Source organism: Cuculus canorus, chromosome Z (assembly GCF_017976375.1).
Source record: "Cuculus canorus isolate bCucCan1 chromosome Z, bCucCan1.pri, whole genome shotgun sequence".
NCBI lineage: Eukaryota > Metazoa > Chordata > Aves > Cuculiformes > Cuculidae > Cuculus > Cuculus canorus.
In genome coordinates, this window is record NC_071441.1 from 21,991,471 (window position 1) to 22,062,169 (window position 70,699).

At 37.8% G+C, this 70,699-nt stretch overlaps 1 protein-coding gene across 1 annotated transcript; it reads left to right on the plus strand.

Moving 5' to 3' along the window:
* Positions 1-38,839: 38,839 nt before the first annotated feature.
* TYRP1 (tyrosinase related protein 1) lies at positions 38,840-49,748 on the plus strand. The gene is made up of 8 exons (XM_009571625.2): positions 38,840-39,004; positions 39,497-39,970; positions 42,606-42,928; positions 44,271-44,475; positions 45,403-45,570; positions 47,116-47,295; positions 48,679-48,825; positions 49,386-49,748. Exons 2-8 carry the CDS (start codon positions 39,589-39,591, stop codon positions 49,586-49,588), a joined length of 1,608 nt encoding a protein of 535 aa, XP_009569920.1. The 5' UTR covers positions 38,840-39,004; positions 39,497-39,588; the 3' UTR covers positions 49,589-49,748.
* Positions 49,749-70,699: the final 20,951 nt, after the last annotated feature.

The window sequence follows — 70,699 nt, forward strand, 5'->3', positions numbered from 1 at the left end:
AGTGGGAAGTTGCAGTCAGACGGTCAAGAGAAAGGAAATATATTAGCAAAATACATAAATGCTTGACTACATAATATATGTAGGAGAAACCCATGAAAGATAAATGGCTAAAGACATAGCTTCAGGGTAAGATGTAGAAAATGGAAGACAGTGTTGAAGCATTTCTCAACTGCAGACTGTAAAAATTCTGAGGAACTGAGTAAATGTTTATCCACCTTGGAGGAGAGTGACTGAAGCACAAAGGGGGCTATCCTGTTATACCTAGTTTGAAGAATGTGTAGACTACCTCAAAGCTAGGCTTTAAAAAGGCTGTAAGCAGTCTTTTCCTCCTCCTATACTTCTTGACTGCTTTCACTTTCTCTTTTCTATTACTATTTTCCAGTACAAGCAGAAATTAATTCAGTCAAAATTATCTCGTGTAAGGTCTAAATGTTATTGGAAAGGCAGAAAGTGTATGTAACATAGTATCACACTGAAAAAAAGAAGACCTAGACTGTGACCTTGAGAAAAGAAGTGACTGCTTCTGTAAAAAAACAGAGATTACAAACATCCACATCTGAAAGGAAACATGGGCCTACAGGGAGCAAGAAAAGTGAATGCAGGAAAAAGCCTTGCAGAAACTTTCTCCAACACCATCTGGAATGGAGTGGTCATAGGCAAAAATGGCTCATAAACAAAAGTTCTTTAACTTCTTGCAGCTGTGCGATGTCTGTACAAGGTACTGAAGGTACTAACTATGAAGAGAAGATACCTAACTGTAGTTTCTGTTTTTCCCTGTTTCAGCTAAATACATGGAAAATGTTAAAATCCTCAGCCATAAAAATTAGTATTTTTCCAAGCCTTGGGCAAAATATTCTGGGGTATTTGTCGTAGTGCAAAGTAGGGTAAAGAGAAAGAATAACTGTAAAATTTCTGCCTGAAAGATGACACAGGAAAAATGATCCCAACCAAAATCACGAAAAAACCCTCACAATCAACAGTCAGTATGACAAAAAGTCTACAGTCTGAAGAAGTAAAACATCCAGATAATGTAAGTTCCTGTGTCTAATGTTTCTAACTGATTGCCTCTAAGATTTGACAGGCCTCTAGCCAACACCAATCATGAAGACAAACATTTTAGGTGAAATTCAGGTTATATGCATGAATAGACCTGTAAATTTTGTCTTTCTATCTGTAATTAAACTGTGACAGCTATCATACAGCTGTAATAGCTACAATTCAAAACTTTTTGCTACAACACCAAAAGTAATTGACTATTGGGTCCTGAAAGTAAGAAATAAATTATAGGAGATCCATAAGAGTAAAGCAGCTAAATTCTTGTGCTTTACTCCAGCATTTATTTAACTGTAAAATCTCCAATTAATAAGAAATACATTAATATTTCTACTCATATCTTAACGTACGGCTCTGCAAGAGAGAAAGAAGACTGCATAACTATTCTTTCTCAATGTCACTTCTACTTTTTTTGCCTGATAAGGTTGTCAGACTTTATTTGGACTGAAGTAGCTCCCTACTTTTTTACCATTTGGTAGAGTTCCTTTATAAAAAACTAAATGAGTGCATAAACACACACAACCTAATGTGCGTATCCCTCTGCATGAGGATGACTCAATCTAAAACAAGTGCATGCTTACACGAGAGGAGACATTTTGTAAGGATAAAATTATGCCATCAAAGTGCAATATTTGATAGTGTAAATACTTTCTGAAATTCAGACAGGAGGCCATTCAAGGTATTCCCACCCCTTGCTGTCATGCTGCAACAGCTCTGTCAACATAATTCTTCCCACTGCTGCACTGTGAATTGTATCAGGGATCTGAGATAGATAAAAAATAGAAAAATTAAGTCATTCCTTCATATGGTTTGTACAGCAACCCCACAAATAATTGTGCCAGCAGAGATAAAAAGAGACCAGGATGTGTGTCAACAACAGAAAGAGTGCTCAAAAATATTGTTTAAGCAGGCCCTCCCACTGTGACAATAAGCATAGAAACACACAGTAATATTTTATCATTTTCTCTCTGTAGGTATCCAAGCAAGAAAATGTAATACTAGTTTTCAGAGTGCATAAGATAAGAAATACTTAGATTACTAATACTTGAAATCTTAAAATTACATGCCCAGCTTAGGGGAAGTAGACTGTTTTTCAAGTACTATTTTTTAGGTGTAGAACTGTATAATGATAACAAACACAATAATAATTTCCCTTGTCAAGCAATCTTTACTAAAAAATTACCTGAAAGCCTGAAGAGCAATCTTAATCTATTTCATAAATAAATGTAAGATATTTCCAAAATAACCCCAATTTATCAACACTGTACAGAGGTAAAAAAAAAACAACAACACCACAAAAAAAACATACTATTTCAGATGTTTAAAATTGAGTGTGAATTTAGCTCCACAACAATTATTCGTATGTTGGACTCAATGCTGAATTTAGTTCTGTTCAATATCTTTCTTGCTGATCTGGATGAGGGTATTGATTGTACCCTTAGAAAGTTCATGGATGACACTAAGCTGGGCAGAAGTCTTGATCTGCTTGAGGCTAGAGAGACTCTACAGAGGAATCTGAACAGCCTGGATCAATGAGCTATGACCAATGGGATGAGGTTCAATAAGGCCAAGTGTCGAGTCCTGCACTCGGAACACAGAAACACCATGCAGTGCTACAGGCTTGAAGAAGAGTGACTTTGAAAGCTGCCTGGTGAAGAAGGAACTGGGGGTGTTGACAGGCAGATGAATACGAGTCAGCAGTGTTTCCAGGTGACCAAGAAGACCAGTGGCAACTTAGCCTGTATCAGAAACAGCATGGCCAGCAGGAGCAGGAAAGTGATTCTGCTTCTATATTTGGATGCACTTAAAATACTGTGTTCAGTTTTGCGTCGTGTCCCACCTCCCCCCCTCCCCCCCGGCCCCTACAAGAAGGACATTGAGGTGCTGGAGAGTATCCAGAAAAGGGCAACGAACCTGGTGAAGGGGCTAGAGAACAAGTGTTATGAGAGGCAGCTGAGGGAACTGGGGTTGTCTAGCCTGGGGAAAAGGAGACTAAGGGGAAACCTTATGATGATCTACAACTACTTGAATGGAAGTTGTAACGAGGTGGGTGTTGGTCTCTTCTCCCAAGTGACAGGCGATAGGATGAGAGAAAATGGTCTCAGGTTGCACTGGAGGAGGTTCAGGTTAGACATCAGGAAAAGTTTACTCATCAGAAGGGTTATCAGGCACTGGAACAAGCTTCCCAGGGAAGTGGCTGAGTAACCATCCCTGGAGGTCTTTAAAAGATGGGTAGATAAGGTACTCAGTGATATGATTTAACAGTGGACAGATACAGTTGGACTCAATGATCTCAAATGACTTTTCCAACCATGCAATTCTATGAGTTTATGATTCTATGTCATGTTTGGGTCCCACTCTATCTCAATACCCTCATTAACCACCCATTTATCTGTAAAAAGTTTGTACAATGTCCATAAATATCTAAAAAAATGTTCATTGAGTTTATTTGGTCTATGAATTAGAGCTTCATCTGTTATAGCATTCACTAAGCACAGAATAGGTGGTGTGCTACATGGAGTTACTTGGCACCAAAACCAGGCCAAGTCAGGTCACTGCTGCTCTTTCACTGTTTCTTGTGATGTTCATTCTTTATTGCTTTAGGTGGTTTCTGCTGTAGTACTTCTTATAACATGCAAATCAAACCATGGCTTATAACAAGTCAAAGGTATGTCCATAACATTTTCCACCCCTGGTTCCTTTGAACTAGACCATATATTGCAACATTGCAATGAGTTCTTCCTCTTGTGTCTAGCTTATGAGGCTGATATATGGCAGCCACAGGAACGCTGACATACAGCATCATGTAATACTGCCGCTGTACAACTCAAATAATGGATTATTTTCAATCAGGATTAAATCACCTTAAAGTATAAGTTAGACTTCCCCGTAGTTATACATTATCCACCAACTGCACTGAAGTCCTTGATCAAAAAACTATCCCACAAATAAGTTTGCCCTGTCCTGTGGAAAAATAACCCAGACTTTGTCCCACACAGTTCTTATAGGTTCCACAATGATCTTATTTCCCCATAGTGAGCAAGGGTTTTGATTGAGCAGGCCCATGTTGACTAGGAAATCCTGTACCGTTAACTAGACAATTGGCTTCTGATACATTTGTACCCCAAAACTTGAACATCCCTGCATCCATTGCTCTCAGTGTAGTGTTTTACAATTCATTATATCGTTCAATTTTACCAGAGGCTGATGCGTGATAAGGAATGTGATACATTCAGTCAATGCCATTCTCCTTGGCCTAGGTGTTTACAAGGTTGTTTAGGAAACGAGTGGTGTTATCTGGTTCATTTCTTTCAGAGGTGCCATGCCACCAAAAAACTTGCTTTTAAGAGCCCAATATAGTATTCTAGACAGCAGCGTGTGTCACAGGGTATGTTTACAATCATTCAGTAGTCACTTCCACCATAGTAAACACATGGTTCTTGCCATTGCAGGCTTGTAGTAGTGTGATTTACCCATTCTGCTAGGCTTTCTTATACTGATATTTCAGTCTTCGTCTTCTATACCAAAATGTATTGGCTTGTTTGATCCATGCCTTGACCACGAGCTTATTCGTATTTTGCATCCTTTCTTAGATGTCCTGAGGTGTCATGGTCCCATTGAGCTGTAAATAGCTCAACCTATGTTGCTAGTCCAGAATCACCTGAGGCACTTCAGTCTTAGCAGCCTGCTCCAACTACCTGTTGGTTCAATGTTCTCCAGTGGCTCAACTCTTGGACACATGAGCATCCACATGATGTACTTTCACAACCATATTCTCCACGCAGGCATCAATACCTTTCCACAATATGGCAGCTCAGATGGGTTAACTTCTGTCCTGTCAGTTACTCTGATTCCATTGTTATAATCTTCCTCCTAGAGCATTTACCACCATCCATGAGTCAGTATGTAGAAAAAGTACTGACCATTTCACTTGTTCAGTAATATCTAAAGCCAGCTGAATGGGTTTCACTTCTTCAAATTGACTTGATTCACCTTTTCCCTTTGGCAGTTTCTGTAACTTGTCATGTAGGATTCCATACAGCAGATTTCCACCTTCAATATTTTCCCACAATACAACTGGATCCATCTGTAAATGAGGCATATTTAATTTTTCCGCAATTTATTATGTAGTGGTTCCTCTTCAGAATGAGTCACCTCCTGTGGTGATACTCCAAAGTATCATCCTCCTAGCCAGTCCTTACTCATTTCCAAGACTATAGTAGGTGCTGTCCAGGCACCAGCAGAGTGCCTCTGTTGGAACAGCCAAAGCATCTATTTTTCAAACATGCTATCACTTTGTCAGGATCCTGCACTAGTTCAGGAGTGAAGTTCCAGCCCACTGGAGGGGAGACACTCTCTAGATGCTTGCCCGTATTCTCTCATGTCTCTTGTGACTCATAACCTCACTGCCATGGGGCCTGGACTGTATTACTAAACAGTTTATTAACTTTGGAAACAAACATTCCTGAGAAATAACAATCAAAGTGTTTTGACTATGCAGTGATAGTAAAGATACTGAAGAGCTGTTGTACTGGGGGATAAACATCACAGAATGTGGTGAAAATGCCATTCTGTATTTTCTCCAGAGAAAAAGCACCTTTTCAGAGGTAGAGGTATAATTGTTAATTTTATCTGTGAGATGGTTCTTGAAGTACAGTAAAGGCTTCGGTAAAAAGCCATAATACCAGATTAAGCTCAATGCTAGTGTTTTAATAATAAATCTCCCAAGAAAAACATCACTAAGCTCTACAGATAACAGCAAACTGCAAAAGCCAACATCAGTTTTTATCACATACAGCAAAAATAGAGCATGACACAGATCAGATAAACCAATATTGAGAACAGATGAATCAATATCGTGACCAACAACTGTTAACAGATATAAATCCTTTCTAATTTCCTCTGGTTAAGTCTGTTATTATCTCAAACCCATTGTGCTCCACGTTCGGCACTGAAAAGCCACTCAATCACTTCCCCCTTTACTGATGGGATGGGGGAGGAATGGAAGGGTGAACATGAGAAACAAACTCATAGATTGAGATAACCGCAGTTCAATAACAAAAAAGAAATAATAATATTCTTTACGAAGTGATGAAAAGAGAAAAAACTTACAAAGACAAAAACTTACAAAGAGAAAAAACTTACAAAGACATTGAAAATAAAACCCAAGAAAGACAAGTCATGCAAATGAAAACGATTATTCACTGCCAACTGACTGATTCGCAACTGGTCCCTAAGCAGCAGGCCCCTCACCAACCTTCTCCCCAGTTTTATTTCAGAGCATGATATCATATAGTATGGAATATCCCTTTGGTCAGTTGGGGCCAGGTGTCCCAGATGTATCCCCTCTTATCTTTTTGTGCACATCCAGGTGTGCCTTCAGGGCAGTTTGAAAGGCAGAAAAGGTCTTGATGCTGTGTAAGCACTGCTTGGAAGTAACAACACATTAGTGTCTTATCAAGGCTATTTTTGTCACAAATCCAAAACATAGCCCTTTACAAGTTACTATGAGGAAATTTAACTCTATCCCAGCCTAAACCAGTACGAAGTTAAAATAAAATCACACATTTTTAAAGTGTTATGTAATTTCTGCAAGTCATATTATATTCACTGCAATTTCATATCTCTTCCACAGTCAAAAAACTGTCCTTAAAAGCTTATGTCTTCATCCTTTGATTGGTATCATAAGCAATTTTAAGTTGTTGGGCAAACTCGGTTTGGCATAGCATGACTATGGTATCCCGCACGATGTATTATATATGCCATAGGAATAATCTATGAAATAGAGGAAAACTCCTACCACTCTTATTTTGCAACTGTAAAATGCATAAAGCAGTACTAAAGTCCCTGTGGTCTTTTGTGATCCACTGAAAATGATATAGTTTCTATTTCTCCTGCAAATGCAAGGGATGAACGAGCACTCCTGATCACTTTGCTGAGAGTGTTCTTTTAAGTAGATACTACACCAGTTTATATATAAAAATTTTAAATGCAGACATGGAATATAATTTATGTTGCAAGCATACAGTCTAAAGGTATAACAGAGCAGGTGGTTGGAGGAGTGGAGTGAAGAGAACTCAACCTGAGCATGAATTGCAGCAGGCCAAATACATGATGACATGTAAACTCTCCTTAGATATCTACTGTCATAACATTCACATGACATATAAGTAAACGTGGTTTACTTTCCTCAGAACACCATAGAAGATTAAATTGAATGTCATTGAAAGAGAAAAAGTCCAAGAAAACTGTTTCTGTTCCTTCAAGACAGATAACCAAAAGGGCCAAGCATTACACAGTGTAGAATAAAATATGTCTGCTTTTTACAAAAATGTGTAATGAAAGTTTAAACCAAACAAACAAAAACTGTCGTTTCATAACATTACTGTACATCATCCATCTTGAAAGCTGTACGGTACAGGATAAGTTACCTGGAATTATTTTCCACTCTGTTGGTACATATCTATCATTATTTTCTTCATAGAGATGTTAAGATGGTTTATTAGCTCCCATCTATAAATTTTCTTAAAGAGTTGTAGCTAAAATATGTTACAGAAATACAAATTATTATTTGAAATTGAGATAGAAATTTGTGTACCATGGAAGTTTACTCCACAGAATTTTTATTATCTGATTTCCTACTTTAGTGAAACCATCATGTATTTTACAATAGGCAAGCACAATTTAATTACCATAATAATTAAAGTAATAGATGTTATAAACAGTGTTATGCTCAATTACATTTGATTTTCATACTATAGCACTTTCTTTTATTCTCTGGTTTTCAATTCAGACAGTTCTAACAGAAAAAATTCTCAACAAAAACAAAAAAACCCCACAAGATATTATTTTACTGGGGAATTTTTACTGAGCAGTTTAGAATAATGATATACAGGCATTTGAGGATTTTAATTTGGAAATACTGCATTGACTTTCTCAGCAAACTGAACCACATTTTACAGCTTGCTAGCTCTAAGAAAGTGTTTGATGATTTCCAAAGTTTATTGCATGTTTTACTAACTAGAATTGCCATGCTCATTTGAAGAATGTATACACAGCTATTCTGTCCTAGGCAGGATTTTATAGTTTGAGTGAGATATTATGCAGTAAACTAAAACTTTCCAATTTAGAAGTAAACTGTGTTTGTTTAGTGTCATTGATATGTTATTAAATATGATGTATTCAGACCCAGTGGTACCCCATGTATCACCAGTAACATTATACAGTATATCCTACAAACTAGCCTCTGAACTCAAACATTCAATCAATTTTCTTTTGTCCAGACTTTTGTGAGATTTTTTCTTTCATATGCCCTGAAATGCCTGTCAAGAAGACTTGCTCTATGATCTCCCCTGTGACCAAATAGGGGCAACTACCTCCTCCCTTTTGCCCTTTTTTTTTGAAAACAGAAGCAATATTTTCCTTTATCTGGTTGTTGGGCACTTCTCATGATCTGTATGTGTTTCCATACATCAGCTTCTTCTAACATATATTGCTGTGACATCAGCGGGCTCTCTCACCACCCTCACTTGTGGCTCTTCTCATCCCATTTGCCTGTATAGATCGAGATCTCTAAAGTAGCCCTTGACTTGAACATTTTCCACTATTCATCCATTTTTTCCTGGAACCTTTTCAGTAGACTTAAAGTGCTGAAATGCCTTGTTATTGAAGACCAAGGCCAACAAGGTACAAAAATTTCTTTGCATCTACTGTTTCTACATCACTCATTCAGCACAAGGACCACAATTTCCCTGTTCAAAAGTTTAATATAAGACTAGAAATTTTTCTTGTTGCCCTTTCTGTCCCTTACAAGGTTGGAATTTAGTGGAGCCTTGGTGTTCCAAACAGCATCCATGAATTGTCCCTGAAGGGTTTCTTCTGTTTTCCTTCTTTTCAGCCAGTCCCTGTTTCCACCTTCTATAAGCATTTATTTTCTTTCAGAGCTGTTGTGAGTTTCCTGTTTTGCCATCTTGGTTTCCTGCTGTGCCTATCCTTTTTTTCCACTGCAAGGAACTACTTTTGCAATTGAAGGATGTTTTCCTTAAGACTTGTTAGATTTTCTTTGTTCTTCAATGCTGTCTCCTATACAAGTTACTGAATAAGTGGAAATGTGATCATTTGAAGCCCTTGGTCTTTGCTATTCGTCTCCTTTGTGCCTTTGAACTCAGCTGTAACGTAATCACTACAGCCAATGCAACCCAACCATTGCTACATCAATAACAAGTTCTTTATCAGTTGGCAGCATATCCAACTGTGCATCAGTCCTGAATATCACATTCAGTACCTGCATCAATGTATCTGTGCACTCCTCCAGAAATCTGTGATTTCCTCCAGATATCTTGACTGCTTACACTGTCTTGGTCTCAGCTGGGATAGAGTTAATTTTCTTCTGGGTAGGTGAGATAGTGCTATGTTTTGGATTTAGCATGAAATTAAGTTTGATAACACACTGATGGGTTTAGTTGTTGCTAAGCAGAATTTATAATAAGTCAACAACTTTTCATCTTCCACTGCTCCGCCAGCAGGGAGGTGCACAAGAATCTGGGAGGAAGTATAGATAGAACAGCTGACCGAAGCTGCTATTCCATATCATATAGCATCATGCCCCATATTTTAAATGGGAAGCTTGTTGGGAAATAAGACCACTGCTTGGGGACTTGCAGTCCCCAGTGAGAACCAGGATTTGTGACACAAAGAATTCCTCCAGTGGTTTGAAGAAAGCTTCACCCACTACAGACACTCTCAACGTGGTGTCACCATTATTGAGTTGATTCTCTGTCCTGGCCTCAAGAGATCATACCCTGCTCTCATCGACTTGCGATCTCTTCCTATACTGCATCTCTTTTTGTCTTCATAACCCTGTGCAAAAGGGCCATCATATTGAAGACAGTTGCCAAACCCCAGTTACCATGATCATGTAGGGTTTTATAGCTGCTCAAGGCAGAGAAGGGAGAAAAGTTCAAGAATAAACATAATTTCCTGCTTGTACACTGACTCTATAAGTGCCTCCAATTGTACAGTGATAATAGGCCTAACAATTCAGCACCTGGTATTCTTGTTCCCTGAGAAATTACACTCAATAATTAGGTGGGGTTGGAAGAGGAAACAGTTGTTTGGCTTTAGCTTAGATATGGTAAGTGAGTTGAATTCTTCAATTTTTTTTCATGTTAAGCTATTTAACTATTCCTGAAATATCTTTTTTTTTTATCTCTTGCAGAACTGGATTAGAGTATGGCTTAACACATGGGCTGTTTTTTTCTAACAGGACTTCAGGTGGGGCTAGCTCTGTATGTAATACTCCACAGAACCTGGTAGAAGAATTCAAGTACAAAAATATTATAAGACAAAATTATCACATGTGCATTCCAGCATCAAATTTCATTCCATCTGAATTTTCATTCTATTCAAATACCATGATTCAAAAATAGGTACTTCATTTCTGTATAAGTGTAAATAAGGAAGCAGACTAAATATAGTGGCAAAATTATACAGATCCTGAAATATTTAGACAATATCTGGGTTTAGTTCTCTTTCAGTTTAATTTTATACTGTAATTTTGGATACATGTGAAATCATCACTAAGATGAATAAGTACTTTGTCCGTGAAGTACAAATAAGCTGTTGATTTGTCTCCAAAAATCTGCACATTTCCCAGATAAGGTATGATATTATTATATATATATAATATATTGTATATATATTATATATTATCATACCTTATCTGAGGCAAGTATCTGATGCTTTAGCAGAAGGCAGAGATTAAAAATAAAAAGAATCTTATGACAGGTAGTTTCTGTACTTGTTAAGGAGTTAAAAAGCCACTCCTTTTTTTGTGACAGCAATGTCCTCCAGAAAAACCCTCCTCTTCACCTTCTCTGTTATGTGGGTCAGGAAGTTGTCGTCAGTGTTCTCTAGGAATCTCCTTCATTGTTTATGCTTTGTGTAGAGGCATTTCAGCATGCTGATTCCCAGAAAGCCTCTGTGTTTTAATCCTTGTAATGATGCTGTGTTGGCACTTCCTTCCTCATACACAAATGTTGGGGTTGACTCTGCCGATGCTCTGTTTTATTGATTATGTGTTCCTTTTTCTCACATCACCCCAGGCCTTTTTCTCGTCAACCAACTCCATCACAGGGCTGCTGGTAATGCTCTCCCTTTCTCATCATTCCTGCTTTAAAGTCTTTCTTATCAAGTCAGACAATTTGAGTTGGCTACTCTGCTCAGAAACAGAACAGCTGCAGGATACAGCCAGTGGCAGCTCTTCCAATAGAGGTCACCCTCCATCTGCAATACCTGAAACATACTGTCACCAGTACCCTGTCCCTGCAGTTGGTGGGGACCAACTCCCACCCCCTCACATAAGAGTCGACAGTACTAAAGAGGGCAAAGAATAAACTATGAACACACATTGGGTTTTAGCAGGCATTCAGAATCTTGATGTCATTTCTCCCCTCTTGCGGAGGGGAAGAGATAAGTGTTTGGGTTGCTTTTACTTCCATCTTTGGTAGGCCAATAATGGAACCACAGAGATCTGGTATTCCAAATGTTACATACACAAGACTGTGTGCTTAACTAGAGATGGAAATAAATTATATAACAAAGAGGAAGATCTTCAGAGGTATATCTAGGGAAAAGAGGAAGATGGGAGATGTCCGGCCAGTACTTGCTGACATTTGCTGCATTAGTGTCTGCTGCTGTTCAGGAAAGCTCTAAAAGTCATAGTGTTCACTGCTGCTGTGTTCAGGGACAGTTCATAACTTCCTGACACACTTTCCCATTGCAGAGTTTCAAAGACACTGGCCTAAGTAGTCTCTAAAAACTGTCAAAAAAATAAAGGAACACTATTAGAAAGCAATATTAAGTTCCTCTTTGGTGACATGACCATTGAAAGTTTTGACAGAAGACCTCCTAATTCTCATCCTCACAAATATATTGATACAGCGAACACATTGTTTTGCTGGGCTTTTCTCTATAGTACCCATTCTCTAATTGCCAGGTTTTACTGTTACTGGGTGGAGTATCATATGGTCACTGCCTTGACCCTGTAAATTTTAATTATGTTGGTGTTGCATGAAAGAAAAATCTGGAGACCTTATCACCTGTAGACCTTATCTGCTGTGGATAAAACGGGGCAAGATGCACAACATCCTCATTGCTCCTTCTTAGCACTCCTTACTAAATGGTGAATGACTAAGCTCTACAGGTTACCTGTTATGTACAGCTTGTAACACTACGACTTGCAGGTCTGTGAATGTCTTGAAAGACTACAGCAACATGGAAGGAGCACAGTACATAATTTGTTATTACACAGATTTTTTCACTCTTTAATTCCACTCCAGAAAATGACTTGGAGAGACATGTCTAAACCCCTTTCCTCCCCAAGAACTGATTTGCAAATCACCTATGTTTAGAGCTGAGCAGAATTGCCCAGTCTTTGCTATTCTCTCCTTAAAATGAAAAGAAACTATTAACTGAGAATGTTTAATGATTATATTTGAAGATTATTTCTCCTGCATTCTTCCAATCTATAGATACCAGGAAACAAAGTAATAATTCAAACTGAAAATCTCTCATAAACTTGCAAAGCACTAAGGAGCTTAGTCTCCCTTGTAGACTTCTTTGCACACAATGCACACTCACTCTGAAGAGAAAGGGAGTATTGTCAGCAAAAAAAAGTACATAAACAAGAAAATCGACATGCAAATATTATGCACTGTTCAAGATACTGAAGCAGTATTTGCAGTGTATGGTCTTAGAAAAATATATTAATTAAAGAATTAAAAAGAGGATTTACTTCCTTCCTCTCTTCTTCCCTCCTTTTCTCCTTTCCCCCCTCTCCTTCTTTTTTCCTTCTCTCCCTCCCCTGTTTCCTTTCTTCCTTTCCTGTCATTTCCTTTCTTTCCTTCCCTTTCTGCTTTCTTGTAATATAACAGCTGCCACAGGCAACAAATCCTCTGTGGAAAATGACAGTTACTTAGATAAATAGGTGATTAATTTCTATGAATAAGCAGCACAGAAAAAAAAAAAAAAAGAAAGCAAAACTAGTGTTAAATTCAGTGGTACTAATCCATATATAAGGACCTATTAAAGGGAAGTAGAGCTGCAGGAAAAAGGTGGTGGAATAACATTTTTTTCCCAACACCTCTCAACAATGATTTCACCTATAACCTTACACATAAGAACAAGAAGGTATATATACAATCCAAGCTTCTGCTTATATTTTAATTTACTTATCAACGTTTGACCTAAAAAATTCAAATACATTCAAATTAGACTTTCTCTGTTAAACCTTATTTCTACTTGTTAATAACCTACTGATTTTTTTCCCAGATTTTTCTATCAAGAATGGAAATAATCTGTATAAATTATGCTAGTATCTATGTCTACATTTGGGAACAATGCAAGATACTTTTTCATTATATTAAATTCATCTCTTATTTAAAAGAAGTCAAAAACTCTTTTATGTGTCAACACTCTTTTACGATGTCGTCACATGTCATAAAGTTTTAAGCTTTGTAATGCCATGATCGACAAACTGATGAAGGCTATTTGGTTTTCCTTTTAACTTTCTACATAATTGCTCTTATTTTCCATCTCCGAATATCATTACTGTGTGAACTATTATCATTTATTTGATTACAGCTTGTATAAAAGTAGGACTTTAATATCTTTAGCTGATGACCTCCATAAGATATGAGAGAAACACAGTATGCCCTTTATTCACATAGCAACTCATGATATATTTTCACAGGATGATACTGTATTTCTTTGTGTCACTTGATCAGTTACTCAGCAGAATTGGGTTGCTAATGCCATCAGCAGAGACCTTTCCCTGCTGTTCACCAGCTCCAGCTTCCCTTACCAAAGTTCTTATCTCTTTTCATTGTTTATCAACAGTTTGCAGAACTTTTCTTTCTTTCCTTCTTTCTTTCTATTTCTTCTTCCTTCCTTCCTAACTTTCATCCTTTCTCTTATATTTGTGACAACTGAAATCAGAATCAAATTCTCTAAGATGGCAAGAATAATCTTTTAAACAAAGTAGGGCTATATTTCTTCAGCATCGTGGCCTTCAATATGGCATTTTTTATATAATGTCAGTTAAGACCAATCTATCCTTTGTGTCTTTAATCCACACTCCCTACACATAGCCCTATGTTCTCCAGAGATATGCGTCCATGGCTACTTCTTATTTGGAATACTTTTGATAACAGATATGTTTTTTGTTGCAAAATTATTGTCTTGTTCAGGTGGAAATATTTCATGAAGACATATCAATTCCAGAGGATTTTTAATAAAGAATTTTCTTGACCAAAATTATTTTTGATCAGAAAGAAAGAGAGACCTGAATTGAGAAATTAATGGCTTTATAAGGTAACAAACTTTTTAAATTTTTCAGCTTCTCAAAAGCAGCCAACAACTCTCATACCCAAAGGAATCATTCCAATAGCAATCTCAGAATGGATGTCTTCCACCATCAGTCACAGGCAAAGCTATCTAGAGGTGCAGAATTTATTTGTCTTATTGTCAGCCAACACAAATCTCCAATTACTGACTCAGGAAAATCATCAACAGAATCAGCAAAGTCCCAGATCCAGCGCTTCAGAATGGAGCAAAACTCCATACACAGCAGCTCAGGACAGCTGATATTTTCCTGACTAGAGGAAGACTCCTGAAAGTATCACATATGGTTTTCTTGGTGCTGTTACATGTTTTGAGTTCAGCTAAATGTGATGCATCTCCAGGCTGGTTTTGTTGCTAGTAAGTTTAGTGCCCTGACAGCATATGAAGAGAAAGAATCATTTTGGTCAGTATAAGGTTGTCAACAACTGGTGTCACCACCAGTTGACATCAAGTTGCTTTCAAGATCAAGCTTTTGGCTTTTATGATCACAGAACCTATGAGGATCAAGGACTCCTGGGGTGAGAGGTGATAGCTCTGGCAAAGCAGGGCAAGAGCATTTTTGTCAAGAGGCAGGCCAGCATGGTCAGAAGAGTTTTAATCCAGGAAGATGGAAGAGTGAGATATGCAAACCAGTCAAATTAAGAGATAAACAGTAGAAAGGTGTGAAAAGCAAAAAGTTCAGAGCAATGGTAACAAGAGAGACTTAAGGAATGATGAAACAAGTGGGAGAGACCAACCTTAAGTACATGTCTGTAAACATATGAAGCCTCAGAAAAAATGAAGACTCACTACAGCTTCAGCCACAAAATTGGTACCTTGTTTGAAAAAGTGAGATTGGTAGGACAGGTAGCATGACTAGACTGAGAGAGGCACAGGTGAAAAATCTTCAAGAGAGATGGAATAAGGAAAGAAGCCACCCTTACTGTGAAGGAGCATCTTGAATACATGGGGCTCCTCTCCAAGATATGTGATAGGCAGGATGAGAGCTTGTAGGGCCAGGTTAGGGGATCACGCTAGTAAGGGAACCACCATGGTGGGATTGTGCCCATCTGACTATGGTGAGAAAGTGGACAAAGCTTCTTCAAACCATAGGATAAACTCTTTGTAGCACAAATTCCAGTTCTCATGGAGGACTGTAATCTCCCTGTCATCTGCTGGCAGGGCAGTGCAGTGAGCTTCAAGCAGTCGAGATTTCTAGAAGGTGTTGGGGGTCACATCATGATTTGTGGTAACATACAGCTTGATCTACTGTTCACTAACAAGGGAGAACAGGTAGTAGATGTGAGAGGTGTAGTCTAGTTTGTCTGTAGTGAGCATGATATAGCAGAACGGTTATGAAACAAGTGTCTCACCACCCTTATCATAAAAATTGTCTTCTTTCTATCCAATCTAAATCTACCTTCTTTCATCTTAAACACATTGCCCCTTGTTGTGTAGCTATAGGCCTTGGCAAAAACTATCTTTCTTATGTCTTCCTTCATACAGTGAAAGGCTGCAATAAGGTCTCCTCTAGCACCTCTTTTCCAGGCTGAACTCTCTGAGACTTTCCTCTCCAACTACACGAATTTCACAGCCTTTTCCTGTAGGTTAGGTGTTCCAGCTCTCTGATCTTTTTTATGGCCTCCTCTGGACCCTCTCAAACAGGTCCATGTCTCTCTTATATTGGGGAACCCCGGAGCTGAATGCAGTACATCAGGTAGGTTCTCACAGAGCAGAGTAGAGGTCGAGAACTGGCTCCCTCAACCTGCTGGCCATAATTCTTTTGATGCAGTCCAGGATACGATTGGTTTTCTGGACTCATTGCTGGTTCATGTCCAATTTTTCATTTACTCTTATCCTCGAAGTTCTTCTCTGTAGGGCTTCTCTCAAGCTATTCATCACCCACTCTGTACTGATATTGAGCTTGGTCTTGTTGAACTTCATGAGGTTCTCATGGGCTCACTTCTCAAACCTATGAAGGCCCTTCTGGATGACACTTCTTTCCTGGAGTGCATAAGCCAAGTGTCGACACTCAAACAGAAATTCTGCATTGATTTTGAACTGATGGACATAATGGCGTTCTCAATATTCTCTAAAATAGTACATCTGCTTTAATCATTTGATGCAGCTTTAGATGCAGGGAGGGTTTGAGTAGGAAGTTGCTGTGACATAAGTACAAACTGGGCTATGATCACTGACAACATAACTAAAGGTGTTTTGGCAAAATCCTACCTTGACAATGAACTCAACTAAACGAACTCAGCAATACATAAATATTGTTTTTATTTTGTAAGTGTCTTTACCGGAAAAAGAATAAAGTCCACACAGTATTTCATAATATCCTTAGATATAAAATTTAACTGCAATTATATTAAAATTGTAAATAGCTTTTTCCCCCACATCTGATTTCTAATATACTTCAGTTATATTTAAAGTTGTTTAAAAAGTACAGAGATTTCTGGTTCTGACTCTCCAGCTCCATATTCACATTATTATTATTTGTTAATGCAAGAAATATATAGAATTACTTGTCATGCAAGAATTGCTGATTTGCATAAATGTGTCAGTCTCGGTCTCCTCTGTTGTCTCTTTGTTTGAGGACATTATCAAACTGTATTTCATTTCCATTTCACAGGAGGTCCCATAAGATTTTAGATTTACTTTTTCTCTTGGTATTCTTGACCAAAAGAATTCCTAAGAAATTCCTAAGAAATTACTTTGCTTGCTTCTATAAGAGATGATGTCCTTGAGTAAAATGAGCACAGTTCATTATTCTATTCCCCATCATGATCTTGAAGTATTCTTAGGCATAAATCTCAAATAGTAAGATTAGAAGATAATATCTTGATAGTACTCCATTGCAAGTACTTGGCTTTCTTGATGAAGATTATTCTAATTACACCTACACTGAATACTAAATTTCTATTATTGCTATTATTGTTGTTATTGTTTATGTTGTTGTTGTTATTATTGTTATTATTACTTTCCATGCCTTTTACAGTATGACTATTACACTGGAAACAACAATGGCTTTTTCTTCTCTTCATTTTTCTTCTTCTTTAAGCAATGAGAATGTTTGAAAGCTGATTGTGCTATTCATACCTTTGGCATTTTCTAAAGCTTAGCTCTGAATATACTGTAAAAATAGCCCCAAGCAGCTCCAATTGAGAATTGACTAGCAGAATGTGACTAGTTTTACTTAATAGTTGGTTTCATCCATTACTTTGATTCTTGACTAAAATATAAACAGCTCCTTGGTCTATAAGATACTGTATTACACATCATGCCATTAATTGAAAAATATATGTGAGGTCTGAATGTTTAATATCTCTAAAAATCAGACCCTCAGTGTTGTTCAGGGAAAAGAGTAGTATAATTTATGGATTGAAATTAAAGAAGACCCAGACAAAAAGTAACATGTAATCATAGTTTAGCCAGGCTCAGTTTTACTGCCTGGAAAATAGTGTTTATTTTTCACCCATGAGATGGTCTCAGTTTTGATGATTACCACAGAGGCCTCTTTTACAGAAAAGAGGTCAGATCATGTCATGAGGCATAAAAGATCTTGGTTTCAAATGCTCTTTCACAAAAATAAAAATTTGTACTACTTTTAACTTACTTTTTTTTTAATGAAAAAGTCCATTTCACATGTTTCCTTTTTGGTATTCTGCAATAAAACTTTTCCATGAGATAAACTCATGACTTGTGTCAATGCCTGCCCATATCTGTCTTAATACCTGTAAGAATTCCAATCTCCCACTCCAGACATCACATGACCTAAAAAAACTCTAAATATTTAATATCTACAGTGAACACGAATAATTTCTGCCAGTTTTCTGAAGTTTAAGACCTAGCACAGTGTTTGGGAGTTTAAAACGTAGTGTGACATTTATATAAAATACAGGAATAAAAAAGTAGTAGGACAATCAGCAGTGTTAGTTTTAAAACACTTTGGAATATTTTATGATGGAAAATGAGACATAGTTTAAAATAACTGTAATAAGCTCCAATAGCTTTTTTCAAATCAAATGTGTTCTAAAAGCTTTAAACCAAAATGATGTGTATTTATGAGTATTTTTAGATTGCACTGGATTCTGCTGCTGTTTAGCATTACCCTGAATCATTCATTTATATGGAGTCTATATATACCAGAGGAAAAAAACCAAACTTTTTTCATGCCTTACTTCAGATCAAGGAAAGGTCTTGCTTAGCTTCAAACTTTATCTGCTCCTGTTAAGCAGAAATAATGATAAAAGTTATTTTACCCTTCTTACAGTTTGTAGTCAACAGTGGGGCATTTCAATGCTTATAAATTCTAGTCGTTTCTCTAAATATCTTTCCTCTTCTTCAGGTCACATCTTTGGGAGATGGGAGTGCCTAGCAGAAGATATCACATGCAAAGTGAATGGGAAAACTGAATGCAGGGAAGCCTGTGATGTTGACAACTGCTAAATTGACACATTTGTAAAAAAACCAACATGCCTGAGATTTTGCTTACCTTTGGGTTTGAAAATAGATATGGCTCAGTTATCTGCTTGCTCAGTGTCTTGAGTGTTTACAATAGAAACTGTTTGTGACAGAGGGTCTGCATGCATTAAATTATTATTCAGATTTTTTTTTTTCCCCAGCTATACATGCCTTGAGCAATGTGCTTGCTGGGGAAGACAAAGCAGGACATTATATGGGATACTGAATAGAAATAGTTATTTTTCTCTTCTTGCTCGTGCTAACACCTGCAAAGGACCAGTTTGGTCTCTCACACAAATTAGATTTCCTTCTGGGGTCTCAGACTGTACCACCACTGACGTTGCAATGTTGACTTTATCAGGGTGTTTTACTGAAATAACTATCACCCCTTTACAGTCCTTATACATATTTTAAATGTTCTAAAAAGATTTTCCCATCCTAAGAGCAATTTTTTTTCATTTGCGTATACTGTTCACGTCAATCATTGTCCCTGTTTTTAAAGAATATAAGTATTCAGCCTACTCTTTGAGTTTATCTTCTATTTATTAATTTTAATCTTTCCACTATTACAATCTGGTTAGGTGAAAATCAAATAATGATGCATATTTAATCTCTTTATGGTGCATAGTCATAATTCCTGACACTTAAACTTTGAGAATTAAGAGGATATCGCACAATGACAATGAATTACATTGGTAAAGACAATTCTTGTTGGAACTATTTATTAAGATGTGATTCATTGTAACAGGGACATATGCATCTAATCTTACTTCACCTTACATAAAACAAGAAAACCAACTGTGTCAAATATGAAGTTTTCATACCATTGCTGCACAAAGGAAATTAGGCATGCTGAAAAGAACAGTCTGAGGAATACTTTAATGACTTAAGTCCAATGAATGACATTGCTTTTTTTTCTAGACATTGTTTTTATGCTATAAGATTATAAAAATGATACTTTTGTCAAAAGTGTGGGAAAAAGACCGAAGTATTTACTATTTCTTCTTCTAACTCAAGCATTCCTAAATTTTAATATGCCTCATGTGACTTTGAATAAAACTGAGATATGTTCAAAGGAATTTCTTCATGACTAGAAGTATGTATATTTTCTTGTTTTAAGTAAAGCAGCTCTACCTTTATTAACCTCTCTAACTCAATACAGAATTCATTATAAAAAACGGTATCTCTTGCCCAACAAGGGAGCCTCTTGCTGTTGGACTACAGCTATATAAAGGCTTAGTCCATCCCTTGTGAACAGACCCACACAGAAGAGAGTAGCCTCTAGTGTACTAACAGAGCAATCGTAACACTGAAGGTTCATCCTACAAGTTCAATACCTGCCTGCTCTTCAAAAACTCTTGTAGCACTATCTCCATGAGCCAGTGGCTTCCAGCATGCAAGACAGAGAGCCTTTCTAAGCTTCAGAACTCATGATTTAGGCCATCACAAACTATTAACAGTGTTTCTATTTAGTAACACCTGGGAGATCTTGGAAAATCCTCTAAAATAACTAAACTAATCCTATAAAATAACTGGAATTTCTCACTTCAAATGGCCTTAGACAGCTCTCCATATCTGAAATAAGGCAGTACAAACTGCAGGCTTATATATTACTTAAAACTATTTCCTCCTATGTATTTGATGTTTTATTGTACGTCTTTTTAAGTTTAAATTGTGGCTATTATCAGTGATTATCACAGCAATAAATGACTCTGTATGGAAAAAAAAATTAAGATTATCATAGAATCATAGAATCATAGAATAGTTTGGGTTGGAAGGGACCTCAAAGATCATCTAGTTCCAACCTCCAACTAGATCAGGTTGCCCAAGGGACCATCCAACCTGACCTTGGACACTTCCAGGGATGAAGCATCTACAGCTACCCTGGGCAACCTGTGTCAGTGCCTCACCACCCTTGTGAAGAAATTATTCCTTATGTGTACTCTAAATTTGCCCCTCTCTGATTTATACACATTGCCCGTAGTCTTACCACTGCATGCCTTTGTAAACAGTCCTTCCCCAAATCTTTTGTGCTTCTTCAGGTACTGGAAGGTTGCTATAAGGTCTCCTTGGAGATTTCTCTTCTCCAGGCTGAACAAGCCCAACTCTCTCAGCCTGTCCTCACATGGGAAGTGCTCCAGCCATCCCATTGTACTTGTAGCCCTCCTCTGGACCTGTTCCAAAAGCTCCATATCCTTCTTATGCTGAGGATTCCAGAACTGAACGCTATACTTCAGATGAGGTCTCACAAGAGAGGAATAGAGGGGCAGAATCACCTTCCTCAACCTGCTGGCCACGCTTCTTTTGATGCAGACCAAGTTACGGCTGGCCTTCTGGGCTGCGAGTGCACATTGCCGGCTCATGTTGATCTTCTCATCAATCAACATCCCCAAGTCCTTCTCCACATGGCTGCTCTCAGTCACGTCACCTGCCATCCTATATTGAAACCATGGATTGCCCCAACCAAGGTGTAGAACCATGTGCTTGGCCTTGTTGAACCTCATGAAGTTCACACAGGCCCACTCTCCACCTTGTCCAGGTCCCTCTAGATGACATCTCGTCTTTCTGGTGTGACAGCTGCACCACTCAGCTTGGTGTCATCTGCAAATTTGCTGACGGTGCATTTGATCACCCTGTCTATATCCTTGGTTAAGATATTAAGCAGCACTGGCACCAGTAATTTATTGTTATTTTTCATTTCTGTATTCTTCTTCACTGTATACTTTTTCAGGACCTCGTAAAGCTTATTTCACAGAAACTCATAATGAGGATGCTGAAAGGGACATCTGTGATCTACTGGTACAAAATGTCTTTCAAGCAGGGCCATCTGGGGCAGGTTGAAGAGGATCATGTCCAGGAAACTTTTGAATGTCTCCAAAGATGGAGAGTCCACAGTGTTTCAGGGCAATCTCATCTTGTGTTCAGTCAACCTCACTGTAACAAAGTGATGTTTAGCGTGATCCCCTGTGTTCCAGTTTGTCCCCACGTGCTTTTGTCCTGTCAATGGGCACCACTGAAAACAGCCTAGCTCTACCTTCTTTACTCACTCACTTCCCTTCCCAAGCTGTGCATATACATGGATAAGTTCCTCTGAGCCTTTTCTTCTTTGGGCTGAACAGTCCCAGCTCTCTCAGCATCTTCTTGTTAGAGAAACACTTCAGTCCCTTCAATATCCTCATGACCCTTCAATGGAATTCTTCCAGTATGTTTATGTCCACCTGACATATGAGGAGCCCAGAAATGGAAACACTACTCTAGGCTTGGCCTTATCAGTGTTGAAGGAAGATCACTCCCCTCAGCCTGCTGGCAATACTTTGTCTAATGCATCCTAGGATTCCATTAACTTTCCCTGTGGCAAGGGCATATTCCTGGATTATATCCAACTTGATGTCCACCAGGACCCCCAGGTCTTTTTTTGCCAAGCAGCTTTCCTGCTGGGTTGTCATATTTACCAACAAACCTCGTTTGATGACTAATTTACCAATGACATCCCAATCTCTCACATTGTGGTCATGCAAATCTTACATACACCACCATACTACTTGTTAATAAAGGAACCAAATATTTCACTTTTTTCAGAAATGCTAAGACTACATATAGGCTTGAAGCCTCTCAAAGCATATTGTAAATGTAGTGTGGTTTTACTAAAATGAAGATACTAATTGATTCATTAATAATTGCTTTTATTGCAGAGCAACTTATTACATCCAATGTTAAAGACATCATTTAATAGAAGAAAAAGCACTTTAAATGTCTTAGAGTCACTTTGTGTGATCTTGTTGGGGCTTAACTGAAATTCAAAAACTTTTACACATGCAAAAGATTGTCAAATGCACAGTGTAAACAAAGATCAGTACGCTTTGTTCTTCAACTGTTAGGAGCTTAAGCTTCAACTCATGTCAGCTAACTTTAGTCTTCTACTAAAATGTACTACTAGCTGTGTGTGGCTATCACTACAAGAAATAGTGGGAAATAGGTGTTACTGGAACATGATTCATCTGATCTGTTTTATACATTTATTTTAGAACGAGATACATTGTATTCTGAAAGTACCTGTTTCTTTCTATTGACTGAAAATTGCATTTTCTTTTGACCTATAATACAAAGTCCAAAATTCAAGCATGCTAGTAGCACTCAATTGTCAGAGCCTTCTGGCAGAAACTGCTGATCACTGACATACAGCTACAATTGCCTTTTAGCACCAGCTGAGCTTCCAGACTAATGCTGAAATACAGCTACAAGAGTTCATTGCAATTTGGAGGGATCAGGGCAATGAGGCAGAGGCAAAATGAAATCTGTACCACTTCAGCAATCTTATTTCCAGGACATCTCATTGAAGAGGTGTTCATGAAGTGGAGGAGAAAGCCATAGATACATCTGACTTCTTTCCTCCTTTTTTTAAGTCCAGTTCCTAGATACTCAATGGTATGTATGTTTTTCTGACAGGTGGGTAACAGGCCCTATTCTCTTTCACATTGATTAAATTGTTTCTGACAATATCTCTCCGTTCCTGTTTTATTTTCATTAAATATCTTTTCTGAAAAATGACACAAAATATGGTTATTGATCCTCTTTTTCTCTCTGCAGTAACAGGAAAATATATATAACTACCTTTGTTTAGTTTCATTTATTCCGACCATGTTTATTTATAAAGGCAGATGTAAAAATTATATATTCAGTGAATTATTGTGAAAAAGCCTTACCCAAATCTGTCCAATTGTCTTTAATACCAATGTAAGCACTTTACAGATCAAAGTGATAGTCCAGCACTACATGGTCTTTGCTCATTTCATGTCCACATTTTTCCATCCTTCGCATTCTTTTCTCTGCCCTATCAAACAAAAACTAATTTTCTTGCCTTGCTTTTTTCCCTCTTTACTGACCAAGTTTCTTCCACTACTGGGAATGACCTTGTCACCTACTTTTCTGTACCCGTGGGGTCAGACATACTTTTCCTGTTCTTTAAATGTATTCTGCGTTTCCTCAGGCTGTCATTCAGATTTGGCTGGATCAACTACACCCACAGATAACATTTTTTCATTGATTTTCTTCAGATTTTCCAAGCTGTAATGTCCACTAAAGAGACTAGAAATAGTTAGAGTACCATTCTGCTGAAGCTACACCCTTTTAGAAGACAAGTACCGCCCTTTGTGATTTTTCTGTTTCTGTGCATCTACAGTTTCTTAACTTCTGTAGGTTTGATTTTTTTCTGGTTTTCAAAGCATTTGACAACATTGATTCATAGGCGAGGCTTCTAAATGCAATAACAATAAATACTCATTGATCAATTTATTGATCTGTCCAGGGCCACCCACACTCTCACTTAAAAATGGAATATGAAACGATTGATTCACTTGCAGCCTTATTCTTAGCAGAATAGATTAAACAGTGAACTGAGTGAGCAACTTTCATCTGGAAAATGAAACACATAGAACCTCCAAAGTGCTGCAAGGCATTTAAAAAGTCCTAGAAAGTGAAAAGAAACTGCAATATTAGAAGTATTTCGTTAAAAAATGGTGGAATAGAATTCTTGAATTTCCATATCAGTATAACAATCCTAGAAAGAGGATAATTTTCTTCCAAAATCTCTCACAACCATATCAACAAGTTTGTTTAAAGAATGCAGATAGATATAAGCACCAAGCTATAGCTAAATATCCTCTCATTTATGTCTCACACAAAAGTAAAGACCAAAACACTTTTGCCTAAAAACATAAATGTGTTCTTACAACTCGAAAATGCGTTTGCAGTAATCACTCTACATATGAATATTTCATTCAGGAAATAGTTCAACATTGTCTGAGTTATAAATGTATGCCCTCATTAGACATATATTTGCCCTAAATGCCTGTGTGATCCTCTTGATTTCTTTGCTTAGTCATTTTCTTCAGAAGTTGTTACAGAGTCTTCTAGTGAATCGATAGTATTACGAAGTTTTAAATTAGATCTGTAGCATACCAGTAAATCTTTCTGTATTAGGGAGCCACTAGTGATCATAGCATTTAGAAGTCTGTAATTCTTGGATGAAATGCACTTATAGAGTTTTGACCATAAGCAGTGGAATCAGATTCCATGGATGATTTTTTTCTGCAAAGTGAGACTCCTTAGGGCTTAGCTTTAATGTGTCCTGTCAAATATTTAAATCCTCATTCAATCAATTAGGGGACTCTGAGCACCTCATGACAGTTTCACCATGAAAAAAATTTCATCATGTTGTCTTTTATCAACTGCCTACAAAATGGAAGGTGAGTCAGCATTTCTTCTTGGCTTGCTCAGAGATATTTTCTTATGAAATACAACTAAAGTAGAGGTCTAAAACCAGCCACACAATGCTAAGAAATAGTGTAAGCATGTAGTAAAGTCAAAACTATATTCCTAGCTTGTTAGAATTTAATGTATAGAGTTTCTACTATGTTGCAATGACAAACAGAATTTTCTACAAGGAAAATTTTTTTTCAGGCTAATAAGATACTTCATAATAAAGACGATGGGAGAATATGAATATCTCCACAGATTATCAGGTATATGAAGGGTTTAGATCACATTTGTGATCTTGATGCTATCGAGTATTAGATTTTTCAGTATTACTCAACAATGAAATTCCCAAGGGCTTTAGTTAGAGTTATGAGGCTTAGTATTCCTTAACACCAATTCTTATCATACATGAACTTCAGTCACAACTAGAATGAAACACTGCCCCATTTTCAAAATGAATGGCTCAGTGGCAGCACCATAAAGCAATCTGCAACTTGAAATGGAGGAAACACTGCCCTGTTTGACTGAAAATACCAACACATATTAAATGGGTATAATACAGTTGTTCAGACTGGTAATGATCAAAGAGCCCATCATTTTTTTTGCCATTTGCAGAAAAAAGTGTCACTAGAACTTTGATATTCATAAAGAACAAATATGAACTTCAGTTTCAAAATGGCTCTGCATATATTTCTTCCAGTAAGTAAAAATTTCACGCAGTGCACATGTGAAGGGCAGTCTTAAAGGACAGATTGGTACTGCTACGTGACTAACACTACCACTCACAGCAGTCTCCCTTGCTTTTCCTCATATATTTTGACTAAGTTGTGAGACCTGATCTAAGGTAGCTGGAAAAATGCAAAATAGTGATTTCTGTGCTGATACAGCATGTCTTTTTAGATAATAACAAGCACCTTTCTTTCCTCTAACAGGAAAGTTTTTCACTCATGTCTTTTAGTTTTCATTTCCAACGCACCAGGATCAACTCCTAACACTAAAACTGAGAACAATTCCAAAGCTACTGTTAAGAAAATAAAAGATAACAAAGTTTACTTAACACCAGAAGATCTTCACTCATTTAACTCATAGAAGTTAACTGATTTTCATCAAAGCCATCAAGCTAACTCATAAAGCTTAGCAGGAGGGATTTGACATTCTGTTTCTTAGAGCAAGCCAGTCATGGTTGCCTGTTAGGAATTTCTTTCAGTCATGATGGACCTGGTCTACAGCCCAGCAGAGGCAAAAGAAAGAGTATTGTTAATTTCAGTGGCCTCTGGGCAAAGTATTAACCCTGAAGACAGCAGCAATTAGTTGGTTATCTATTCTTAGTAAATAGGTAAGTGGCTTTCCTTATACTGAGATTCTGTTTTCCACCTACTTTGCAAATATATCAGTAATTATTCATTAAAATATAATTTAAAAGGCAATATTATATTAACTTAGTGCTATAATTCTCAAAAAATATTTTTATCTGTGAAACATAAGATATTGATCATTATTACACAGTACACTACTAATAATACTAGAAAATTTTAGAAAAAATTAGTCTTCTGCAAGTATTTTTTTTCATTTTCAAGACTTGGAACAAAACATCATGTAACAGTAGGTATAATGCATCAGGTCTTTCACCTCATTACATTAGATGATTGTTTTTCAAGCACACAACAAAAAAAGCATTTCAGTGGAGACAAAAATACAGATTCAGCTTCTTGAAGCACAGAAGACTTGAATCTCACTAAATATAAATCATTGTATATTCTAGGACATCAATGGCCATATGCTGAACAAAATAATTTTTTGGAACTATGGCATTTTACTCCAAACAATTTCATAGTGCTTTATAATGGAAAAAATGTGTTTGGAAACACTACCTTCATCCTTGAAGTTGTTTGTATTTGAAAGTGCAAGAAAAAGGACAATATAAATCAACAGAATCAGCCAGATTTGGTGGAGGTTGTTTCATTTCAGGTTTGTTTGGATTATGGCTCTTTTGTTCTTCAGTTTTAAATTAGTAGCAAAAGTCTCATTTACTTCAATAGGTTGGAATCTCACTCAAAAGAGTCTACAATAAAAACAAAACGTATAACAGTAGGCCCTCCTGATTATCAGCTCCTCAGAGCAGAGGCAGAGGAGGAGTTTCCTCAACACTTCGTTGGCAAGTGGATAAAGGAGAGCATGGGATAGGGTGACAGGTGTGTGGCACTGTTGGTGATGAAAACCTTAATTCCTGTAAACTCGATCTCTGTGTGCAGAGACACACACAGAGCCTCACTGACAACCATTCTGGGTTCAATGACCGTACGAAAGCATGTTAGACAATTTCCTATATTAAAATTCAGAGTTTTACATTGCCTGACTGCTATTGCAGTATGCCGTTCAAAACAATGTGTTCATTGTATGTGGTCACAAGACAAAGCCAGCTTTAATATCAAATTCATCACTAGGCCAATAACATACCTAAGTTCCCCCATCTTAGGCTGCTAAAAAAGTCAGGTTTCATCAACAGTCACTTACAGGTAAAATCCATTCTTTCAGGCTTGTTGTATGTATCATTCTATAAATTCAAGAGGAAAAAGCTCGCTTTTTCTGCCTTCTGGAAGCTCTATCCAATCTTGCACCTTTGTCAGCAGACTGTTTCTCAGAAATACTGCTCTCAAATCTTACATATATCTTCAAGAGGCAGTGGTGATGTGTGTTATTTTAGAGCGATTTCAAACTCTTAGTCTAAGAGCTACTTATTTTCATTTTATGCCTATCCACAACACTCTTCCAGGTCTCGCTTATTTCTCTGTGGGCAGTCATTTGTCACCTCTACTGCATTATTTTGAAACTGCAGATTTCTCTCTAGGCACTAGACTGTGTTTAGTGAAAGTAATAAAGACTTCAATCACTTATATAAGTTTCCCTACTGAAGGTGAACTCTTGAACTAAAGACATAGACTGAATTTTTTGCACTGTGCTTTGCAGAAGCCACTGCAGGGCAATTTTATCTTTCAGCCATACTTAAGCTCGTTGGTATCATGTCAGAATATGAAACACAAGAGAACATGGGGAACATGTTCAGAAATTAGCATTGTTATGACCTGTCTTTAAGTACAGTGTCTAAAATTTCTGTTTAGTTGAGTGGGACAGTATTTAACACATTTTATGTGACTGAAATTCCTTAGTCTGCTTTAAATAGTTTATAGCCTATGTGAGACTATGAAAATTTGGTACTTTAAGAAAAACAATATAAAATATTGTAAAACATGATTTGTCTTGATTTAATTCTTATTTTTTAATCAGGTTATCCAAAACCTCAAAGAAAATTTTTCTTCTTTGCCTTAATTATTTTTCCTATATATGGATTTATAGTTGTTCTGGCTTTCAAGAAAATTCATTTAAATTTTCTCCCAAAGAAAATAGAATTTGAAAAACAGAGAGATTATTATTATTACCCATAAGAGAGATGACTGGTTAATGGTATTTTAATTATCATTAATCTAGGTTTCAATCTCACTGTATAATATGTCCAATATCTACATGATTTCCTTGGAAAAAAAATAATATTGCTCTACCTTATGTATAATTCAAACCATGCAAAAAAGTTTTTATTCTGTTCCTTCAGAGCAGTATGTTTAACTCTGTAAGGTTACACTAAGTGAAATTTTGTGTTGACTACTGGTTTGACTTTCAGTTCTCTAACAAAAAGAGAGAGAATATAGACTAAGACAATACATACTATGGCTAACTGGGAATCACTGCAGTTTCTTGTAACAGTCAGTGTTACTTTTGTGGTGCTGTGGTCATCAAGTAAGCCTATTAAAGGTAAAACTATTTAAGTGAACTAAGTCTTCATTGTAAATTCTTGAGCTCCCTCAGGCTCACTGTAATTCTCTCCGTTATTAAAACCAAAGAAGCTACCTTGGTTTGCATTTTCTGAGACTAGTACACCCTTTACCACTATAGCAAATTGGTTATATGTCAGACCACTAAGGTTTAAATCATCATGGTCACCTTCACCAATTAGAAGCAATTGCCTAAACCTCAAAATATAATGTGCTTATTTAAATAAGCATACGCAAACTAAAGAAATGCACGGAAATGGTTTACCTGAATAGACAACCTTGTTCCACTATATATTCTCTATGCGTTTGGTTGATAAGGATCTGTTTCCTGGCACTGACCTTTATGTACTGTTTGACAGGAATAAAAATGCGTGAAACGATATCACTACAGTCATATGTCTTTGCATGTGTTCAGGAATTGGGCTTATGAATGAATATGGTGTTCTTACACTCTAAACAAACAAATGTGTGTACTGCAGCTCCAGACTTGCTATCTACTTTGTAAATACACTAAAAAGCCTTTATCAGTAGGCCACTGTAGGAAAGAGGAGCATGTCATCTGAGCAACATCTTCTATCTCAGATACAGCTGCATTCCACAGAGGAAGTGACCTTGGTTAATGGGCCATGTGTGGTATACAGTGTTGTCCTGCAGTGCAGCCTAGTTTTTTGGTCTCAGACATTTACAACAAGAGCTGCTGAGCTGAACCAGCACGAAAATATTTAAGTGCAAACAACAGCAGACACTTCAGAAGTCTATTTCTATTTTACAGTAAAATCTCTGAACCCAAGCAACTAAGGAAGAGGGCATGAGGATGTTGCAAACTATTTAGTGTAAAGCCTAGGCTGCATTTGAACCAGCCATACTTGGACATTCCTAAGAAGGAAAGGTTTAAAGCTTATAATATCCCACAGCAGGAGAAGGATTTCTTGTCTGCCTTGAAAACTATTAACAGATGGCATCTGCTAAAGAGTGTTTTTGTTGACAGGCATGCCAGTCTAGTGAGAAGGACTTTAAAGTAAGTATCAGGGAGGCTGACCATAGCTCTTTGCAGTTAACTCAAGAAGAGGTCATAGGTGATACATGCAGGGAGTGGGATCAAGGTGGTTGTTGAATAGGATAAAACAGACTGAGAGGCGACTTGCCACAAGTTCCTGCACAGAAGTTAACACAACCTTGGAAATACGCAAGAGGAGTTAGAACTCTGAATGAGGTCATAGAGCTATGCTACCACTAAAATAGCTGAGACACTCCCAAGTCATGGAGTTATCTAATGCTGGAGTGTGAGCTATTCAGAAAAGACAGGCAGGGATGAGAAGAAGGTATGGGTTGTCCTATATATAAAGGAAAAGTTAAAATGTATGCTTTTTAAGGAGACCGATTACAGGCTACGTGGAAGCTCAGGGCAAAGACTACTTCAAATCACTGGAGGAAGTCTCCAAGTCAAAAATCCTGGTTGCCATAGGGAATCTCAAATCCCTGACATCTGTTGGTGGGGCAGCATATCTACATATGAGATTTCTGGATAGCAAGATATTATCAAGGATGTAGGTACTCAATGGGCCAACCAGGACTGGCCCATTGAATCTGTTACTAGAATCATAGAATGGTTTGGATTGGAAGATCAACTAATTCCAGACCATCTGTCATGGGCAGGGACACCTCCTGCTAGACCAGGCCACTGAAAGCCTCACCCAACCTGACTTCAACCACCTTCAGGTGTGGGCCATTCACGACTTCTCCCAGAAGCCAGTTTCAGTGTCTCACCACCTTCATAGTAAAAAACTTCCTCCTAATATCTAAACTAAATCTTCCCTGTTTCGGCTTAAAACTGTTACTGCTCATTCTATCACTATAGTCCCTGATAAAGAGCCCCTCCCCATCACTCCTATAGGTGCCCTTTAATTACTGGAAGGCTGCTATAAGGTCTCCCCAGAGCCTTTTCCCCAGGCTAAACAAGCCCAACTTGCTCAGCCTATCTACATATTGGAGGTACTCCAGTCCTCTGATCATCCTCATGACCTTCTTCTGGACTGTTGTAACAGATCCATGATCTTCCTGTGCTGAGGAATCCAGAGCTTAATGCAATACTCCAGGTGAGGTCTCATGAGAACAGAGTGAAGGGGGAAAATTATTGCTTATCTTAGAATCATAGAGTCATAGGATGGTTTGGGTTGGAAGGGACCTTAAAGATCATCTAGTTCCAACCTCTTCCATGGGCCAGATCATCTAGTTCCAACCTCCTACTAGACCAGGCTGCTCCATGCTCTTGAACACTTCCAACCTGGCCTTGAACACTTCCAGAGAGGGGGCATACACAACTTTCCTAGCCAACCTCATCAATTGTCTTACTATCTTCATCATGAAAATTTCTTCCTAATGTTTAATCTAACCCTTCCCTCCTTCCAATTTAAAGCTATCCTCCTTCATCCTATCACTACATGCCCGTGTAATTGTCCCTCCCCAGCCTTCTTGTAATCCACCTTCAGGTACTGGAAGGCCACTATAAGCTCCCCTCAGAACTCTTTCTTCCCCAGAGAACAACTCCAACTCTCTCAGCCTGTCCTCGTCTCAGAGGTATTCCAGTCCCCTGATCATGGCCCTCCTCTAGACCCATTCCAACAGTTCCACATCCTTCTTATGATAAGCATTCCATAACTGGACACGATGCTCCAGGTGGAGTCTCACAAGAGCAGAGCAGAGCAGAGGGGGAGAATCACCTTTCCTGATCTGCTGGCCACACTTCTTTTGATGAGGCCCAGTATACAGCTGGCCTTCTGGGATGCAAGCACACATTGCTGGTTCATGTAGAGCTTCTCATCAACTAATAAGGAAGAACTGGTTGTGTATGTGATGACCAATGTTTGTAGTAACCAAGGAATCAAGCTTGTACTGTCACACTAACAGTAAAAGGCTGAACAAGGAAAATGTGCTCGTGCTCTGCTGTGTAACAATTTGGGTACCACAGGCCTATCCTGAACTTCTACTGCTTGATACTTCTGTGAGGGACTCAGGGAAGGTGGTAGAGGACAAGTACATCACATTTAGAGCTGAGACCAATAGGGAAGCATTAACCACATTTAAATGGCAGGCTGCAGTGCAGTAGGACCTGGAGAGGTGGAGGAGGAGGAGGTGGAGGATCATTTATCAATGATCTGGATGGAGGGACTGAGCACACCCTTAGTAAGCTCGTGGATGATACCAAGCTCTGTGGAAATGTCGATCTGCTTGAGGATATAGAGGCTGTACAGAGGGATCTGAGCCTGTTCAGGCTGGATCAATAGGCTGAGACCTGCAAGATGAGGTTCAACAAACCCAGGTGCTGAGTCCTACACATGGGACACAAACATCCCATGCAGTGCTACAGGCTTGAGGAAGAGTGAAGAAAGACCTCGGGCTGACAGCCAGCTGAGTATGAATAAGCAGTGTGTCCAGATGGGCAAGAAGACCAATGGCATTTTTGCCTGTATCAGAAACACCTTGGCCAGCAGGACCAGAGAAGTGATTTTGCTCCCATACTCAGCACTGGTGAGGCCACACCTCTAATCCTGTGTTCAGTTTTGGGCCCCTCACCACTACAAGAAAGACATTGAGGTACTGGAGATTATTAAGAAAAGGGCAAAGAAGCTGCTGAAGGAGCTGGAGAACAAACCTTGTGAGAGGCGGCTGAGGGAACTGGGGTTGTTTAGCATGGAGAAAAGGAGGAATGACAGCTTTGAGGGCACCCAACAGCAGCCTGCCATTGTTAGCTTCCAAAACCACCAGACAGATTCTGGTCTAAAATCAGGAAGGATAAACTGTTACCTTAAGGACAGCCCAGTAGTGGAACTGTGAGATTGTGCAATCTTCAGCCTTATAGTTTTCTAAGAGCCATCTAGTTACATACCCGAGCATATTGTTCTGAATTTAGTTTCAAGAGTGCTTTGAGCAGGAGGGTAGGCTAATGAGACCAGGTTCTTTCTGGCCTCTGGAAAGATCCTCACATTCTGTGATTCTGCTCCCATGAACCTTGGCATCTAAGCTCTATACAGCTACTTCTGCTTCTTTTGTAATTCTTCCTGAAAACATTCCAGTTCACATCACTAATAATTTTAAATTCAAGAGCTGGGGCTCTAGGGGAGTGGGAGGAACTTCATATATTGAAATATCTTCTTCACTACCTATAATATGTCTGTTTAAATGGATGTCACTAGTACAAAAGCTATCTGGAGTGTAAAAGAGCAAGAAAAAACAAGTAAGGGTTTACCAGAAATACAGGTGTGGAAAAGACATGAAGAACAGACAATGTAATTAATCAGAAAAGGATTACAGTAGTAGAGATGAAGGACTGATTTTAAATGTGTTTGGTACTGTGCTCTATAAAACATTAAAACAACAACAAAAAGAAAAGGCTGAGGTTGTAGGTGATACAGAAGCAGTTTTCTGAGTTCATATGGTTAGCTGAGTGCTGCACCAACATTTGATGCTACATTGACATTGACCTGGGGTGAGTCATACCCTGTTCAGAACTGGAACTAGGTCTTCAGGATTGAGTGGGGGCACCAAAGAGTAGTCAGAAAGGTCTGGGAGTGCCATAAACCGTGAGAGGAAAAACATTATCCAGGACTCCTTTAGGAACAAGCAGTAAGAAATAACTGAAGGGCCCAAGACAGATGCTTGCAGCACAGAGAAAATAGTCGAGATCATAAAAATGGAGCTGTCAAAATAGACAATGAGGGGTGCTATACTAGAAAGCCTGAAAGAGAAAGAGCAGACCTAGAAGACTGGAAAAACTATACATTTAAGTGAGTAGGCTGGCAATAAGGAAGAAAGAAAAAAAAAAATGTCTCTAGTCAAAAAAAATGTAATCACAGGATCCAATACCACTGCCATATGCTGACAGCTTCTTCCTAATGATGTTGATGCATGTGACAAGGAAGTCCTTTACTTGGTGTTGATACACATTCATCAATAGACACTAACCAACCAGAAATGTGGGAAAACTTGCCTTGTACTGTGAGCAGTCAGACTTCATTTTCCTATCTTGGTTCAAACACTTTAAGATATTTCTTCAAAAGTATCAAATGAAAAAGTGGAAGCTAAAGGGGGAAAAAAGGGAAAAACTGAGATAAACATTAAAATATTTGGCCTGTCACCCTCAAGACCTTGACATTTACTCTAAAATGCTCTCGAGCCATTTGAAAATGTGAGATTGGTGCTGTTACTAACTATCTGTGCCATTAGCTTCTGTGCATTTATCAAAAAGCCCTGCTCCTTTGGAAACTCAAAAGTTGGATAGTTCAGTACTATATTTTATCATTGTTTCTAACCCAGTTTTGGCGTTAAACTTGTTGTTTTTTAAAAAAAATGAGATATTGTCAATTGCTTCCAAAGTTTGTTTAGTTCATTTCACATAAAATTCTAGATCTCTCTAGCTTACTGAAGTAAAAATGGAATTATATCATTGCTAGAAATGTACTTAAATCCGTTCATTTCTGAAATTTATATCTTTTCTTCCCAAAACTGAAATTTATGTAATTTCTTGTTTTTTCAATAAATGCTTTTTAAAGAAACATCTTACCAGAAATCGTATTAAAAATAGTGATCCAAGTGGTTGTAGACATGCTTTCTCCTGGAAAAGATACTACCAGTCTCGCTGTGAAACTGGTACAATAATCAAGGTATGTAATAGTCTGTGGCTTAAAATACAATACTTCTACAGATAAGAGCATCTATTTGGGGATTGTTAAAGAACAAATTTTTAAATTCATAACTTTAACCCATTTGTTTTGCATGACCTTACATACTCTTTATCTATTTTGGTTATCTAACAATGCAACATTACGCTGTGGTGGCATACATAAATAGGTATGCCATGCTACTGAGTGGTGCCCAAGCAATGCTGAGTGCTGGCAAGAGCAAGCACCATGCAGAGTCACCAGTTCCACCCACCCCCCCAATCCCATGTGGCACAGAGCAGCCATCAGTCTTAGAATACTGTAATGATTTCAGACACACAAGGGTGGAAGATGAAGGTGTCAGGAAAGAGCAGAGGCTGGCTGGTCCTCACAGGAAGGGAGCCAGGGGCTGAGAGTATTAGTCAGCCTGGGCACAGACAGAGCTGTTGAACAGCTGTAGCATGGCTGAGGCAGAGGCAGCAGGGACAGCCTCTGTTAAAAAGCAGCTCCTCAGGGAAGAATGACGGTCCAAGCTTCTGGGTCCTCATCAGTAATGGAGCTGACTTTCAACTTGTCTTACTGAGCATGTTAACGTAAGCCACTGAGCCCCATAACTGATCTGATTGAGACCCCCATGAGGGTATATGTACCTACAGTGCTGAGAGAACATGGGATCCTACTCAGATTTTTCACAAACCTTTCAGAGGCTTTGCCAGCTTTACTTGAGGAGTTGTTCTTCCATTTTTTCCGTCTGATGTCCTTAGGAGCAGCTTCGCCATTTCAGTTGAACTTTTTTCTTTCTTTGCAGAGAAGAAGAGGAGGTATGGTTAAAATGATCTTAATTCTTTAACTTTGAATATGAAAGTCTCACTTAGTCAGAAAAAAAATGGTTTTTTTCTGTATTTCTCAGTAGATACATCACAGCTTATGACACATCTCAAGAAATGCTGATATTTTCAAACTGTAGTAAAAATATTCCAATACTATATGATCCAGCAGCAAATTCTAGCATATCTGCTATCTCAGGTAACTCCTCTCAATGAAAAATGCAAGCTGACTTTTAAACATGATTTTCAGAAATGTCTTCTTTCCAGTACTCATCTCCTTACAACTTGCCTGCACTTCCTATAAACTTTATTTTATTTACAAGTATCTATAGAGCAAAGTAAAATTGAGCCATATGCGTTAACAACAATAATAATAATTTTATAAAACATTAGAATTGTATATCATGCTCAGTGAATAGAACTGTTATATATATATAAAAATATCTGTAATTATATTTGCCAGTTCAGATGAAAAGATGACAAGGGCTCTTATATTAACTTTTAATATTTTTAGAAATCAATGAATTAAATATCACTGTCCTTAATTTTATTACATAATACGTATAGTTTCGCTTTGGAAAATTACATTTTCGCATTTTTACATCTAGACACTGAGGAGAATTAAGTGTGCTCTTGTAACTTGCTTTTCACAAAAAAAAAAAGATCCTATATAGCGCTTGGATTCATATGCAAACCTAAGTTTTCTGAACATTTGTGTTTGCACCAATGTGTTTAGATATAGGAAACCTAAGGTTAATTCTTCAAAGTCCCCACTTATCATACACGTGATATTTAGCTCTGCTTTTTCTATAAAAGCAATATTATTTTCTTTTATTAAGAAGGAAAAAAAGAATTACAAAACCATTCAAAGCTAGCTCTGTAAACTGAGGAATTGGCTTATTTGTGAAACTACTGCCTAATGTTGCTACTCACAAGGGAAAAGAAGAAAACAAACAACATGAATAACTAACAAATAATCTTAGGCATTTAAGACCTAGCCAAGATCCACAGGTGATGTAAATCATGGATGTTTATATCAGTTGAAGATGAAGCTGTTGGATTTGAAATTCTAGGAAGATTAAGGTTGTGATGATGGTTACCACAGTTGTGCCTTCTTTCAGATGCTCGTTTGCACTTCGCAAATTCACCCAGTTGACTTCTCCAATACTGAGCTAAGAAACACTTGCAGTATGCTATCATCACACCAAGAGGTGATAGACAAATGACAGTAATAACACTAAAATACTTCCCATGCAACTTAGGCAGAGCTGACAAAAGCTAGTTTTTGTAGGGTGTTGGTATGTGTCTTGAGACTGAGGAATAAAAATCTTAGCAAACTACGGTAGCTCTCAAAGCACTTAATCATTTAAAGAATTTGTAAAACTTGGGCACACAGTAAATACCATATGTATGGCTAAAAGCATGAGGTAAGACAGAACCAGCATATCAGCTTTCATCACCACTCAAGCACAAACAGAATTAGCTATGTTTTCATAACATTCTCCAGGAAGTTAGGCTATAGTCCACAACCAAACTTCATATGGCTGTATAGAGATCCATTCTCAACAACAAGAAATAATGTTTACACAACAAAAATTGTGCGAACAATATTTAAGTATGTAACATATTAACTAACTCTCTTGGCAGAGCTTTTAGTCCACAGAGGTGAATACTGAGCAAGAGGTTCACACACCAAATTTTCCCTCATTACTTCACTTATGTAGACAAGGCCTTTCTGAACACAGCAACAGAAACACAGATGTGGTGCATTTAGATAAGTTACAATGTCAGGTCTTTCCAGGCACAGTAGGGGAGAAGCAGTCTCTAAGGGAAAGAATATAAAAATAAAGACTATAAAAGAGATTGCATAATGCCAAACTCTTCAGCAAGGCTTCCAGCAGGAAAGCCAAGCGAGTATCTGGGGGCAAAGAAGGGAAATGACCCTCAGCTGCAGAGCTCTAATAGTTATCAGACAAAATTCATAGATTGTGGCTACATAAAAGGCTTATAAAAGGCCTAAATCATGTCCACCATTATAAGGGGAAGTTTTACTATGCTTTATTGACTTTTTACTGGGGCTTTGTCTAAGGAGTAGGATTTTTTCCTTCTAAGATTATTATGAATTTGTTGTATTTGCTAAATATTCATAGCTAAAATGTGTATGCTTCTTTTCTGATCTGGGAGTTCTTTTCAGGTAAAAATCTTGAGAGTTTTAGTTTGCCATCTGATGTGACGAATTTGCATCACATGTGTCCCGTTAGACATGTTCAAACAGAAGGGGTTTAAACTTGGAAGGAAGCAGGGTATAGAATAAGCTAGTGAAGAAAAGGAAATAGGCTTAAATGAAGAACAAAATGAAAGCCAGAAAAGGAGTTTCATTTAAGCATTATCAAATATTTTTGTCTGCAAATGGAGAATGAATTAAAGATATGGGGAAGTGTACTAAAAGTCTTGGTCCGACACTGAAGTACGCTATAGCACATTTCGTTATACGAACCACAGATAGTAAGGTTCACTGTTGTTGCCCATGGCAGGCAAGCAAGAATAAATACACAAAAACCTACTTCTGTGCCCTGACAGAATTGGGTGCACTCTCACATTTTGACTTGTATATAGAGAAGCAGAATAACAAGTAGGTAATCCATTTTCTGCTCTGTGTCAGTTAGACTGTGGTTGAGCCTTTTCCCAGAAAACTTGTTAAAGTGTTGTCTTGGTGCCAGTTAAGATGTTTCTTGACAAAATGTCCTCACCCACTGAAAGTCATCCTTATTGATAGACTAGAAAGGGAGTGAGAGCTTGAATAAGGCCAGTTCTCCTTGGTGGACACTGTCCTTGCAAAGAAATGAGAAGCATTTTGTTCATTTCAGAAGCTGGGGTTTTTGTCTTTCTTTGTTTCATTACCTTTCATAGCACCTGCACAAAATTCAGCATTTCAAGGTACTCCCTTTTTATTTGATTATCATTGTCTTTTTATTTGATTATCAAAATAAAGAGTTAAACTTAAAGCTGTAAGTTTAAGATTGGACTGTTTAATTTTCTAAATAATGTATCTTTGTCACTTAAGCCTGATCTTGAAAATGCCATTTGAAGAATTGGTTTTTGTTTTTAATGTCTGTTAAATGTGAATTTACTCAGTGCTCTTTGTCTGTTTTCAAGTGAGCCTTTCTTAGCAAGTAATTTAAAAAAAAAAAAAAAAACAGAAGAAAGAAAAAGAACCCTTCACGGTGGTTCTGTTTTGAATTCAAGTATTTGTCTCTGACCTTTGCTAAAACTTGTAAAATCACAAGGAGATAAGCATGAAAGAAATCATGTGCTGTTCAAGTACTTAAAGTCCAGGGAAATGCACTGAAGTAGAAAGGGGATTAATAGAAGAAGGAGGGTGAGGCCAAGCCATACTGTGTTGGTAGAAGAAGGATTAGTAAGCAGACTGAACCAGAAGAGAAATTAGCAGTGCTTATTTTGGGCTAGACACAGCTGTAGGACGTGCAGAAATAGAACAGGATCTCAGAAGAGGAGAGGTACCAGACAGAAAAAACAGGTACAATGCACGAAGCGTTGTATCTTCACTTTCCTGTGGAGGCGCCATTAAAGAATAGCAAGGGAATACAGAGAGGAACCGCTGAGAAGATAAACAGATATGCTAGTTAAATGCAGAAAGGAAAAGCATGAAGTGCTGGGGTGGGGAGGGAAAGTTGGGGGACTGGCAGGGTGTGATGGTAGAAAAAAGTTTCAAAAAGCTAGCACATTGGGTTTTAGTATTTTGTGACAGTGAAGTAAATCCGTCTGACAGTTGTACAACATGAATGGACATTCATGAAGGATTTAGAAATCAATGAGCAAAAATAATTCTAGGTAGCTAACTATCTTTTGTGCAGATAATAAGAGAAGAGCACTAGCATCAGTAGTCAGTTAGTCACTTCTAGCTAGAGTATGGAAGTGCAGGATTCAGAGGCACTTTCTGGCATGGAAGGGGTAGCCTGGATATTTGTACCACTTGCTTTTATTCTTCTCTCTTTCTCTTTCTTTCTAGAGAGAACTGGGTCCCCCATTGCAGGAGAGAAGAAGTCGTTGTGCGTGGACCCCCAGCTCTTTGAAGGAGCTGGCTTTGCTGGATTCACCATCATGCAGAATCCAGTGCTGCTTCTCCTTTCCCTATCATGGCTTCTTAGCATGTTTGGCCAAGCTGGAGCTCAGTTCCCTCGCCAGTGTGCTACTGTCGAGTCCCTGAGGAGTGGAATGTGTTGCCCAGACTATTTCCCTGTGTTTGGGCCAGGTACTGACCGGTGTGGTGTGTCTACAGGGAGAGGCCGCTGCGTACAGGTGACAGTCGATTCACGACCCCATGGCCCACAGTACATCCATGATGGGAGGGATGACCGTGAGCAATGGCCCATACGCTTCTTTAACCAAACCTGTCGGTGTAACGGTAACTTCTCTGGTTTCAACTGCGGGTCATGTCGCCCTGGCTGGACTGGACCTACCTGTAGCCAGCAAATTAATATAGGTAAGCACACCAGAAACATGACATGAATATTGCCTGTTGGCAACGTTTGCTTATAAATGTACTTAGCATATTTCTTTTCTTTATAATATAAAACATCCTTCATATTTTTTAAATGTATATTGGCATGAGAGTTATTTAGGGAGTTTTTGTACCAAACACCTATGTTACTCTCCAGTAAAAGGAAGAAACAAAAGCAGTAGTCAGTGCAGGATTAGGATGAAGTCCATTAGAGAACAGAACATCTAACTTGATATAATTGTATTCACATATAGAGATGTGTATATGTGTTTGTGAGTATGCCTGGGAATAATACATACCTAGATATCATGTTTAGTGTCTTGTAAATACTTCAAGTGTGTTAGCTGCTTTTTTGATTCAAATTCCCTTAGTAATTTCTAAAATATGTACCTGGCTTTTTGAATTTTTGCTAACTTAATTGCTGTCAATGTCTTTAAAAACCTTAACTTATGACTGTGAGCTCTTCAAATCCATCAGCACAGGGAGTGTGGGTCTTTCTGGGAGTTCTACAGTTTCAGTTTAGTCCAGAATATCAGTAAACAGATGCTTAATTTTTTTTTAATGGTTATGAAATCCTTGTGGGACCATACATATGTTGAATATTGTAGGTAAATTGAAAAAGACAAGGAGACTTGGGGAAAGATCCTTGTTTCACTCTTTATTAGCAAAAGTTCAAAGGTGTTATTGAAATCTTGTAAAATCCATAATTTCCTGAATAAGTGGTAGGCTGTGTTGATACAAGAAGTTAAAATCTGCAGTGCCTCTTGCAGAAACAGAAACAAGGAAAATGCTCCATGAATTAATGCATGTTCCTGCAAGGGTTAACTAGGGACTACTTAACAATTAAAAATCTTAACAGTAAGATTCCTTAAAAAACAACTTTTTGAGGGCTCTAGGAAAGACCTTAGGATTGTATTCATCATTTGAGCTCCAAGAAGCAAACACAAAAGCAGAAAGTATGGCTTGTGAATTGGGACTGCTAAAACAGGCTGCATGCTGTGATGATCTGGCCTGTTTTCATCAACAATGATGATAACAGAAAGATAACCAAGAAATAAACATTAACATACAAATAAACTTAGCAAAGTATATCTGGAGATAGGCAAAAGCAGCTTTATTTGATTTTCTAGGATATAAAACAGTAATTTTTACTTTTCTCACTTATTAAATCCTTTACTATTCAGTAGAAAGCTAAGCAAATCAGATTTGTCATGCATAACAATATGAGTTTAAAATAGGAGAAATTAGCTTTTTATTATGCTTTAAGTTTTCATGTGGAGGCCACCCGTTATGTGGATCCATAGAGTTGGCCCCAGCTGCCGAGACTTTAGAAATAATTATTGTATTAATGTTGGCATATACATATAAGACAGCTATAAAATGGAATTTATTTCTAAATTCGTGCCTGATTTTAATAATAGTCAAAATTTTTTACTGTGTTTCAGGTAAATATTTTGAAAAATGAAAAGTTTAAGTCTATAAATCAAAGTTAGATGGATTATTTTTCATGTGTAGCTTAAAACAAACAAGCAAACAAACAAAAATCCCTTCAGTAGCCGGGGCTAGCATATCAGTTGAGTTCTGCAAAACAGAAAAGCATGTTTCAGGGTACAAAGCACTTGGATGAAATACTTACTTTATTAATGTATTTCTATAAAAATCAGGAAGGCTAAAATCGCCCCCATTAGAGCAACTTTTTCTAGTGAGATGTAATTTATTTTATTCTTCATATTGATTCAAGCTGAAGACCTTTTGCTTCTTATATCAACATAGCCTATCAGTCATTTTGACAATTATGGATTTTACAGTATTTTTTATAATGAAAAAAAGTCCACATTATAGAATAGCTATGAGGAATTCTACTTATGTCTTAGTCTAAACTTGGCCTGAAATCTTCTCAGTCCAGGTGAAAGAGTGCTGGACTGGGACTGCAGTGATACGGACTCTGTTCCTTTTGCCGATACACTGGTATTTAATAAGCCGCTTTTCTTCCTTGTTTCACTGTCTATATATGGCTAATAGTACTTTTTAATGGCTTTCAGATTTACTGCTAAAAAGGGCTAATAAATTGCTGTTGTTAATAATAAAAATATCAGGCAATTATATTAAAGACAGATGTACTGTGTGAAATTCACTATTCACTCATGAATCTGCCATTTTGCCTACAGAGGTTCAAGCATAATACATGTACTTTTTCACTAAATTGTCAAGCAGTAGAGCTTCTAATTATTATAAATTGCCATATAGTATTCTTTTCCTGTAAAGCATTCTCATAGGAAACCTTAAGTATATTGGGGGAAATTGTGAAAGGTATGTGTGACAAAGAACTTTCTGTCATTTTTCTGACGGGATGGAAGGATAATCTCTAGCTTCTAGCTAGAAGCTCTAAGCCTGCAAATTTTCAAGCTTTATTTTTATTTGGCTCAACCTTTCTGATAATAAATAACATTTTCTATTTATGTTCAGTTCTCTTTGAATTGCCCCAATAAAAAATGGATGAATGCTTGAAGGAAAAAAAGGCTTACCCGGAATTATTTGGAGCAAAATAAATTAATTCTGTGGCACAAGACTTGAATGTCTGTTACTTTGGTAACTTATTTCTTCTGTATCCTCACAGTCAGGAGGAATCTTTTGGATCTGAGTGCAGAAGAAAGGAGGCGTTTTGTGGGTGCCTTACACCAAGCCAAGGTGACAATTCACCCTGACATTGTTATTGCCACAAGAAGACGTGAGGAAATATTTGGACCAGATGGCAACACACCACAATTTGAGAATATTTCCATTTACAACTACTTTGTGTGGTCTCATTATTATTCTGTTAGGAAGACTTTTCTTGGCCCAGGGCAGCAGAGTTTTGGAGGAATTGATTTCTCCCATGAGGGACCAGCTTTTGTCACGTGGCACAGGTACCATCTACTGCAACTTGAGAGAGACATGCAGGTATAGTTCATGTTAATGTTGAGTCATGTGTTGATGATGGGTTTTGTACAGGTGAAGAACCACTCTATTATTTGTCTATTCAAATAGACAAAAATAACAGCGCTGTGTTGAAATAATTTTGCTTCAATTTCTGTAACCCATTACGTATGCTAAGCCTAATACAATGCATTTAGAATTTAGATTGTCAGTGTTATACCGATGCTAAAAATAATTTTTCAATCAGAATAATGGAAAACATAAAAGTTAAGTAAAAGTCTCCTGTAAAAATAGATACAATTTCTAGATAATGCCTAGGAGGCATTTTATTGGACCAACACAAGTTATTGCTAGTGTTATTTTTAATATCAAAGCCTTGGTTCTTGACTAAGTTAAACTAATGAAAGCATCAGAAATTCTAAAGAGAACAATTACAGAGAGGGGTTGAGGATTTAGAACCACATTTTATTTGAATAATATGTGTAACTGGTTAGAGAAATTAGTGTTTTGTTATACTGTGTTCCATAGATCAGTGATTCTGTTGTTTCACTTTCCCCTTGTGGACCTCTCCATAAAAGGAATAGATTATTTCCTGGACAATCATGCTTCATAAAGAAGAAATAACTAGGTTTTTAAGGTCGGGATTAGATACTCTTTGAAAACACTTCAAGCGTTTCCACTAGTTTCAAGGGCTTTGCATCAGGCTGACACACAAACTCCCTTCAAAACTCACATTTGATATCAGTAGCATTTCATTAGGTGAAAGCCCTGAGGAGTTCTATATCTTGGTGATTGAATGTTTATTCCTATTTATGTTAGTATCATGACTAGTATAGCTAATTTGGCTGGTCAATACATCCTGTTACACAAAATATTGGAAGCCAGGACACAATAAAGAACTGTTCAACTCCAAACCGTGCTAGAACCAGACAATGACAATGTGAAGAGCTAGCAATCCTTAATTTTCCATTTGCTCAGTTGTTCCACAGTTGGCTTATGTTACTCCTTGTAACAACCTGCTGTTGTTGATAGGCCATGAAAAATATTTGTAAAAATGGGGTATCATTAAGTAGTGTATCTTACTGCTCGTGATATGGTTTCATGAAAGAGTTACTATCTTAACAGAAAGATCCATGATGGACCATCAATTGGATGGTCCACCTACCTGTTGTGTTGAACAAAAATATCAACCTGAAAAATTTCTGAAATAGATTCAACAGATTTTTCCATAGACCTCTGCTCCTCCGTGAAGCAGAACTTGGGCTCCTTCTAAGATGTATTTCATTGTTTTTTAACACACTTCTAGCAGTAAATATTATAGCCAACTGGGGCACACATGCATTAACACCATATTTATGTGGTTTAGAACATGTTGCAGGACCCTACTTTTGGACTGCCCTACTGGAACTTTGCAACAGGACAGAACACTTGTGATATCTGCTCAGACGACTTGATGGGTGCCAGAAGCAATTTTGATGTCTCTCTTATCAGTCAGAACTCAATCTTCTCTCAGTGGCGAGTGATATGTGAAAATATAGAAGACTATGAAACTTTGGGAACCATCTGTAACAGTAAGTGTGACTGCTGACAGATATTTGGAGAGAAAATACTTTCAATAATAAATAAATATAATACTTTACACTACAATGTTTTTTCCCAGACAAAAAGTCTTAAAGTGACTTTTGAATATTGTTGGTCACAGTTTCATTAGTCTTCTCAGAGAGTACATACTTATCTGTCTTTCACTGAGACACCAAACAGTTCAAAATTTGATAAGAAGCTTAGAGCTGAGAAAGCACTAAATACTTTGACTTCTTTTTTTATGCAGTGTCTACTTATATCCAATGTCAGAAATAATCAAATCTGGCAGTGTTATTTCTTAACTGAAGCTTAAGTTTTCTTCTGCCTTCTCCATTTTTCACCTCCACAGAATTCTGCCCCAAAAAGGAGAACATCTAACAAATCCCTGTGTTGAAAATGTAGAGCATGTCTTGAATGTGAAGAATACTGGATCCTAACACATTCACCTCAGCTACAAGAGCAAAAAAATTCCAACAAGATGCTCATATATTCATCAATTTCAAGTTACAACTGAATATCTTAGTTGAAATTGAGGAAAAAACCCACAGTACTGGGTTAGCCACCTACGTAATAAACGATAGCCCTTTCCTCACCAACTCTATCAGGGTTATCATCAAAACTTCTATCCTGGGTCTTATCAATAAATTACATTGAAAAACTATAGAAAATTTTCCCAAAACACTTACAGAATCAAAACTGCTTCTAGAGAACGTTTTAAATCCTGGTACAAAGGATCCAGCACATAGGACTCCAGTAAGATTGAGATTCTTTGCTTGATATGAGGAACTAACACACTCATTCAGTTTAAATGTCATTTACAAGGGATTTTGTTCCCCGTGGTTCAGTCATTAAAAGGATGTATTATGTGGTTTACTGTTTTGCATCAGCACTGTTTTCTTTCTTCTCTCCACCCCCAGGCACTGAGGGTGGTCCCATACGAAGAAATCCTGCTGGAAATGTTGCACGGCCCATGGTACAGCGTCTCCCAGAGCCCGAGGATGTTGCTCAGTGCTTGGAAGTTGGTGTATTTGACACTCCTCCTTTCTATTCCAATTCAACAGACAGTTTCCGTAACACAGTAGAAGGTGAGCATGACAAATAAAAGGACCTGGAACAACTCCAAATAAGACAAGGGAGTACGCTTGCCATTTTTCCTGAGGGAAGTATAAGTTTGAAGACCATGTGTGGGACTAAAACACATTGTTCTTAGCATTAAGTATCAGCTTAGTATTAAGAGGAAATAAGTTTTGCCTAAATTACTTTATAGCTTATGTCAGTTCTTTAAATGTGTAAAAGCCATAAAAGGCTGTCACTAAGTAGAAACTAGCTGACATCCTTGCAACCTAGTAATAGATTTCTATTCCTGAGAACAGGTATCCCTTGGCAGGGAAAGGATGCAGCTGCCTCTTTAAATGAGGAAGATAAGTGGTCATAGCTGTTACTCTTGTATATGCATTAAAATGAACAAAAGAAAACAAAACAAATCATAAGCCTTGGTAGTTCTTAGTGAAATGATTTTGAAGTAGTAAGTGAGATCTGGGTACAGGATTTTCTGTTAGACATGTTAGTCCCTTTCCCTGGGCCATATAACTCTGTTCTTGTCTATACTCTACACATTTAAAATTAAATTTTCAGTCACTGGCCTCTGAGCACACACCATCTAAAAAAGAAACCAGTTTAAAGATTTGATCCATGTTGTCTAGCCAGCATCCTGCCAACCGCTTCTGCACTTTAATCCAGATTCTTTAATAGGAGAGATTAGTGTTTGTGAGAAAAGATAACAAAGTGGCAGTTCTGATCCCTGCTAGACCTCCAGAAGATCCTCTGGCTCTTTTGAAGTGGCATAACTCCTATGATGGGGAGTTTATGCTCCATTTTATTTCTCTTTAGGAAAAAACCTAGGAATCTGCACCAACCAAACAAATACATACAAAAAATTTGGGATGCCTACCACATTTGAAAAATGGGATATCAAGATCCAGATATCTAAACTTAGCTTTAGCCAAGTAACTGTATGGACCTCTCTCTGACAAGTTGGGCCATGGCTTGAAAACCGGAAAGGTTTTCTTGACACTTCAGGTTCTGACATCGGACATGAAAGTTACGAGGTGTTTGGTACTAACAGAGTTAGACAGAGTATCTTCACAGGAAAAAAATGGAGCATGTGAAACTCTCTGAGTTGTGTTTGCAGTAAGTGTGGAAATGATGTGTGGAAACATAACAGCTGGCTTATTAGGATAGGTGGCAACATACACACACTTAAGACAGCAGTTAGAAAAAGCATACAACTATTTTGGTTATGATGAAGATATGTAGGTCCCAAATATATACACTTATTTTCATGCCATGATGTGGTTTACCTTGGCCACTTTTACGTTAGATCCCAGCAGGTTTACAATCTATATCCTCAGCATTCTTTTGTAAAGACTATTTGAATTTTAAAATTATGCATGCTATAGATATTTCTCAAATTCCAGTAAGTAGAAAATTAGCTACTCACTCAGGCTAAGCAGAGCAACACAACAACATGACAGACTTTCAGAGAAAAAAGGTATCCAGCTGGGACTGCAACTTCCAAACAAAATCTTCACTAGGATTTTTTTTTTGCTTTTCTTTGTTTGCATGTGCAGGGTACAGTGATCCTTCAGGGAAATACGACCCAGCAGTTCGAAGTCTTCACAACTTGGCTCACCTATTTTTGAATGGGACAGGAGGGCAAACACATTTATCACCAAACGATCCCATTTTTGTCCTCCTGCACACATTTACAGATGCTGTTTTTGATGAGTGGCTGAGAAGGTATTCTGCAGGTAAGATGTGTTCATGGGCAGAAGCAGGATGGATGGCTCTCAGTCTTTGTAGTCACAGGAGTTCAGCTATCTTTTGTGGGACAGCAAATTGCCCCTAATCTTAGAAGAGATGATGGGAATTTTAGCAGTTAGTACAGTTAAAAAGGACACAGTTATAACTAGTAAGCTCCCTTTCTCACCCCACTGACGTCCATTTTCAACTCATTACCTGTGAATGGACTTGGCCAGGGATACCAGGCACAATCTAAGAAAACAAAATGTGCAAACATATTGGTCCTGTAGAGCAAAGACAGTGTAACCATGGAAGGTCCAAATACTTCATGGACATACCATCATTGCGTGGAATAAATACCTATGCTTCCTCTCATCTGACAAGATCAGATTCCATGCACATCCTTACAATTCACGTTGACCACCTTGTAATTCACTACCAGCATCCCATTACCATTCCCATGTCCTTTCAAAGGATAGTCACTGTTGCTGTCCTTGCCTCTTTAATTCTGAAAAGAAAAGTGAAAAGGAACAAGGAAGGAAGTGAAGGAGAGGTAGGAAAGAAGGACAGAAGGAAGGAACTGCAAGGGGAGAAGAAAGGAGGAAATCAAGGGGGAAGGAAACTTGCATCTGTGAATTAGGAAGAGAATTCAATGCAACCCTAAGGTCTGTGCATTAGTCTGCATAAAGCAGACTGTATTCCTCTTAGGGAAACCCAGAGCCATCTTCCTTCTTCTGCTGTTGCACAATCAAGAAGTCTTTGTGCAGCTTCAACAACCAGCCTCATGTATTTTTCCCACATCAAATATCAGAGATCAGTTGTATCCCCTTTTGGTACTTACATGACCTACAATAAGCTTTCACATCATCTTATCTAGATGGATATTTTTTCTTTCTGTTTGGTTTTGTGGTTTTTTCCTTTTTATTGCTTCAGCTGACTTCCTCTTGATTTACCACAACGTTGCAAAAAAAAAATCCACTGTAGTTCATATCAGCTGCCCTCCTAAACTGCATGAGAGAGCCCTTCATTGTTATAATCAGACAAAGACAAATTGTAGCAAAATGTTTTCCAAGTCCACCCTTTCTATATATTTATTTATTGTTATGCAAGAAGAAATGAAAAGCCCAACACAAGCTGAAAATTTTATCATTTACTTGTGGGTTTTTTTTAAAAAATGAGATATTGTTAGTGGTCTTGCCTTAGGACAGAGCAGAACTCTCCATTCTAGATCTATTGCACTGGAAAACCAATCTTTCCAGATTAACTGAGGTTAGGAACAAAAAAAAATTAGGTACTGAAAACCCTGAGCCACTGTTGGAGGAAAAAACAATGAAATAATGCAAATTGTTTTGATTTTATTTAAAGAAATGTGATTTGACTTTCAAATATAGGTATCTCCACATATCCACTGGAGAATGCCCCTATTGGACATAACCGACAGTACAATATGGTGCCTTTTTGGCCTCCGGTTACCAATAATGAAATGTTTGTCACTGCACCAGAAAACCTGGGATACAGCTATGAAGTTGAATGGCCAGGTAAACGGTCCAACCTATATGCTTCTGCTTTTTCTTCTTATCGTGTCTTACTCCCTTTAAGTTTATGCAGCATATAACAAAGTTGGTTCAAATTTCACAAACAATGTTTGAATTCCTCTGTAAAGATCTATTTCTCTTTTATTTCTTAGCTTTCCAAATCAATTGTGTTTGGGATTTAGTACACTTAAATTGCTACTGGTTATAGATATTCCTGCATGAAACTCACACTACTCCAATTTTTGGTATTCTCAATTAGATATCAAACTTGCAGAAGATCCTTATTCCTATAACATATACTTTCATTAAATTATTACCAAGAATTCAAAAACATCACAAACCAGACAGTAGAAGTAGGGTCCAGGTCTGTTTTTAGAGTGCAATGCAAGACTGAACTTTTATCACATTTGGGAACAAATATTATCAACCAAAATTTAAACTAGTTCTACTTCATGAGTTATTGAATAATGACAGGCATTGAGCTTTTGTCTGTCCCTCTGATGTTTATCCATTTACTTGACATTTACTTTTAATAACTTTCTATTTTGCTTTCCTTCCTACAGGTCGAGCTCTCCGTGTCACAGAAATGATAACTATTGCAATAGTGACTGCACTGGTTCTTGTTGCAATTATCTTTGCTACTGCTGCATGCATTGTACGTGTCAAGAAAAATAAGGATGACTTGCATCAACCTCTTCTGACTGACCAGTATCAGCACTACTCAGATGATTATGATGGCATTACACCAAGCCAGTCTGTTGTTTGAAGAGATGGCACTTTTTTGAATCTGACTGAAACTGTTAATTCTGTTTTATTTTTTAAAAGGTGGTCATCCATCTGCTTTAAAATAAAGAGCATAAACTGTCAGCTGTCTTGATATGTTTGCTTCAGGCTTCACCTCCTCTTTCATACTTAGACATCAATAAATCACCTTTGCAATACTAATTCTGTGTTGATTTTAATAGAATTTCACTAACTCTTCAGGGCTTACATTCAAGACTTTTTTACACATATTTCTGTAAAATCTGGTAAAACTTAGTTAACTTGCTGACAGGCAATGTCACCTGGCCTTTACACCTAGAATAGTTTTATGAGGTACTTTTGTGAAAAAAAAGTCAAGTTTAGAATGGGCCAGAAGCAGAATTCAAAATAGAAGTGGACATCTTGGCCAGGTGAGTGGAAATGTGTTTCAGAATAGCCAGTCAGGGAGCTACAAGGGAATTCTGAGGGGAACAGTGTGTTTGAAATTCAACTTTATTCACAGAACATAGTTTTGATCTTATTGCTGGTTTTAGGTAGATCCAGGAAAAGAGATTCATGACCAAGAGGCCACTCCAGCATGTGGACATTTCAGCTTTATAGTCAAACACAGCTGCCTTAAGGGCACATCCATTTGAAAGGACAGCTGGTAGCAGCCTTGATTTATTTGATTTTTCACTCTCTTGATCCTTTTCTCTCTCCTGCTGTACTCATGGCAGGGCGTTCTCTCCAGAAATGAGAGAACTTGCTTCAATTCTCTTCTTCAGGAATTTAAACCTTCATCTCTTGGATGGCATCCAACTGTAGAATAGACTTGGAAAATGTATAGCCATACACAACAGCTGTTGACTATATTCAATGTGCCATGCTTTCTTCATTCTGTGTTAACCTCGATGGTTTCAGTGAGTAGGATGTATGCTCAAAGCACACTTACTCAGTTGCAAGGAGGTATGCAAATTAAATATTGAGAATGACGTTGATAGGAAGACAAGTACTCTTGGCTAGCTAAGTGGAAGACTGATTACTATCTTAACTCATCTCAACAAGTATAAGGCATGGAAAACAACAAAAGTTTATACACATAACTGATATTTAGGAAGAAAACGCTCAACTTTGGCACTCCCAGCACAATAGTGAATTAAGCAACAGTATTTCAATTACATAATCAGCAGCTTGGATTTCAACTTAAATGCCTGTTTGTGCCAATCTTGCTTGTACTGAGTAGCAACTTAACAAGTCATCCACTTTAGTGATTTCAATAGGTTAAAGGAGAGTGATCCAATGTAATTTGGATTGGGGTCAAGAGACCTGGATTTTATTCTTAGCTCTGTTACTGCCCTGCTGAATGTTCTTACCTGGCATATTTTTACCTTTGTGACTCATTTGACTCATTTGTAAAATGGAGATAATAGACCTTCCTTTGTAAAGTGTTTTTACTTCAGTGGATGGAAAGAAGTATACAGCATTGATAGTAAAAACAAAGTGACATGAAAAATCAGATCTTGTAAAAAGGACATTAGCCGTTATTGCTGTTCCATCCTTAAAACAAAAGCATACGCTAGGGTACTGGGTAGGCCATAAGTCTTACACTTCGGAGAATGACTGCTAATTACAGCTGCCACAAATGAAAGAGACAAGGTAAAATTTTACAACAGACTTAAAAAGAAAGGGAACAGCAAGCACATGAACTAGAGGGGAAAATAAAGTGAAGAACTGTGCATGTGGCCCATTCTTGACAACAGTCTTGCAAGCCCTTCTTTCTTTGGTCATTTTTTGCAGTACTCTGAACTGTATCTGGGTATGGAGAAAAAGTTCATTCATTAAAGCTGTGCGGTATTTGTTCAGCTAATCTGTTGGGGAAAAACTGTTTTAAGTTTGAAATCTTAAATGGCCAACATATAAGAAAACTAAGAAAAAAGAAATAAATATTATACACATTAGAAAATTCAGTGTGTGATAACTATAGGCTTTCAGTCATTACGTGGAGGCAAAAATAGGTAGCAAAAGACACAGGGAGAAGAGAGGAAGTAAAAACCCAGAAAAAACTACTGAGAAGTCCCAGGCACAGCAATTATGAGTAGTATGATGTTACTTGTCCCTGTGAATTTTGCTCTACGTTCTTATGAAGGTTTACTTATATAAGGTTTGTGTATGTCAGCTCCAACATTTATATGGAAATGACTGGAAAACAGAGTGAAGTTCATGTTGAACTGATGACCATGTCAAAAGAAACCATGATATAAGTACCTAGGGGTTAGCAACATTAAGGAAAAAACTGAAAGGAGCCTCAGATTTGGATATGAGTAGAGATCTCTAAGGTGTCGTCAGACAGAAACTCTCATACAAATTAGAACTGTATAATTTACGTAAAAATTGTCTCCTCATTGAATAAATATTGATAGTGATGCTAAGGGATACATGGATGTAATTTGTAATAGATTATTTTTCACAAATAGTTATGGTCCTAATAAAATATTGTATTATTATTGTTTTGACTTAGATTGCAGTGATTGTATCACCCAAACAAAAAAAAAAAAAAAAGAAGAAAAAAGATTATTAGGCCTCTCATGTGTCCTCTACAACTGAAGATGGTAATGAATTTGGCTTTTGATTTTTATTTCTTTTCTAAAAAATGAATTAGTAGACAGTAACTACTGAATTCAAATACAGTAATTCAGAAGGAGCAAATCAGATTCTCACCAGATAATATTAAATTCATAGAGGTCTTGAGAATATGCAAGACAGGAAAGTAACTAAGGTCAGGAATTTTAGAAATAAAAAGAAAGTTGCCAAAGCTGTATTGCCCTTGGAAAAGAAATACTGAAAACTTCTTGGACCATATAAATGAAAATGCAACATACATGGAGTTAAGATTAACATAATTCAAGTACATTTATCTATGCCTGTGATAGTTCATCTGTGTTTCCAAGAAGATTAACTATGTGGATCTTGTACAGAAAGAATAAAAGGCTTATGGAATGAGAAACAGAAGTTGCCTTACAAGAAAGAAACAAAGCAATGCACCTGCATGAAGACAGCAGGTAATTTCCATGCAAGAACCTAAAAATTATGTACAAAACTGTTAAGTCCATCTGTAAGGTGTCTGAATAATTTTATTGCTTCAACGGATTGTGCGACTGAAAGCAGCAATATTTTATAGGGAATTGAAAGTAAAATGTTCTACATAACTACAAGTTTATTAATTTAGACTCAATAACATGACAGGCTCCAAATCAAACCACGAAAATACAATTGGAATCAAATACGGCACAGATATATCTAAGATAGACCATGCTAGCCAGCTTAATAGATATCTTTGATTTTATTTAGGAATTACATTTACACTGAAGCCTTTGATAAAATACCATATGCTTCAGTCTAAAAAGTTAGGAATTGGAATAGGCTCTGTCGACTAGAAAGGGATTTAGCTAGAGGAAAGATGATGACAGTACTGGAAGAAGTGCCAGGGCTACCAGTCCCTGTGCTAACAGAATTGTGAAGACTGAGTCAACCTTATTAAATTATCTCAAGAGAGACATTGGTGCACCAAACCAAGCTGTATGACTAGTCATCTCCCCTAGGACAGTACTGGAAGAGAGCATACAGAGGCATAGGGATAATCTGCAGAAACAGTTCACAGACTTTAAGATTTGAAAGAAGGAGAGGAAGTGCAACAGCACGGTTAATCATATCCCCTCTCCTTTCCTGCATTCCCGTAACATTAATTTCTATTCCCATGTGCAGAATTTTCCAGTAAGGAATAAAAACGGCATGGCAAATAAGCTTATAACAGAAAACTTTATGCCATCAATATGATACTAGTGTGAAAACAGCAAAGGCAGTCAGTCATATGATGTAGTATATTTTGTTCAATAAATGTACCATATATCCTGGAAGTTTGAAAGATTCTATAAGTTGACTGCCTGCATAAAAGACAGCATTTGGGAAAAATATTCCCTTACAAAGTGATATTTTGACATGAAAGAAAAGATTTTCAAAGGCAGATTGAAGAATGTAGTAGAAGCTGGTGGGCAACAAGGCTGTCCAGTTAACGTCCTCTTAATAGTGAGTAGTAAAATCATAACCTGCATCAACACAAAGCTGGCATATTTTTGTACCCCGAAGAAAGTTTTCTAACCCCAGAAGTTTCACCTCTTCTATTTGTGGAAGAGCTGAGCAATACTAATAACGGTTACTAATGGGCTTATGTTGATGTAGCATTGGAGTGATTCCCAAAATGAGATTTATTAATGAAGCGTATTCAGTTTGTCATCTTAATACTTTTTATTGTAAAAAAAAAATGCCTCCCTGCCAAACATTTTACTATGAAAACAATAATTTGGCAAGGAAGCCTGATTAAAATGGAGCTGTTTATTTTCAAAATATTAATTTGGAGCAAAATGTATAGATCTTCTCCCTCAAAACTGAATTTTAGCCTCCAATTTAGAATGTAAGTGCTAACTTTAGTAGATGCTTTGTTCAAGTGTTGTTTTACAGTAAAGAGAAATGTTATTCATGATATCTGCTTCATGCTGCTTATTAGGGGGAATTAGAATAACACTATTCCAACAAAAATAAACTTTGCAGTGACCCCTGTGTAGATTTTAAAATAAAAAGCATAGTGTGTGTTGTTTTTTGTCATCCTGCCAATCCCACACTTAATGCCTAGAAGTATCCAAGGTAAGCCATTGTCAATTTCATTTACATGCATCTCTTTTCTCCTTTCACTCCTCAAATGATGTGGGCAAAGAAGGGGATCTAACAATAGTTTTACAGTAAGACTGCATGCACACAGAAACTGACTTTAAGACCTCTGGCAATCACCCAAACATGGATTTGGATTTTATAACTAGTAAGAGTTCTTCAAGGAATAGGACTGATTCCTTACTAGAGTCAGTGCCCCTTTTCAGTATAACACGGACCTGTGTTACTTTGCTTGAGGCAAAGGAAGCTGCAAAAGAATACAGAAACAATTAATTAAATATCCTTAATTTAAGGCTGAGTTGGTGGTGGGATGACTGCCTAAGAAGATTTTAAGCTTTCTGCATAACCTGTCTGTTTACTGCTAGTGGTGATTTATTTGCTTGAGTTCAGAAGAATTGAGAGAAAACTACTGGTATCAATATAAGACCTTGTGCTGAAGAATCTTTTTCCAAAGAAAAAATTTCAAGGGAGATGAAAGGAGGGGAAGAAAATGTTTGTTTAGAAGATGGAAGTTGTACTGTAGCTGAAATGGTCTCAGGCTATTAAGCTGGAAGTTGGCAGGAAAAAACCCAATATTTCTCTCTAGACTACCAGATAATATACCAGAAAAAAAAGTATATACAAACAATATCATTGCACCCAGTGCCTCCAAGTAGAATTTTGTCTCTTTGTAACACTTTCTACAAATCAATACATATGAATAACTCTTAGTATAAGCAGCGTTGTTTAAGACAGAGAATAAAATATAATTTAATAATACGGAGTGATTTAATTATTGTTTCATGCATGAATCAAACGTGAAGATGCTGTTTTCAGCTGGACTTTGGATGACAGGACTTATCTCTACTTCTTATTTATTAGTTTATATAGCAAAAAAATACTACCTTTCCTAACACCTACTAAGGAATTGCATTTACTATGAGAATAAAGCAAAAATCACGTGTTTAAAATAAGATGAAATAGTCATCTCATATCTCCTTAGTATTTATGGGTTTTTTTATACCATGGCTTCAAGATTGTTGGCATTAGAATTCCGTTGTGCTATGCCCACACCCAACCAGGGAGTACGCAATAAAAGGCCTTCTGCTGTTAACAGGGTATACCGCTTGCCACAAGGTGGCACTTCACCAAACAGTTCAGATTCTTTTCTAGCACGAACAAGAAAATGTCTCTATTGAATCAAAAGTTCACAAGTTTTAAATACGATTTTCTAAAAAAAGGTATTTTAGCTCGTATCCCTCAACTTCTTCCTGTAAGAAAAGATTAGCTTCTTTTCCTTTGGGGTAGTATTTATACTGTTGCAGGCTCATTATTTCAAAAACAAATACTTAACAGAAATAATACGTGCCTGACTGTCTGATATCTGCCATCACTGCTTCACAATAGCGAGTAAATGATGTCTGTTAGGGAAAGATATATATATATATATTTTTTATTATTTTTTTTTTAACAGGGGCAGAGAAGTGATTGCAATCTTATCTTTTTTTATCTCTCCATCTACAAGTGAGAAGAAAATGAGTGTCTACAAAACACCAAAACACCGACACTATTAGATATTAGTAAGTTATTATCTGAATTTGCCCTTTTAGCACTGCTGATATTTTTCCTCTTGCAGACTTAGAAGATAAATCAGCAGGAGCCTTCAAAAAGAGCATCACTTCTTCAAGTGAATAAAAATTCGGAAAACTGATGATAATAACAATCAAGCTGGCATAAAAGTGGCAACATATGAGTTTTTCAACTGTCTATCATCATCCAGTGGCAGCCCCGGGCCTTGATTTTTATCTCAGCTGGGTTTGGGCATAGCTGCTGGAGGTAACCTAGAGAAAGTCCATTGTTTCGTAGCCCCTCTGCTCGCTGAGGCCCCCTGTGTACCACCATGCAACTCTTGCTCCCACTGTGCCTTTTCCCTGGGGTATTGTCTGTGAGGATGAGAAAAAAAGATTGCAGTCTCACTGCATGGGAGACCTGTTCACCTGATTTTGAAAAACTATGTAACTATTAACCAGTGATAATTTGGAAATAGGGTAAAATACAGAAAAGAGGCGGAAACAGTGTTTCACTTATGCCCTTTCCTTTTTCAAGATACTTTTCCACATGTTGTATAATTAGTTTGAGGCTTGTTAGAATCAACTTTAACAGGCTTTTGAAAAGATCTTTTCTAGGAGCGGGGATCTGGGGCCTGAAAGGAGAATACTTCAAAATTCAGCTTCATCACAGACAGCAAGTGTAGTTTCTGTACAAAATTACCTCAAAACTACTTTTGGTCAAGAGGCAAATATCCATAAACGTTAATTACAGCTCTTACCCTTCAGATGTTAGTGAAATGGTAAAAATAAAATCTGTCATCTTAGGTGTGGAAGATGAGAAGTGGTAAAATGGGGGACAATGAAAGACAATGACAGGGAAAGCCAAGTTCAAGCGTTGTTCTTGGTAATCAGCCAGTAGTGGAAACCTGGCATAAATGCTGTGAAGCTTGACATCTCAAGGTCATAACCTGTATCATCTTTAGGAGTTGCATTTTAGACCCTGTGGATCAAGCGCCCCAGCTCTCACAACCACTTCAGTCATGTGAGACTGTAGGAGCAACTCAGGCATGACTGATGCCATACATCAGCTCACCTTCCTTTACTGAGAAAACACTCCTCTAGTTCTGCCTTTTCTCCCAGTTCTTATTCATATACAGCCCAGCAGGCCCAAAGCTAATGTGTGAGACCACAGAAAAGGGAAAGATCGGTTTTAAAATACATCACTAGCCTGCAGGCTGGAAACCTGCGAATAGTTACTGGTGATGCCAGAATTGGAGATGGACAGGTCAGAAGAATTGCATAAACAGGAGACAGAGGAAGAGAGTAATTATTGCTGGTTCATCCAGTGTGGAAGTTACCTTTGTGCACAATGCCTGTTCACTATCTATGTTTTCAAAGGACTTGTGATGCCTGGCATAATGTCTTGCTGAAAGCAGGACCTCTGTGTGTGTCCGTGGCCCTCAATTATTTGAGGGAAAACTTTCGCTTCTGCAAAAACATTTTCATCCAAAGCTTTGATTTGAAAAAAAAAGGGAAGGAAAAAAAAAGAAAAAAAGAAAAAGAGAAAAAAAAAGAAAAAAGAAAAAAGAAGAAAGAAAAAAGAAAAAAGAAAAAAAGAAAAGAGAAAAAAGAAAAAAAAGAAAAAAGAAAAAAGAAAAGAGAAAAAAGAAAAAAGAGAAAAGAAAAAGAAAAAAGAAAAGAGAAAGAAAGTCAAGAAAAATTGAGGCACAGGAGAGTTAAAATGTAAATAAGCTTTGCTTGTTTTAATCAAGTTTGGGGGGAGATGTTTCAAAAAGGAGTAATAGGTATTCCATGAGGGAATTATTTGCCTCTACCTAAACAGCTGTAGCTTTAGTTTCACTCTCCCTCCTATGTGAGTCTTTCTGTTCAAGTACTTAGTTTAGTACTCTAACACAACCTTCTTTTCAGGATAGCAACCAACACTGTTTGTTTTTTGACATCCTTATGTTGTGTGCAAAAAAATAATATGCAGATATATTTTGCAAATACATTCTCAAAAGCCCTGAATCCAAATTGAAGCAGCCTCTTCCAATAGTCCCTTTCAGCAGGCAACAGCCTCTTCTCAAATCCTAGGTTGAAAACATCACAGCACTGAAATTTCATGGATCTTCCCAAGGAGCTGGCTGTAGCAGTCAGTGCAGCTTTTGTTTCCAGGACTGGCTTTAGGGTCAGGGCCAGGGACTCTCCAGTTGCCCAGCAGCTCTCTGGGCTGGGCAGCTGCAGAGGGGCTGAGGGCTCTGGGGCCAGGGCAGGTACCCTGTTTCCTGCATGCTATGAGATGGCTGTACTTCAGAGTGCTGCTGCAGCTGGAGAGTCCCGGGGAAGGTCTGTGAAGCCTCTGCCCTGCGTTCTCAGATTTGCAAGCACTGGTGCAGTCCTCCAACTCTTTCCGTGATGTATTTGACTTCTTGCTTTTTACAAGTAGATTGACTTCAGCTCCTGTGTTCAGGCATTGGCAGGCACAGCTTCTGGTTTCTCATTTGGCTTGCATTGTATTTCTGCCCCTTAGAAGTGAATGGATTCCAGTAGCTCTCAAAGAAAATTGCATTGCTGTCCCAGGTATGCACAGTCTGGAAGAGAAGAGGGAAAATTTTATTATACACCATAAGATGTTGCTGACATTGAATTTTCACTTGAAGGTACCTAGAGAATACACTGCTGATAGTCCCTGAAAGATGGATGCAATACAGATAATGTGCACAGACATGACTCCAGTGATGCCTGGAAAAGAGATCAATATGCCAGGGAAAAGGCAAGATCCTGACTGCATTTTGACTACAGGTTGGTTTCCTCCATAGGAAGGAAGGTCTGAAAGGATATTGGTAACTCTACAAAACTAGTCAATGAGATATTATATTTCCTTCTGGACTTGTAGTTACTTGAGTGAAAAGGAATTGTAGACTAAAAACTGTATTTAAAAAATAAAAGGTAATATCAAAATAAATTTTTTTGACCTCAAAAGCCAAATGCTTGTGTGACTATGTACCTGACAACACCATGTATTTTTAAGTAAAGAGATACTTCCTTAAAGGTTCAGGGGTTTTGAACTACTTCATTATTGTATGAGGAAAATGCCATTACTGTCTAATCTAAAAGACTTTCCATATGTCTAAATTTCACATTTAATCTATAATCATCCTGTATACACTCTGTACCCTAGGCTATTCATTGGCATAGTCCATGGTTCTGGGCCTCTTTTCATGAAGAACAGAGTAACTTCTATTCTTTGCAGGGCAGAAAGATAATTTGAATTCTTAAATCTGATCTAGGATTAGAATTTAGGCTAAAACATTCTTCAACTATGGCTGGGCATGGTGTTCTTCCATCTAAAAGAGATGTTTTTAGACATCACCTTGCAAGATACAGGTTATTAGGGAAACAAGCATAAGATACACTACATCAGCTGGAGGAAAGTTTGGTGCCAGTAGACCCTCCAAGAACTGCAGTTAGGGTCCAAGAAGACAAAAAAATAATCTTGAGATATCTGAATGTATTTAAGACTTCACAGACTCACCCAGAGCCACGTGGCAAAATTTATATCTGTGGTGGTAACAATCAGCTGGCTACAACTAACCTTAGCCTGAAATCAAACCTAAATGTGAGCACCTGAACTTTAGGCTTAGTCACCTCCTCATGCTGGAATCTGGCTCTTCTTCCAAGGTAGGCACAGTTTCATTAGAAATAGGAAATACCAAGAGACAAGATATAGGCTACAGTATCTGCTAAGTAACTGCTGCCATCAGGGGCTATTCATCTTCTTACTTACCTAACCAAGGCAAGCTATGGATGAACCAATTCAAGGCAGTAAAAGGATATCAGTGGGAGTTTCAAAGTTAGCCTTCGTAAGGGTTGCCCAGTTAAGTTTAATGCTAACAGTGGCTTGTACTAACTCCATGATTCTTGGTCTAGGCCATGCAAGAACCTCCAGAGAAGGTAAAGAACTGGGGATGATCTCACAGTGCATATATATGTAAATCCAGATTACTGCTGATAGGCTGAGTGTAGCAGCATCAGTAGTGTTCAGCGCAGGGGGATAGACACTGGTGGTGGTCTGCAAGAAATGAGGATTACTTGCCTGAGCTGTACATCTGCAGCCAGTGCTGTAACTGGAGACTTTACTTAGACCTGAGTAATTGTGTAAAGTATTATAACTGGTTTGGAAGGCTTTCCTCAGGATTTACGTCAATTTACAGGAAGCTGATGGGCTAAAACAATGATTGTATTTGGATTAATAGTCACGCTAGCACGGAAGATGAATAGTAAGAATTATTATTATTTAAAGAAGAGTTTTCAAGAGTAGGTCTGTGCTTAGTCAAGGTGATGGAGAAGGTTAAGTGCTTAGGTTATCAAGAGGCATTTAAGTATAGGCCATTGTGGTTCCAGATGGGATTGATGAGTATACCTTAAAGTGGATGCCTTTAAGGAATGCTTTGTAGGAAAGTGCATGCTAGGGTGCAGATAACATCTCAACGGGTCTGCTAATCTGGATTAAGGCTGTCTCTTTGAAGAGAAAATATTTAATCAAATTAATATTAAAAGAAATAAATCAAGTTATAAAAGCCATAGAAACTACTAAGTGTCACTGGTTTATTATGAGATTAGGGCTCAAGACAGCAAGGACTGATCTGCTGATTTGGTGACCATAAACTGGACTAGCAGAATTTGATTTAGTGGCCAAAAATATCTCACAGACTAAATCTACATTTTGGGAGTGTTTGGCTTCACAGTAAATGATGCTGTGAGGCCCACATAGAAAATGGTAAACAGAATGGCTGAGAGAAGTGTAGGGCTGACGGTTGGGGTTAGGGATCAACCAAGGCAAACACCCATAACTGGTAAAATTAGGTTAATGGGCGGTCATTGAGACAGACCTACAGACTATTCTGGTTGAACTTGCTGGTTGAATGTTGGCAATGAGCCACTGTGCTGAGGCTGAAGTGAGGTTGTAAGTGTGCTGCATGCTTACTACAGTTGGTATAGATTTCCACTTCAGAAGAAACCAAAGAGCATTACTGACAGAGAAGGATATTTTGGTTAACCTTAATGGATGTTGGTGTTCACTATTAATTTATTTATTCTTATCAAGGGTATAAAGGTGAGATCTTCAGCTGAAAATTGCATGTAGCCACATGGGGAAAGTACTAGTGTTTTGGTTTGCTTTACAGGCAGGAAGTAAATGAGCTTAGGAATTTTTTTACCCCTTGATCCATGCCCATAAATGTTAGTGAAGTTACTGTTAAAAGCTGACAACAGGAAGACCATTGATTCCACTGTGTTTGTTCCATGTTAAATATTTTCCCCATAGAACTGGGAGGGATGGAAAGCAATTCAAACCACTTAAAATAATGAGCTATTTCCTCTCCCTCCAGCACTTAAAATAATTGTCTTGGGGGAGGGTGAGGAGTCATTCCTGGCAATAATTGAATGGATTCTTTTCATTTTATTCCTTTCAAAGAAATTGAAATTGTCTGCACTAAATGACTCTTCTACACATGGCAGCTCTGATAACACTGTTAACTTCCCATAATAAGCAGGATCCACCTTTAGCCCAGCTTTAATTGACATTTATCTTGTGATACTATGTTTTCCACCAGTGTAAGGCTAAACACAGGCCTTACCATATTTGTGACAGGTCATGAGCCTGTTCGCAAAGCTGTGACTGTAGTGAATAAACATATGCCCCCTTTAGCTAAAAAGCAAAGACTAGCTGACGTGAAGTACTATATAAAGGCAGAAAGGTGAGAGGTGACAAAAGGAGCGTCTTTAATAAAATGTCAAAAATAAATCTCTCAACAGCAAGATAAAAAGTAGGACAGCAACCATGACCTCCTTTGAATGCACTTGCTGACCTCCCATGCTCATCCACTGTCTGCCTGGGGAGGATGAGAAGTCTTGTGCTTTGAATAATGAGTGTGGTATCTTTGCTAGGAAAGCCCAGAAGATTTGTGCAGGGTTTGGATTGCTATCGTCTCCCTGCAAGACTCTACTTAATTTCCAAAACTCAAAACTGTTAGAAGAGCTAGTAATATGCTCCTAGCAAGAGTAGTGTTGTTGTGGTTCACAAGACAGAATCTTTCTGCTATTGTCTTGAAATTTCTGAAGAATGAAGGTTTGTCTTAGCAGTAAGCCACATCAATGAATACACATTATGAAATCCTGTAAATCCAAGAAACTATTTCATCTTACTTACCATCACAAACCTAGTTTATTCCTGAAATGATATTGTATAATATCAGAATCCAGGATATTTAACCAAATAAGAATCCAATATAGTGTTTCATTCACTGGCATTTCTAATGTAAGGGGGAAAATTACTTTGTACTTGAATTTAAAATAAATTCTTTCAATAGAAATTGTTGGAGACAAGAGAAAAGTAACCGCACCTTTAGAAGCCGCACAAATTCTGGTGTTGTCAAAAGTATTTTCTCCCTTTTGAGTCTTCCTTCCATCCTCTAGCCTTCAGCACTCCCACAGCAGATAGAACAGGAATGTTTCTATTAAAACTTTGCCCTGCAAAAGTTTCTTGCTGATGGTCAAGAATACACAAACGCTTTTTAGTGAAATTAAACATGGAACAGAATAACCTTTCAAATGTCTCAGCTAGTATCAAGGAGCCACGGGCCTGCAAAAGCCATCAAAGATTCTGAGGATGGAAGTTCAACAACCAACATTGAAGTCTATTGAACCACACTGCATGGAGGCACTCTGAAGAAAGAGTTGAGTGGCAGAAGGAAGTAGTGTTGCAAATGGTCAGTAGGAGTAGGAGGAGAAGTAATGAGTTGCAAGTGGGCACTACTTAAATTATGGTGTGCTTAAGACTTCACTTGGAATTTTGCATGATGGGAAACAATCCTAGAAGTATTTAGACAGTCTTAATGGGTGTTTCAGAGTCAAGTTACATTCCTTCAGTTTCTCTGTGCTAGGAGTTCTATTGCTTGGACCTCAATAGTTTATTCACATAAAAAGAAGTGAGTACCCTCCCTCGACACCGAGTTGATGGAGACTGGGAACCATATGCCTTAGCTCCTGTTGAGACTGTATGAGCTCTGATGATGTAGTTTTATTCTTTGTAACAGCGATTCTTTTTCTTTGAGTTATTTTGCCTTTTACCTGACCAGTTTCTACTCTTAGTAATATAGCTAACCTGAATATTTTGTTTTGAAGTCTAGAAATGAGCATACTACTTCAGATAAATACCTGAAGTAGAATAATTTACATCTATGCTCCTTTCCTATAAAAACAGGAAAGAGCAGTTTGTTACCCGTACTTTTGCTGAAACTGAAAATATGCACTTTGACATTACTCAGTTTCATGTGATACAGAAGTTTCAGGATCCAGAATGTCTTCATGGTATCAGAGAGCATTAAAACACCAGAAATAGCTTAGAAAGCCACAAAGTTTTCTCTGTCCATCCACGATGAACAAAAGGAATTTTGAATGCCTTTGCAAGCCATGTGCTCCTTATGAATCAGTCTAATAAAGAGAATCTTACACTGTTCTTTGTTTATTTGTTAGATTGGCACAACTCTATGTGGTATTATAGTGGCTCTTCTTTGCATTAATGATCTTTCTTCCCATGATTTCTCTTTTCATCTCTTGCTTCAGGGAGGGTTTAACTATTTTCCTACTAAATTCCAAGTAATCAGAATTCATTTAAATGTTATATGAAAAGATACTTACATTCAGGTCTCTCAAGTGGAAAGTAGGGTGTGTTTTCCATAGCTTATCCAATAAATTGGACCTAACTGGCCTTTGCTTGAATCTAATACTATTTAGGTCCTTTGGCATTTCTCAACAGTACTGGAATGGTTGTGACTCCAGGAGTAGTTTACTAAGCATATGAGCTCATTTTAGCAATTCTTGAAGCCCTGAGTAGCTTTACATTGTCTACAGTCTAATTCTGTGCCTAGTGGTAGTGACAGCCCTTTGTTAAAATAGAGCCTTTCTTTACCTCTTACCATCTTGGACAAATACCTGCAAATTAAGATGCAAACATTTGCATTCAGGAAAAATGGCTAGTTCTTAGGAAAACTTGTTGGTTCATCTTGTCTGTAATCCACTGTATTTCAAAGGCACAACTTTAGTCTTTTATTCTTATTTCTCTCCAGGGTCAAACCATGAATCCTAAACCACAGAATGCGGTTTATTTCTATAAATCTATTACAAACCCAAAAAATGTTTCACAGTACTAAAACAACAAGATCACAAGTCATCTAGCCATTTCCAATAGCAAGGCTGAAACCTGGAATAATACTGGCATCACTAAAAGAGAAGGCAAGCTTCAAGGAGTAGCATGATGGGTCTTCTGGGTTGGCCAAGGAGAATCAATCATGGCACTGACACGCCCTTTTGGCCTACTAAGTGCAATCCACTTGCAGCAACTTGGGCAAGTTTATATATCTTGACAGCTAGTAAAATGGTTCATTTTCATGGCAGCTACTGAAATAAGATATGGGAAGTTTATTTGATGGCCTAACTTCCCAAGTCCTTTTACAGTGGAATATTTCTTATATACATAGTAGGAAAAGATGCAATTGCACTGCTGGATATGTAGAAATAATGTAAAGATAATGCAGAACGTTAGTAATGTAGAAAGGAAATTTAAATCAAAGCAGCTGTTCTTCACAATATATTAAAGCACAGGACTGCACATGGCCAAGACTCAACTAAGCAGAACAGTATTTGAATACATAATGTTGCTGATACCCCTTTCACAAGAAGAGAATTGTGTGAAAGACTCAGAAGGTTCAGAGGCAGCACTTTCCTAAGTACTCACACAAGTTCTGCAATACCTTTTCTGTTGGTTTTGGGGGGTTTTTTTTGGTGTTTTAGAGTAAGAAGTAAAGGCAAAAGTGTATGGTTTCTGACACTACCCAATTGTACTGCCAGCCAACTCGCCTGTTCCTCCTCTTTGCAAGCTGCTAAGGAAATGTTTGAGAAACATCCTGGATTTTGTTACTCCAGAACCGCTTGCTAGAAGAACTGAAAGTTGTAATCATAAAAACTGAAAAAAAGAAAATGTTGCTGCATTCAAGAATGTTGTTGGCACTTGGGTGTAATACATTCAATGTTTTCATATGGATATGCGATGATTATATAGGTAAAGACCTTTGTGTTCTGGGCCTCATAAAGGTAACTGAGTTTTCAGTAGCATGGAAATTCCTTTCCCTCGTCGACAGAGACAGACAAATTAGATTATGTTTTGGAAGCAAAGCACAAGAAACTTAGGTAATGTTAGCCTCTGACAATAATAAGCTACTTCATTATCCTACCCAGATAAGCAAGTAATATCATAATTATTATAAGGCTCCTTTGACACCCTTCTTTTTCATGGAAGATTTATTTATGTCCTGAGGTTCCACTATGCAATTTGAAAAGTTTCTCACTGAGAGGTCAAGTTTATTTCACTCTTCAGACAGGGACATGATACACACAGACCTGAAGTGATTTTTCTGAAGACCTCAGAACACCTGAACATTGAACTAGGGTCTTCTGAATGCTAATCCATTATTATCTGACTGTTTGCACTATGCTGTTGCACCCAGCCTTTTTCTCTCGAGGTTTTTTTTCCCCTTTTCAGGGCAAGAAGTGATCCTCATGTAACACCAGTACAGCACAGACTTAAAATTGTCTTCCAGATTTTCTCTAGATAGTGTGTGAGATACATTTCACCTGATCTTCCTACTGTGGGTGCAGAATGTTCTCTCCTCAATTCCCTGCCCAAACTGAGATTTTTAACAGAACAAAACTACTGGTGCTTGTTTGTATGTCCAAGTCTGCCAACAGTAAAAATGAAAACAGCTCCAGGTAAGTGATGGTGTCCGGAAATGGTGTTGCAATAAAATTAATAACATTCAGTTTCACACCAAAAGCAATCCCCATACTCAAGCTTTGTGTTATGATGCACCTGTGATACTAGACAGAAAGACAATTGAAGGAAATTCCCATGGGCAACTCTCACATTTACTCTTGTAACATGTCAAAACAGGAAAGGATGAGCATGATTCATAGCATATCACTTTTCTGCTGTTTTCTTATGCAGTCAGCTGACTGCTTCTAGAAATTTAGCTGTTTTACTGCTTTAGATGTGCTGTAATCCAACGCTTGGGCCTAGTGTGAGGGGTTTGGCACAATTCTAGGGAAAACTGAATGGCCGAAGGTTTTTTGTCCCAGGAAAAATGCTTCAATCCAGACTGTTGCATTGACTAGAGTTCGCTTGTTTATTTTATTTGTAAAACTGATACACATTATGAATTTCACAGCGGCTAAAGAGCTCTTCTGTTAGCGCAATGGGAACACAGTTCATTGAAGTAGTTTTTCAATCAGTGGGTCACAAACCTTGGGAGGTCTGTGGACTTTTGTTTGTTAGGCTTGTATTGCTAAGGAGACTGTAAAAACTACTGGCAGTAGATTTAAAACTATTATACAGTGAAGTATTTTTCTGCAGGAAAATATTATGAAGTTTGCAGTTGGGAAAAAGGTATAAGCCACTGGACTTGGATTTTGCTGAGATGGCTGCATGTTCTTAGGTGTTGCCCAGAATTATGAACACAGTCTGCAGTGTTGCTTACAACCTTATATAAATTAGTATAGTTATCACTATAATCTTGAGACAGATGCTCACCACAGCCTGTAAGGCTTTTACTACGCTTGACCCATAGATGCAGTTCATCATTCCAGGTATTTTTCAAGGAAATGTTGGGCTTTTAACTGGTATCTACAATCTTTGCCCAGTGGCGGTAATGGCCAATGAAATCATGTAGGAACATGGGCAAAGCAGTAAAGAAAGTATAATAATGCTTTAGATGTGCTTCTATGTTCTCTACATGCATCTATTAATGCCTCTGAAGTCAGTAGGGTGCATTAGTTGCTGTTAACACACTGAAAAACTGGGCCTTCTCTGTATGCCTTCAGTTCTGATTCATCTGGGTTTTTGGACAAGCCTGTGAAACAGCAAGTGCAGCCGTCTCATCTCCTCCTTCTAAACAAAGCCACAGAAATACTATTTTGCATTCCTAAATGTTTGGTTTGTGTTCCTTTCTCTATTCTCTTTTCCCAATTCATGGCAAGGAGCTCAGGAAAGGAGATTTTATAAGACTTCTATACGGCATTGCTGAGACAATGTGTCAAATTGGACATTAGGAAAAATTTCTTCAGTGAAAGGGTTATAAGGCATTGGCACAGGCTGCCCAGGGAGGTGGTTGAGCCATTACCCCTGGAGGTATTTAAAAGGTGGATAGATGAGGTGCTTAGGGATATGATTTAGTAGAGGACAGGTACAGTTGGAGTTGATGATCTCAAGAGTCTTTTCCACCCTAATGAGTCTATGATTCTACAAAAGCTGACAAAAATAAGATGCCCCACACCTTTCTCTATCACCATGCTCATGTTCCACTGTTCATGCATCTTTAGGTATGGGACAACGCATCACAGTGGTATTACTGCTGCTGCTGAGGTAACAGTTTGTCAGTTGCAAGGTGCTCTTGATTGCCATTTCAGATTTTCACAGATCTTTTTCTTACAGTTGGATGCAGTTTTAAATTGGGAAAAGCCTGTTTTGGGGTGAACTACCTACACACTTCATTGCCCTAGATGAAAGTTCTGACTTCAGTTGGCCTGACCCCAACTTCTCCAGATCTGTAAGCTTGCATCAGGCTTTATTTTGTTAGTGGTTTTGACTAATAGTCACCTTGATGATGATTACTAATGGCTTCTTTGAGTCTACCTGTCTTTACTCATCTGCAGTAGTACATCAGTTCTAGGGTATCTTCATTCCTTCTAGGGGACTTACTTAAGGCAAGTTCAGCACTATCCTCCCTAAGTAGGAGTCAGGCAATGTGACACTGAAGCCTGACCAATGAATATCAACCTAGAACTGCCTCACCCTTCTCTGGGTGTTGGTTTGAATAAACAAATAATGATTACTTCCTAGAAGCTTCTGACAAAGAATATTGGCATTACTGAGGTAACTATTTGAAAGCAGGTAAGGCAGGACTCTATCTACCACACCCTGTCTTGTCACATACCTGGAACTCTTATAATGCTGCTGCAGCCTTTAAAAACTAGACAAAGGTCTCTCTTTTGTAGCTCATAATTCCAAGGTAAGGCCCACTTAGAAAAATTATTTAAGTAAGGCTTATTCACTTCAGTAGGACTGTGAGATTCCTTCAGGACACAGATTACTAAATCCCCATCTCTTACAGGTGGGTTATACATCAGAGCATCCACATCCCTGGCATAAGCAATGCAAAGAATATTTTCTCCTCATTATATATAGTATTGTCTTTGTCCAACATTTGTGAAGAAATATACTTTATTATTGGGAGTAGTTTCCCCATTATAAAAAAGGCTGGTTTACTACATCATGAAAAATAACTCCCACAAAACTGGCTGTCCTCCAGGAATATATATATTTTTTAAATGCTTACTCATCACAGCCTAATATGACCTAACTCCAGATTAAACATCAGCCAAACTTTCTGCTGTACTGTAGGAATCTCTCTGACACTGTCAACAGATTAAGGAAACTGAAAACTTGTATGGACCTAGGTGGCTGTTGGCTACTTTCCAAGAGATTCTTCCAGCATATTTTTTATAAAGAAGAACTAGCGATGGCAACATCTGAAAATGGTTAAGTCATTTATTCTGGCCAAAGGTCAAGATCTGTATGACTACCCACCCAATTAAGTGGAAACCTTGAGCAGTCTCTGGATTGGGCTAATATTCAGTCAATTCATCTTGGACTGTACTCTAGCTGAAGGAGGGCCTGACTATATGTGCCCATCTTGGATATGGCTACAGGAAAATGTCTACATTGCAGGATCACATTACAGCAACTTTTGACACCTAAGACATCTTAAAGACTTTATTTAATAGAAATTTAAAATAAATATACTATACAAAGACATGGATTATTATTAAAATTGGTGATATAAATAACCTGACCTGCTCTGTCTCATCCTTTAAGTATAACATCCCTATAAATAAATTTCCTTCTTTTTTTGCTCTTCCTTCCCATTTTGAATTCTAGCATACCCTGATAAGCACCATATTTTATAGAAATTTAGAGAAAGCATAAACTGAAAACAAGCCTCTTCCTTCTCAAACTGCCCATTGGTGTTCTGTTGAATGACTTTTGTCCTCTGATCTCCCATGTGATCCTCTGCCATCATTCAAAAGCTAAATCTGTAAAGAACGGCCATTAAAATAAGGATTCTACCTTAAAGGAGGGCAAGTAGTTACTTAATTAAAATACATACCCAAAGGTCATAAAATCAAGCTGACAACATGATCTTTGGAAAATGCAGGTGTGTTGCATCATGGCAGTATTGTTTTGCCTACAGTGTTTTCACCCTTTTGGACAAAGATAGTTCCAAATTCCAGACCTCATAGGTTTAAGGCGTCAAGTAAAACTACATAGTGGAGTCATTTTAGGATCATCAGTTTACTTTCAAATTATTTAGTGTAACATCCACTATCCAATCTCTTATGCAAAATCATGTTTGACATAAGGCAAGTTTAAGGCATCAGTGCTCAGTAGAGTCACGTCAAGAAACTTCTATTCCTTAGCTCTTATATCCAGTTGGAGAAGTAGATGAGATAGTGTGACAACAGAGAGCCTATCCAATAAGAGGATGAATGGCCTCATTTCTTGTCTACACAAACACCACGCTTTGCTAGACTGAACTATCAAAACTGCTGGCTATGGAAAGGATAAAGTGCTTGATAAGAGGATTTAACAACATATTAAAATCACTGAATAGTTCTGGTTATACTTGAAAAAAAAAACCACAAAAACATGCTAGCTAAGAGTGATCTAAGTGGCCTTATTAAGAAACTCAAGGTAAAGGATTCAAAAAGTTCTGACTCTCACCCAAAAAGTGGACAGCATGGGGCAGATAAGAACAGGGTGACACAGGAGGATTACAGAGATGCTGCATGCCACTTTAGGGAGAAAATTAGTGCAGTCAAAGCTCAGTTGGAGATCAGGCTGGCCAGCACTGTGAAGGACAACAAAATGGCCTTTTTAAAACATTTTAACAGAAAAAAGAGGACCAGAGAAAACATTGGTCCATCACTTGATGAGGTCAGTTCCCTCACAAATAGAGATGTAGTTAAAGCAAAGACAACTAATGCCTTTGTTGTCTCTCTCTTTAGCACCAGTGATATGCCTGATACTAGAGGAATGATAAAGTTACAGCCACTCTGAACTTGTTCGAGACTTGCCACTCCAGGGAGATAAAAGAGCTGGCTGATGTCATTGTACGACCTCTCTCCATTATTTTTCAACAGTCTTGGGAATCTAGACTGGTCCCAGACTGGAAGTACGGCAAATGTCCCAATTTTCAAGAAGAGAAAAAGGAAGATCCAGGTATTTACATGCCTGTCAGTCTCACTTAAGTGCCTACTAAAATTATGGAGAAGGTTGTTCTGGGAGTTATTGAAAAACACTTGAGAGACAATACAGTCATTGCTCATAACCAGAATGGGTTCCTGAGGGCAAAATCCTGCTTAAGTAACTTATTATCCTTTGATGACAAGGTCATCCATCTAGCTGAACAAGGGAAAGCAATAGATGTGGGTTTTTTTATTTTAGCAAAACTTTTGTTACTGTCTCTCACAGTATTCTTCTGGAAAGAACGTCCAGCATATGGCTAGACAAGATCATAATACATTGCATGAGCAATTGGTTTATGTGTTGGGCTCAAAGACTTATAGTAAATGGGGTTACATCAGGCTGGTACCCCGTTTCCAGTGGGGTTCCCCAAGGTTCAGTTTACGGCTAGTGCTCTTTAATGTTTTTGTAAATGATCTGGATGCAGGAATCAAATGTAGATTAAGTAAATTTAGCGATGATGTTAAAC

What these genes read in the sequence shown, in the direction of transcription:
- TYRP1 (XM_009571625.2), top strand. Translation starts at nt 39,589, where the DNA reads ATGCAGAATCCAGTGCTGCTTCTCCTTTCCCTATCATGGCTTCTTAGC. An exon ending in AACTTGAGAGAGACATGCAG is followed by an intron (nt 42,929 to 44,270) that starts GTATAGTTCATG and finishes TATGTGGTTTAG; the next exon opens with AACATGTTGCAGGACCCTAC. An exon ending in GCTGAGAAGGTATTCTGCAG is followed by an intron (nt 47,296 to 48,678) that starts GTAAGATGTGTT and finishes TTTCAAATATAG; the next exon opens with GTATCTCCACATATCCACTG.